We start from the raw sequence: 65,346 nt of genomic DNA, 5'->3' as shown, positions 1-65,346 counted from the left end.
CTATTCGTGTAGAAACGAAAAGCGAAATGGTGTAATGGCCTATAGTTTAATAATTTTACAATTTTACCACTGTGTATTTTTTCAGGTCCTCCAACGGTCATGTCGCCATTGTGATGGCCGTTTGTTATTTTTCCAAATGGATTGAGGCTCGCCCTTTAAAATCGAAGGAAGCTGAAGAAGTGGCTCGGGTCCTGTACGAGGACATTATTATCTGTCGTCATGGACGTGTTGCCATACAGATCAATGGCCAGGGCTGAGAGTTTGTGAACTCAGTCTCAGCACAACTCCACACGCTCACAGGAAGAACGCAAAGAATGACATCTGCTTATCATCCTCAAGTATTTATCATAATATTATAAAGATTATATTTGTTTGGTTGTGCTTATTCTTTCCTCTGTTTGAAAGCAATGCCACTATTTTGTCATTTTTTGATCTTGTTGAAACAATACCTATATATTTTTCCAACAAAAAAATACCGATTTGTTAATTTCAGGCCAATGGATTAGTCGAGCGCAGCAACCGAACTGTTCAAAATCTTCTCCTTCGAACTCTTGAGTTATCGACATGAAAACTGGGACAAATGTTTGCACGGCGTCTTATTTGCACTGAGGCAGGTAATATCAGGGTAAACCTGTGAGTTCTTGTCGAAACGTCTGTGTGTACTGTTATTAGTTTTTTAATTGCATTGTTTCTTTTTTTAGATCTACAGTCCAGGCCTCCACGAGGTTTTCACCATTCAAGATGTTATATGGCCGAGAACCTGTCCTTCCCATCGATGTGGACCACGAGTTCGCTGACTGCACCTCCGATCCTGACGATCCTGAATTTGAGGAGTCTGACTTCCATGCTACACTCTCAAAGCTCGAAATATTACAGGTATTTTTTTTTCATGCAAAAGGGAGTAGCTGTATACATATGCTATATATATTTTATATACAGGCTACACATGTATAGTATCTTTATCCATACATAATGTAATATTTATATATACTAATCGATAATAATATTATGTTACTACAAGAGTATTTTATCTTACAGGATTTTGTTTTCAAGAAAGCTGATGCCAACATTGAGCGAGCTCAGGAAAAACAGCAAGCTGATTTTGCAAAGAGGCGATACAAACAAAAGAATTTCATCGTGGGTGACAAGGTGTTGCGTTACAACCTCCGCAGAGCCGACAGAAAAGGAGGCAAGCAAACCGATCCATGGGATGGTCCCTACGAGGTAGCTCAAGTTTGCGAGAAGGGGCTAAACCGTCTCATTAAGTCATCCACGAAAGTCACCCTCAAGACGAAAGTGAACGGATGCAACCTGAAGCCCTTCTTCGAACGCACTCCAGAAGCTTTACCGCCGACTCCCTCAGTTACGTCATCTCCGCCATCTCCAAGTGTCCAAATAGTCGGGGTTCAGCAAGAGGAGATTACTTACAAGTTTTCTCCATTGACGGTTGCAACGCAGCGAGCAATCTGTAACAACTCTGGTGGACGTCTGGTATTCAAGATAATATCAGATCCATCCGGAAAAAAATAAGACCTTCAAGAACACCAACGAACCTCTTGCCGTTGAAGCAATGGAAAGTGACGGAAATTGTCTTTTCCGTGCATTGTCATATGCCATCACTGGAGAAGAGGACCAACACGACGTTGTCAGAAGCTTGATATGTGATTTCATTGCCAGCACTGAAAACATCAAAGTTGAGTCAATGCGTCAGAATAAAGTGTGGGGAACAACAACAGAGATGTCAGCAGCAGCCAACATGTTCCATGTGAATGTATGTGTGTGGGCAAAGTTCGGTTCTGTGCACACGTGGCATATACATAGGCCGAAATGCAGAGAAGTAGTAAACGAGTCAGTGTACCTCGACAATAAAGCAGGCAACCATTTTAATGTAGTTATTCGTGTGTAATGTGCACATGATCAGTGATTAGCTTTTGGATGGGAGACATTAATGTACTGTAGTATGATTACTGATTAGTTTTCGTATGGGAGTCAACCTCAATAAATCTTTTTCATCCAATAATGTGTCACTTCAACCTGATGGGGAGTCATATGAAATCAGTTTCAGTTGACTGGGGAGTGCTAACTAACTAGTTTCAATTGACTGGGGAGTGCTAACTAACTAGTTTCAAGAGACTCCGGGAGTCATGTCTAGGGGGAGTGTCCTGAAACATATACACCGGCGGGGTTTTTCGGTTTCCTCTTTAATTTATTTTGCCCTCTATCTGCCTCCTGTACTGTAAAAAAACGAAAGTACGTATAAATATTTTGCAGGAGCAGCGTCAGTGGGTTTTTCTGTTTCCTCTTTAATTTATTTTGCCCTTGAGCTGACTCCTGTGCTGTAAAAAAAGGAAAGTATGGATATTAACTTAAAATGTGGCTAATAGCAGTTCGATCTCTGGTAGTTATATAATTTTCTCATTAATTGGATCATCGAGCCAATTCGCTTTCTCTTCTTTGATACTGAGACGGAGAGTAGAGACACACAAAGATAATGTATGTAGTGACTGGAAGAGGCATGATTTATTGCTGTTTTCGTTCTATTTCGTTGGCAATCATTCGTATTTCTTTTTATTGGCGCTGCGACGCCGATCAACAGATTGTCCATCATCTTGTTGTTGTTCTCTTCAAGTTATTGCCCTGGCCTACCCATGCATTGTAGACATGACATTGTATAATAACATTTGTTAGCCCTGATGAACCCTACAACATACATGGCATTATAATTTTTATTTTTTACGTCTTGTCCTGTGGCGCCGGTAGACCTTCATAGTAGGGCCTGATGGTCGGCCCCAGCCCGTTGTGGCGCAGGCAAGTGTTTATAGTGGCGCCATCTTTACTTTTTAGCATTTTCCATTTTAGACCCCTAGTTGCATAATATAAATTGTTGGGTGTGTGTTAGAGGGTCATTCGACGCTGATCTAGCACAGTTTTTGTGTTATTAACACTTGTTATATTAACACAGTGTGAGGGGATCATAAGAAAAACAACTAGAAAAGTATGAATATTAGGCAGAAACGGGGTCTGTAACCGTTCACTTTCTCCCTCATTGATAAATACACACCTTAACAAGAACATGAGCACTGTGCATATCCGGCTAGCACATGACCCGTTACGATTTCTTCTGATATATCATGCATACAATACTGGAATCTAACGCAGGGGGAAGAGGTGAAAGGGGAGAACTGAGGTAGAAACAAGAAACGAAGTGTAGATCATTCATACAACACTGGTGATCTAACGCAGGGGGTAAGAAGCGCAGGGGAGAACTGAGGTAGATACAGGAAACGTAGTGTAGATCATTCATACAATACTGGTGATCTTCTAACCCAGGGGCAAGGGGTGAAAGGGAGAACTGAAGTAGAGAAGAAACGTACGTAGTGTAGATCATTCGTGCAATACTGGTGATCTAACGCAGGGGCAAGGGGTGAAGGGGAGAACTGAGGTAAACATTCGAACAATCAATAAACACAACTACATACTCCTACGGTCTTTCCTTCTCCCCCACCTGTACAACCTTCTCTACTGGCCCACTTCCTCTTCTTAGTTTGCCCTTGATAAAAAGAAAAGACAAGAAACGCATGTAATGTATGAGGCACGTGTCCCGCAGTCGTTCACGTTCTCTTTTATCGGTCAGCCCGGACTTGTCTTTCCCTTATCAAAAGAGAGAGAGAGAGAGAGAGAGAGGTTGCTACGGTAAATGGGAGGAGGGACGCAGGAAGAATGATCTGTTTGTGAAGTTCTAGGGGACTATTCGTGTTGGTGTGATTGTGCAAGTTAGTTAGTTAGTTAATGTGTGTGTGTGTGTGTGTGTGTGTGTGTGTGTGTGTGTGTGTGTGTGTGTGTGTGTGTGTGTGTGTGTGTGTACCTCTTTCTCTCGCTCTCTATCACTTTCTCAGGTCATAGACTTGAATACGGCACACCGCCACCACCACCGCTATCACCACTACCACCGCAAGTAATGGAAGAGGAAAGCCGACAAACTGGTTCTCTTCTGTCCCCCTGCCCCTCCCCTTCCCCCCCTGGACCACTTTCACTGCCAACCTGCCGAGTCACTGCACAGCCCCGGGAAGATACGTACCGTGAAGGGGAAGAACACACACACACACACACACACACACACACACACACACACACACACACACACACACACACACACACACACACATGGATAAATATGGACATGGCGGCAGGACAACACGCGAAAAGGAGAAACATAAATAGACAATAAAATAATAAGAATTAAAAAGAAAAAAAAGTAGAAGAAACAAAAATTAAAAAGGGAAACAAATAGAAGCATAAGTAAAAAAATGAAAAATAATAAGAAAGAAAAGAAGACGAAATAGAAGAAGATTGTTAACTAATAGGGAAATCAGAGTTGTGTTTTATGTGACTGATAAGAAGAATATTATGTGGGAGACAGATTTGTCCCTCCATCGTTGGGGTCCACATTCTCCCTTCCTTAATTAAAGTCAACAGGGAAGGTATATAAAAGGTATTCATTGGGACAGCGAATCAGAGTTGAGTGTGTGTCAAGATAATATTGATTGGAAGTCTCTCTATTGCTCTTCTTTATTTCTTATTATTTTTGTTCTTCTTCTTGCTCCTCTTCCTCGTTGTCATGTTCGTCTTCATCTTTTTTACTTATTTTCTCCTCTTGTTGTTCCTGTTTTCTTGTTCTTCTTGTTCTTGTTTTTGTTGTTGTTGCTGTTGTTGTTCTTCCTCTTTTTGTTCTTGTTCTTGTTTTTATTCTTGTTTTTGTTTTTCTTTTTCTTCTTTTTCTTCTACTATTACTTCTTCGGCTACTTTTTCTTCTATTTTGTTTCCATCTACGCTGCCTGAGGTCCACCTCTCCACCGTAGTGCATACTCTCTTTCTCTCCCTCAATCTTCCTCCTCCAACAGCTCTTAATTAATCTCCTTCACTAGATTAAATTAAGTAGGGCAACATTTCACGCTCTATTGTTTATGCCTCGGGTCTTCCTTCATCCGAGACCACAGGAAACGCATTCAAAGGCATTCACTGAGTCGTGGGTGAGCGGCTGAAAGATTGAAATGATATGAGGTGATGCAGAGGCTGTAAAGTGATGGGGTGATCGATCGGGTTCACTCTGTTTGCCTTCCTTTCTCCTCCGCACGGGCACATGGGAGGGAAGGGAAGTGAAATGAAAGGGAGGGAGAGAGAAGGGGAGAGAGGGAGAGATAAGGAGAGAGGTATGAAAAATTGAAAGGGAAAAGGGAAAGGGGAGAAAGCAAATGAAGTGAAAGAGAGAGAGAGAGAGAGAGGAGGGGACGATTACAGCTTCTTACGTGGTTGTCATCCTTGTTTGTGTGTGCGTGTGTGTGTGTGTGTGTGTGTGTGCATGGGTTAACACTTGTCATCTGAAGGAGTCGTTGCCTAAGCATATCTTCGGCCGTTCCCTCCTTGTCTGGCGAACTGAAGGGGAGATTAAAGATGTGGATGTAATGGTTTGTTCTCTCTCTCTCTCTCTCTCTCTCTCTCTCTCTCTCTCTCTCTCTCTCTCTCTCTCTCTCTCTCTCTCTCTCTCTCTCTCTCTCTCTCTCTCTCTCTCTCTCTCTCTCTCTCTCTCTCTCTCTCTCTCTCTCTCATTCAATCGTTTATATACACCAATAGTCTGATATTTCCTTAGTTGTTTTCATATGCATCAGCTCGCTATCGGAAGCATTCACTCACCTTTCCTTCGCCCACTTACTCACTCACTCGGTCACTCATTCCCTCGATCAATGCAATCACACCCTTTCTCTCTCAATCGAATGCTTTCTCTACTATCGTTGCCCTTCTGAGAGTCGTTCACTGATGCACTCGCTGACTTACCCACTCACTCACTCACTCACTCACTCACTTTCTTCCTTGCATCATACACACGTAATAAGCTGGGCAGTCAATTAATCATTCATTCATTCAGTCAGTCAGTCAGTCAGTCAGTCAGTTAGTCAGTCAGTCAGTCAGTCAGTCAGTCAGTCACTCACTCACTCATTGGAAAACGGAATAAGCTTGGTGAGAAAAATTCAAACAAAGAAATGAGGAAGCGATAAATATAATGAGTGAAAGTGATTTAGTTAGATTGTGAACGTGATAGTGCGTATGTACGATTAAAAAAAAGGTGAGGATGAGTTGACTTATAGCGACTGTGATAGAACGCTGAAGAAGAAGATGAGGGCGAAAAAAAAAGGTCAAAGGTGAGAAAGAAAGAAAACAAATAAAGTAATACGTAAAATAAAAGATAATAAACGTGGGGGCCATAAATGCATAGAAAGGAGGAGGAAACAGATGTCACAGTGGATAAGAAACTTTAAAGAAGAAAAAAATAACAAGAATATGCAGGCCCGTAAACATAAAAAAGAAACCAGCGTGGAAAAAGCGAAAGTAAAATAAAGTAAAGGAAGATTGGAGAGTATGAGAAAAAAAAATAAGTATAAAAAAACATTAAGAGGAAGAGATTGCGGTGGAAGTTATAAAAGATTGGAGAATAAAAGAAAGCTGGAAATGTATATAGAAACAGATAGAGATATAGAGGACGTGAACGGTATGAAGTAAAGAGTTGGGGAAGATAAGAAATAAAGAAACACAGAGAAACAGATACACAAATAAATAAAAAGAAGAGGATAAGAAGAGTAATACGAGACTGATGAAGCGGATTGGAGAAGATAGAAAAGAGATTGAAAAGAAAGATATAAATTAGAGGGCTGGAGAAGAAAAAGAAGGAAGTATATAGAACCAGATACGCAAATAAATACAAAGAAGAATATGAAGAAGAGTAACACAAGAATGATAAAGTGGATTGAAAATATAAGAAAGGTAGAAACACACATAGTAACAGATACACGATGTGAAAGTAAGTAAAAGGATAATAGAGATGATAAAAAGAGATATAAACACACAGCGACACACAGACATACGAACACACAGAGGATGATCAAGAGAGTACCACAAGATTGATAAGGTGTGTGTCCGCATATAGAAGGCGCCAATAGCAAACACTGGAGGATGAAAAGCAGGAAATAGGCGAGTCAACAGCTGTAGTGAGAGGTGCGTGCGTATGTATGTATGTGTGTGTGTGTGTGTGTGTGTGTGTGTGTGTGTGTGTGTGTGTGTGTGTGTGTATGGACGGCAAACAAGGGGCACTGTGCTACGTTGGCCTAAGTGGGTCATGGAATCATCTGTGCGTGAAATCGAGACAAGCAGATGCATATGATTTACTCGTCTTGTTGTCTCTCTTTCAATATTTCTCTCTTTAATATTCCAACACAGGCACATTTGCGGACAATAATATTAATCCATCTTGCCGTAAACTCTGTGGCTCGGGGTAGGAGGAGAAGGAATGAGGGAGGGAGGAATGAACTTGCATGAGGAGAGTGGGGCGAGGAAGGAAAGAACTTGCATGAGGAGAGTGGGGCGAGGAAGGAAAGAACTTGCATGAGGAGAGTGGGGCGAGGAAGGAAAGAACTTGCATGAGGAGAGTGGGGCGAGGAAGGAAAGAACTTGCATGAGGAGAGTGGGGCGAGGAAGGAAAGAACTTGCATGAGGAGAGTGGGGCGAGGAAGGAAAGAACTTGCATGAGGAGAGTGGGGCGAGGAAGGAAAGAACTTGCATGAGGAGAGTGAAAAGAGTGAGGAATGATTTTACAAGAGGAGTGTGGGGAGAATGAGGGATGAACTTGAATGAAGAGAGTGAAGAGGAGTGAGGAATGAACTTGCATTTTTTATTTTACAGCTAAAGAGACAGCTCAAGGGCAACAAAAAAAAGGTATAAAAAAAAAAGCCCGCTCATCGCTGTTCCTACATAGACAAAAGTTATGAGCGGCCAAAAGAGAGGTCAATTTCGGGAGGAGAGTAACTAACCATTAGGAGAGATTCTAATGAATTAAGGAGAGTTTAAAGTTAAGGATGTTGGTATTCCTCTCCTCAACTGTTCAGGCACGTTTTAATAAAGGGGAGAGCAAGGCTGACTAAGGTATCTAGATGTTCCAGAAGAGTGTAGAGTAGAAAGAACAGGCGCCGAAGAACTATAGTATGTACACGCTAGGTACTTTTTTTTTTAAGGTTCGCACAATATTTCTCTCTTCGACAAAGCTTTCTACATATTTTAAGGGAATGGGAGTGCGGTAAGAGCATTTTAAGGGGATTCATTAGCATTTCTCTCTTCGACAAAGGTTCCTACATAATTTTAGGGAATGGGAGTGCGGTAAGAGCATTTTAAGGGGATTCATAAGCATTTCTCTCTTCGACAAAGGTTCCTACATAATTTTAAGGGAATGGGAGTGCGATAAGAGCATTTTAAGGGGATTCATAAGCATTTCTCTCTTCGACAAAGGTTTCTACATAATTTTAGGGAATAGGAGTGTAGAAAGAAAATGTTCAAGGGGAGGCATTGGCATTACTCTTTTCAACAAATTTTTCGTGCATGTTTTAGAAGGATAGGAGTGCAGGGGGATAATAAATGAAAGACCTAGTATATACACACAACAGTTTATTCTTTTTACATGCGAAAACAAACGATTAAGCTTCTTTATTAACAACACAAGGAAGACACACGGTAACAAACAGCCCACGAAAATAAACAAACATGAGGAGGAGAAGGAGGAGGAGGAGGGAGAAGGCGAAACAGAAAAGACAGACCGCTGCATGATCTAATGACGAATGTGTCTGTATTTGTGTGTGTGTTTGTATGTGTGTGTTTTTTTTTGGGGGGGCGGTCAGTGTCATCCTCCTTACCCTCTTTTCCCTGCTGCAGTTTTCCCTTCTTCAGTAGTAACAAGGATTAGGTTAGGTCGTGCCGCTCACTCCATTTCTGCAGCCTCCTCTTAAGCATATCCTTCTGTAGTAGTCGTGGGGGTTAATAGGCGTCGTCCCTCTGGCCCTCCCTCCTATCTTCAGCCTCTCCTTCACCGTCTCCCGCTGCAGCCTCCCCCTTCACCGCCTCCCTCAGTAGTAGTCGTAAGAATCCTTGGGGCAGACGGTCTTGTACTTCTTCTCCGTGCTGGTGACCGTCACGTACTGGGGCAGGAACACGGACTCGTACTTGGTCTTGTACTCCAGCTCATTGGTGGTCACGTACTGGGGGACTACGACGGGGCTGTAGACGGTCTCCACCTCCGTCTCCGTGTGGTACTGCGTCTTCTGTTCGTAGGTGGTGATGTAGGAGGGGATGATCTCGGTGCTGGTGATGTACTGCGGGACGAATTCGGTCTTATGTTCGGTCTGGTACTTGGGCACGTAATGGATGTTGTCCTTGTAGATCTCCTTGGTGACGTACTGCGGGACGTACTCCGTGGTGTGGTGCGTCATGAAGTGCGTCTTATACACCGTGTGGTAGACTGTGCTGTAAATCACGTTCTCGTCGTACTGGGTGTGGTGGTACGGGACCTGTATATGATTGAGGGGGGTGTTAATGCGGGTCAGGTCAGGTCAGGCAGTATACAGGAGTTAGCTTCGAAAAGTGCGATGGTTTGGACATGGGGATCAGTAATTTTTTTTCACTATATCAATAATCGTAGTGTATATTGTAGTGGTAGGGTGTCTGGGGGGGGTTGAGGTGGGTTAGGTAAGGTCAAGCTGTATTCAGGAGTTAGCTAAAAAAGAAAAGCTAGATGTAAACAAAGCCAGAGGTGATGACCTTTCGCCACCGTGTTCCTGTCAGCGATAGTCCTCACAACACCACGGAGAGAAAGGATCGTGTCGCCTCACCTTGTTGTAGACGGTGTGGTAGATGGGGACGATCTTCGGATAGCAGTTACCACCGCCCTTTTTGCCAGGCTCGGCGGTCACTACCCCCACCAGAAACGCCACCAGCACCGCCACACGCACGCCGGAGGACATCTGGGTTTTGGGAGGAAGATAGAAAATATGTAGTTCGAGTCCGTTTTGTCGTTGTTGATGCAGTGTGAGGCTGGGAAAAGAGGCTGAAACGAGTACATCTTGGGGAGAGGAAGATAGATTATGTGAAATTCGAATAGTTGCCTTTCATTATATATTATCAGACAAGGAAAAAGCATTATCGAGGACAATTAGAGAGTGGGACGAAGACAGAAGATGTGAATTCGAAGTCGTTACCATCGAAGACTTGTAATATGACTAGAAAACGCAGCCGATGGTGTTGGCGGAAGGCAGAACATATTGAGTATAAATAATTGCCGTTGACAGTGTACCATGCGACAAGAAAACGCGAATATCTGAGGAAAGGGAGGAGGAAACTTGAGATAAAAGATTAGATTGAAGAGTTCTGGATCGTTGGCGTTCATTGGGTATTATAAGACTTCAACACGGAGCAGAAACGAGGACATTTGGAAAGAAAGAGAAAGTTGCAACAGAAGATAATGAGTTCTGAATTGATACCGTTGAGTGCGTTTTATGAGACCTAGTAGATTTTGGCCATGTGTACACACCTCGAAACTGCAAGGGTGGGACGGCATGCACATAAAAAGAGGGCTTGACAAGTGTTGCTTTACGCGCGGTCCACTTTCCTTCCCCCTCCACCAATGACTAGTTTCCGTCACAGCGCTGATCGCCTCTCCCTTGCAGCAGCGTGAAGGAAGGTGTGGTTCAGAGGGGGAACTGCGCTAGATTCACACGTCCTGCTTCCGTTTTCCTTTCCCTTCCCGTCGTTTCCCCACCTCTCCTTACGAGTCATATATTCAAAACGGAAATTCTTAAATGACACCATAATGTTTGGCTTCATTTTTAAAGCTACACATGGCATAACTTCCGCTTGTAATAAGTCAACACCTGCTATGCCATTTTCTTTTAGTCGGTAGCAACAGAGAAAACGTGAGTCCAAGAAGGGGAATCTAGAGTAAAAGTGACTGAACGTTGGAATATTGACCGTGACTCAGCGATGTTTCCGCTACGTGATTGCAGGGAGGGACTCGTGGGAAAGAGGAGGAGGAGGAGGAGGAGGAAAGAAAGAAAGAAAGAAAGAAAGAAAGAAAGAAAGAAAGAATAATAATAATAACAATAATAATAATAATAATAATGATAATGATAAGAAGAAGAAGAAAAGAGAAAGAAAAAAAGCACAAAAGAAGAAGGAAAGAGAAAAGAGAAAACAAGAGGAAAACCATCAACCGTCATATTAATCCCCTCCAAATGAAAACTATAATAACGAATTTCCTATAATAGCCTACAGAGACGATTGCGATGTGTGTGTGGTGGGAAGACGGGGGGGGGGGGGAGTACAAGAGAATCATAAATACGTTAATGATAAATGATAGACATGGGGAAGAAGGAAGAGGTGTGACATAAAGGACCCAATACAGGCTTTGCCATTCTCCCACCCTGAGTAAGGAGCCGAGATATTGCTTCATCGAAAAAAAAAAAAAAAAGAAGCGTCGGTCAAGGCTGAAAGGGAGACGGTCACGAGTAGGAGAATTTGAGATTTAGTGAACTGATTAGATTCAGAGGAGCGTATGAAGCAAATCCTTGGCATGGCTGCTGCTGGGACTGAAGACGGATGGGTGGGATGAAATAAGCGGACCGGAGAGAAATGGGTGGAAGGGAATAGGTGGACCGGAGACTGGAGGGTGGAAGGGAATAGGTGGACCGAAGACTGGAGGGTGGAAGGGAATAGGTGGACCGGAGACTGGAGGGTGGAAGGGAATAGGTGGACCGGAGACTGGAGGGTGGAAGGGAATAGGTGGACCGGAGACTGGAGGGTGGAAGGGAATAGGTGGACCGGAGACTGGAGGGTGGAAGGGAATAGGTGGACCGGAGACTGGAGGGTGGAAGGGAATAGGTGGACCGGAGACTGGAGGGTGGAAGGGAATAGGTGGACCGGAGACTGGAGGGTGGAAGGGAATAGGTGGACCGGAGACTGGAAGGTGGAAGGGAATAGGTGGACCGGAGACTGGAGGGTGGAAGGGAATAGGTGGACCCGAGACTGGAGGATGGAAGGGAATAGGTGGACCCGAGACTGGAGGATGGAAGGGAATAGGTGGACCGGAGACTGGAGGATGGAAGGGAATAGGTGGACCGGAGACTGGAGGGTGGAAGGGAATAGGTGGACCGGAGACTGGAAGGTGGAAGGGAATAGGTGGACCGGAGACTGGAGGGTGGAAGGGAATAGATGGATCGGAGACTGGAAGGTGGAAGGGAATAGGTGGACCGGAGACTGGAGGATGGATGGGCATAGGTGGACCGGAGACTGGAGGGTGGAAGGGAATAGACTGGAGGATGGATGGGCATAGGTGGACCGGAGACTGGAAGGTGGAAAGGAACAGGTGGATCGGAGACAAAAGGAAGAAGAGGAAAGAAAAAGTAAACTGAAGATAATGGGAAGGAAAGGAAGGGAAAAGGTGAGGCGCCCATCGAACCCATGAAATCTAGGGGTCATGGGAAGGAAGGGTGTGAGCGAGGATCTTCCCCTCAGCTGCGATAATTCCACCAATCAGCAGTCACAAGTGTTACCTCGATGTGTGTGTCTTGAGCGTCCAGGCAGGTCTGTGGTGGCGCCCCCCGCGAACCGCCATTTATAGGGCCGTCACATCTCTGCGTTTCCCCGTCTCCCCCCTGGCACGCCTCTCACCCAAGCCACTCCTCCTCGCGCCCCGGCACACAACCCGCTGGTCATGATGGAGAGGCGCTGTGTGGGGAGCCGTGACGCGGGGCAGGCGGAGGTCCCGGCTGACCCGCCCTCACCCACTGGGACTGTAAGGGAAGAGATGCGTGTAACGATGTAGCGTCTTTCAAGAGATCAGAGTCAAGACACCTTCCGAACCCAAAATGATTAATATTTGAGCATCTTCCTCTGTCCGCTTTTCGTGAGAACAGCTTCCTTTTTTATGCAATATCCTTTTGCTCCCAGCCCTCCTACGATAGAGGGAAAAAATGCACCCAGCAGCCTCAGCACACCCATACCCACACCCATGTCAGCTCCATTCACCATTCTCGCCACGCCCACACCTACGCCTGTGTCACTGAAAACCGTGAAGGCAAACCATGCTAGCTTAACATCAAGTTATAGAATCAGAGGTTATAGCAATACTTGTATTAGTGATCGAGTATCTCCGCGTTTACCTAATCAGTGCACGCAAGAGCTTTACCACTTGCCTGTTGAGGTCACGCAGCGACGCTAGAACAACAAACTACTTTTTACCGCCACTCGTGTAATTATTTTTTCTTAAAATTAGTTCAGCCAAGACTTATATCAAAAGCGTTCTGGGTGCAGTAAAAAGCATAATAACTGGTTACTTTTTCTGGTCTGCTTTTTGTACTGCCTTCGCGTGCGTGTCGGCGTGCACGCCAACGTTTTTCAGCTCTTCATTGAAGGTTCTGCACACCAAGGCGGAGGCGCCCCGCACGGGCTTGACAGTTCATGCAGGTGGAGCCAGTCGGCCGCGGCACGCCCTTACAGCTAGGCAATATCAGGCCGTAACCATTGACGACAATACAAACCCTCCAGTAATTTTTCCAATGTGTTCATGAAGTATATCCAATAATGCACGTCCATTTATTCTACCCCCACGGTGCAAACCCCCCCCCCCCCCCCCTTTTGCTGCAGCACGTGTGTTTACATTTCCGGCGCCACGCCACACACCACCCACGCCTGCCCGGCCACACCTGAGAGAGCGCGGCACCCACCCCAGCGGATCGTATTATACGTGAAAGCGAAAGCTGTCATATTGATATCGAACAACTAAAAGTGTGATTCTGAAAGTTGACTTGACTTTTGAAGACGATGTGACAGGCGAGGCGATGCCGAGTGTCAGCGAAGGAACCACAGCGTGAATAAAGAGGAAGTAATACAAGAGTGTGACCAGCGGCATGTTTCTATATACCAAATTGTCTGTTTAGTTTCAGTTATGTCCTGTTGGGTGGTTGTCCTTCACTGTAGGGGACCAGTCGGGCCTATCTTACTGCTAACGGAAAAGAGCATTTCATTCAGTTTGCTTTGTGTCCTCGCGTTTGTTGTCCCTCGCTCTGCAGGACACACCAGGCATCACCAGTCTTCTCTTCATCACTTTAATACTCAAGATCACCATACATATTCTCCTGCTGGGTGTCCCTCTCTATAGAGCACATCAGCCACTAATACACCCTCCCTTATCATTCCGAGATAGTAAATCCTCAAAAACCGCCACCCGACCAGGACAGCGGGATAGAGGTTGACTAATGCACCTCGAGGGAGCTCCACACTTTAAGACGTGCCCGATCGTGACGCCTCTACCGCTGTGTCACGGGCTCAGGTGCCGTACCTTACGCGCCTCGGCTCAGCGTGCCCATGGGCTTGGGGGAAGGCCAGGCTTGCGTCGCGGTGATTAGCTTTTCTGAACGCTCGAAGTCGCACTCAACTGAAGAGTTTGCCACGCCGAACTGTTGACTCTAAAATTTAAAATTCACGTCTGCAGAGTGAAGTGAAAGCAGCGTTGGAATGTGTGCAGTATTCCACTCCAGTTTTTCCTCTTCATGTGCTGTAGGAATATGTTTGACCATTTACTGATTCATGTTATAGAGACGCTTTAGCACGGCATGCCCTCTGTCAGGATGGTGCCCGCCGGGGGATGGTTCGTGGTCGTCGGAAGGGAATGTGTCTCGTGCAGTACCTACTATAATTCTTTTCTTTATTAGTTTTATCTAAGTTTGTTTTAATGTTTGCTTGGCGGTTCTGTCTGGGCGTTGTGCGAGGCATGCGGTGGCTTCGATGCGGTGAGTGGGTGAGCCTTGTGTGTGCCCTGTCTGCTGCCCGCTGTCGGTGTGTCGTGAGGCGCCGCGACAGACAGGCACCCAGGCAAACAGGCAGGCGGGCGCGCAGGACACTCCCGTCGTCACCTACTTCGAACCCCTTGAGCGTCTTCTCTTCTCGCCGTCCTTGGTTTGAGTAAAATGGAGGACCGAATGAACTGTGATAGCTTTTAGTCTTTCTCCATTTTCTCTCTTTTTTTCCTGGGGTTTTCTTATTGTATGTATATTTTTCAATTTTTCTTTTAGTTTTCAGTTTATTTTCTTGGAAGCTTGCGTTTGTTTGTTCTTTTGCGGCTTATCTTTTGTGTGACTTTTCGCTATCGTCCTCTTCCTCTACGTCATCATTCTCCATCACTCCTCTTTTTTCTCCTCCTCCGTTTTTTTCCTCCTATCTTTTTTTCCGCCCCCTAATCCTCTTTTTCCAACCCCCCCTCCTCCTCTTCGTCGTACTCGTCCTCCTCCTCCTCTTCCTTCTCTTTTCCTTTCCCTCCTTTCTCTCCCTTTTTCTTTCTCTCCTTCATTTCTTTCCTCTTTCTTTTGCACCCGCAAAACAAAAACATCAACAAAAAGAACTTTTTCGCAGTCTTTTGTTACCTAAATCTCTTTTCACCGTCAGTTTTAATTATTAGTTCTTCATTTTAAAGAACACACGAAACGTAGTCATTTTTTTCATCCCAATAACGCACAGTCACTGGTCATAGAAAGTTAATTTTCACCTGCTTAGTGGAGCTTTCCATTCCGTCTAAAGAAAAACATGCCTGACAATACACTTTTGACCCAAGTTTTTCATGATGGCTTTCCTGCATGAGAGGCTGAGAAGTCCATGAGCTGCGCCTCCGTGTTGGGAGGGACAGACGGGGTCAAGAGATGTGTATAGAGTTGACTAGACACTTTTACTACTGCAGTTTATTTTCCTTTTACGATTTGCCTTCCGCGACGGAGACTGACCTTTACGAGCGGCCCCTTCGTGCTGGGAAAGACGAACAGCCTGAAAAGAATGGGCTGAACTTTCTCGCAGTCCCCTTATATCTGTGTGTATCCCGTCTTTTGGGCACCTACTTAACAATAACTATGGAGGATGAATGCGGTGGAAAATGATACTGGCCACTTTACTCCATATCCCTCCTGCCTTGCTCATGAAGAGACGCTACTTATCTATTGCCTACGCTGGTGAGAGTGATGGACAACCCCTTTACCTTGTCCTCGTGCAGCAGCCAGCGTGGTGGGGGAGGCTGCAGCGTCAGGTGTCGCTCCCACGCTCTGTCGCCCCCCTGACCAGCCCCGACAGGCCAGCGTGACCGTGTTTGGCAAACTTTTTCTTCATCGAGGAAGCCTTCCCTCTCACACCATGAAATGCAGTATCGTGCCTTGCGTTCAAGCAGAAAGGAAAGGGAGAGGAAAAGAGAGAGTAAGCTCCATTTTACAAACACAGATGAAAACTTAACACGTAATCTCTAAAAATATGCACTGAAATATCGTGGCAAACAGAGTCGAAAGGCGAGTCACACCCGGGTGACCAGCAGCGGCGGCGGCGGCGCGGGGTGGCGGGGCAGCTGCCGGGCGCCATTCGGTATAAAGGCCGGAGACTGGCAACGCACCGCCACAGACCTCCCGAGACCCGCTCACGAAGCATCGCTCAAGGTAACGCCGTCCGCCTGCTTGCCCGGGAGAAACATGATGTACTCTGCTCTTTATGGGTCACTGAAGGGTCATGTAGGAGTAGATAAATAGGATAGCATCAGGAAGGATAACTCAATAATGAGAGAAGAGAAAGGAAAGGAAGCAGTAAGGCTCTTGACATCTCACACTTTTGGGGATATGTAGCTACTCTTCAAGTGCAAACTAATTCACCTTGAGGTAATTACGTGCATCCTTGTGAGTTGTCACCGCTAAGATAGACACCTCATTAGTTAAAAGGGACGAAATGGCTGTCCTTTGCAAGCCATTTTATAGAACTCGAGAAGCTAACGTTAAGCCTCGGTCTGTGTGTTGTCGCCGCAAGATGGTGTCCCGCGGCGTGATTGTGGCGGCGGCGGCGCTGATGGTGTGCGTGGTGGCGCCCGTCACCGCCGAGCCGGGCTTCTTCAAAGGGGGATGCCGCCCGAAGGTCCAACACGTCCCGCACTACACGACGCTCTACCAGAAGGTCAGTCCCTCCTTCAGGTCAGTCCCTCCCTTTGTAAGGTCTGTCCCCATACGTAAGATCAGTTCCCTCCTTCAGTTCAATGCCCATCTTCAGGTCAATCTCTCCTTAAGGTCACTCCCTCCAGGTCAGTTTCCTCTTTTGGGCCAATTCTGTCCTTCAGGTCAGTCCCTCCAAAAGATTCATCTCTCCCTTCATTAATGGTCCAAAAGCGTATTTTCCACAAAGATCTACTGGTGAAGTTGTAATAGCTTCCTTTTTCTTGAGGGTGAACGTTTTATAGCAAAGCCCCTAAAGGAACATTCCCAAACCTACTAGCATAAATTGAGCGTCGTTGTTGTTAGTGTTACTGGAACGGTCTATTATCTTTTTATACTCGTTCTTGAGGGTCGGGGTCGGGTGCGTATTTTCCACAAAGATCTACTGGTGAAGTTGTAATAGTTTCCTTTTTCTTGAGGGTGAACGTTTTATAGCAAAGCCTAAAGGAACATTCCCTAACCTACCGGGATAAACTGAGCGTTGTTGTTGTTAGTGTTACTGGAACGGTCTATTATCTTTCTATACTCGTTCTTGAGGGTCGGGCAAAACCTAAGTGTAGAACATCGTGCATCAAAATCATGGTCAGGGTGTCTTCGTGTGTCTAACTAACCCACTGCGTCCCAGGTGCCGGTCGTCCACAACGTCTACCGGGAGAAGATTGTCCCCGCGCCTATCTACCAGACCGAGTACAAGACCGTCTACCACACACAGTACCACACCCAGATCGTGCCCAAGTACGTCACCAGCACCCTCTACAACACTAGGGTCGAATACGTACCGGAGTACACCACGCAGTACCACACGGAGTACCAGCCCAAGTACGTCACCTCCACCCAGTACGAGCCCAAGTACATCGCCAAGACCCAGTACGAGACCAAGTACCACACGAAAACCAAGTACAAGACGGTCTTCACCACGCAGTACCACCCCCAGTACGTGACGAAGAAGGACGTGCGCTTCGAGACCCAGTACAACACCCAGTACGTGCCCCAGTACCACACGGTCACCACGACGGACTACACGTACAAGACGGCGTGTCCTGAGTCCTCTTACAGCGGTTACTGAGGACGATGAGCTGAGTTTCTTGAGGTGGCTACTGTTCCTCGCCTTGTAACAAACCTTCTTCGCTACCTCTCACATGTCATTATCTCTTTCAGTTGTTTTCTTTAGTTTCTCATACTTGAAACGCCGTGCTCTGGGTCATCCTACAGCAGCTACAGATGACGAGGACTGAGCTGAGTTGAGTGTCCTAGGGTGGTCATTGCTCCTCCTTTGTCACCTCTCCCTCGGTCATCATCTTTTTTCGTTTTTATCTTCCTTTCTCACACAAAGACTGATCATCCCCACAAAACGGCGTACTTGGTCATCTTACATTAACTACTGACGACGATGACCCCGTACTGAGTGTCCTGGTGTGGTTACTGTCCCTCGGCGCCCTTGATAACCCCCTCTCGTCCTCCTTCTCTTCTCGTCCTCCTTCTACAAGAGAGCAAGCATATCCTGAGTCATCTTTCATCAACTACTGAAGACGATGACTATGAATTGAGTCTCTTGAGATGGTCGCTCCTCGTGTCTCCTCCTCCGCCTCCACCCCCGTCATCCTCCTCCCCCTGGTCATCATCTCTTGTCCGTTACTGTTCTCGTCCGTAGTTTTGTTAATGAATGTTGTTATGATATGAATACTGACGATGACTATGAGGAAAGTGTCTTTATTGAGGTAACTACAGTCCCTCTTCATCCGTGTAAAATTATTCTCCTCTTCTTCCTCCTTCCCTTCCATGATAGTTTACTCCAGTTGTTGTTTCCTCGTTTTTATTTGTAGGTAATAATGAAAGTTGTTTACACTCTTCGCCCGTTTACTAATCCTTCTCTTCTTCTTCTTTCTCCTCCTCTTCATTCTCTTCCTCTTCCTTCTCCTCCCCTTTCATGAGTATTTCCTTCCGTTGTTATTTTTCCGCTTCTCTTTGTGATCATGAAAGTTGTTTCTCTTCCTCGTATAAAAATTCCTCCTTTTTCTCTTTTTTCCTTATCTTTCTTTCTTCTCTTCTTCCTTTTCCTCTTTCATGATTATTTTCTTCCGTTGTTATTTTTCCGCTTCTCTTTGTGATCATGAAAGTTGTTCCTCTTCCTCATAGAAAAAATTATCCTCCTTTTACTCTTTTCTCCTTTTCTCTCTTCTCTTCTTCTTCCTTTTCCTCTTCCATGATCATTTCCTTCCGTCCTTATTTTTCCGTTTCTGTTTGCAGTGATGAAAGTTGTTCCTCTTCGCCGGTAAAAAGAAAAAAATCCTTCTCCTCCTCCTCCTCCTCCTCTTCCTTCTCATCTTCCTTCTCCCGTTCCATTCTCATTTCCTTTCACTGTTATTTTTCCGTTTCTGTTTGTGATAATGAAAGCTATTCCTCTTCCCCCGTACACTAATCCTTCTCTTCCTCTTCCTTCTCGTCGTCTTCCTTCTCATATCTTTCCTTCTCCTTCTCTTCCTTCTCCCTTTCCATTCCCTTTTCCTTTCACTGTTATTTTTTCCGTGTCTGTATCCGATAATAAAAGTTGTGACAATACTCTGGACTGACACCTGACTTTGTGTTCCCTGTTCTGACCACCCGGCTGACAGTGACTTGGCGGAAGGAGTGTTGATTTAAGGGTGAAAAAAACAAAACAAAAAACAAAAAAAAAACATCGGACCATCTTGTTATTATTATTTTATTTCACTGTTTTGTTCGTCCTTTATTTCCTCCTATCTTGTGTACAGTAATTGTTTTGTTTTTTTATACGTTCTCGTGAGTATTCGTGTTTTCTTTTACCTTGCAATGAAACAAAGAAATAAACAAATCAAAATGGTGTATCAGGTTAATATTAAGTAACGGGTTCAGTAAGTTACATGTTAAGTATTAAGGTGGTCAATTGAGGTCACTTAAGGTGAATTTCGACTGCCACCTTCCACACTTTCACTGGGCAATGAGAAAACACTTTAATACTTAACTTTCACTCTCTCTCTCTCTCTCTCTCTCTCTCTCTCTCTCTCTCTCTCTCTCTCTCTCTCTCTCTCTCTCTCTCTCTCTCTTTCTCTCTCTTTTAGGGGAGTGGGGAGGAGGGTTGGGATGAGAGAGAGAGAGAGAGAGAGAGAGAGAGAGAGAGAGAGAGAGAGAGAGAGAGAGAGAGAGAGAGAGAGAGAATGTGTAGGAGGTCGTATGTGTTTCAACGACTTAAAATCTTGCTGGGTTTTCTGTTTACGTCAATGCTCAAATCCACTTATAACTCCATGTAATTGTTCGTGCATTTCCTGGGGAGCAGAACATATGTGTAGATTGATAAGGCTTTTAACTATACGCAGAAATAAATACAGAACAAGAGAAAATACAGAACACAAGATAAAATAACCACCACTAAACAGGAAGCACAGAAGAAACCCACCAAGAACAACATAGCAAGAGTCGTAGACCGTATAGTAAAGACTTGTCCCATCCGCTTTAGACCTTGTACCACCTGCTACTGGACTGGACCGGGAAAGGCGTGTGTGTGTGAACTCTGAACTGGCCAAGCGGGGAGGATCAGGAGCTGGCATGACTAGGAGGCTGCATTGCGGGGGTCCTAACGGGAGAGCTTGGCCAGTACTCTCAAACCTTTCGACGCTTACGCTCCCACATTTGACAAGGCTTTCGCAAGGGTCATGGTTACTTCCAGGTGTAGTTTTATGACCCAGGTGGTAGTTTAGCCATTCCTCAGTACCATGAACGCGAAAAGCACTCATAAGGACCGGACCAATCACCTCTGTGGCTTTTATAAATAGTTGATGTGAGAGACGAAAGCATCTGAGAATACGGGACTTGGATGTGGGATGCGTGGCCAAGGTCAGGGAGAAGGGACCAAGACTAGTGTTATCAAACGCTTCGAGTTCTTGTTACGACTATTATTTAAGGCTAGAGAGGAGCTATGCCGGGTTGCCATAAGTGTTTGTCCCGTTCACAGCGCGGAACCCTTGCAAAACTACCACCAGGGTCATGACACCACCAATGGAAACCCCGACAACTTGTTATGACTATTTTTAAGGCCAGAGAGGAGCTATGTCGGATTGCCATGAGTGTTTGTCCCGTTCACAGCAGCGCGAAAACCTTGAAAAACTACCACCAGGGTCATGAAACCACCAATGGAAACCCCGACAACTTCCACTAGAGCCTTTTTGAATAGAAAAACTCAGGCTCCGAAAAGTTTAATATTATGGACCTAAAGACTGGGAGGAGGCGGGAAGGTAGCTTGGAGTAAGGGGATGAAGAGGTAGCAAGATGTGGGGGCTGCGGTGATCCTAAGGGGAGAGGTGGAGGCGGGAAGCGTGGACAAGGTCAGGGAGGAGACAGGACTAGGGACTGGGAAGAGGCGGGGAGGTTATGTAGATGGGAGTAAGGGGAGAGGGAACGCAAGGGAAGGGTGAGTAGTGGGGCAGATTGCTGAAACAATCTTTCACTTGATGATACAAGCACCAAATTTGGCACACTTGTGCAATGGAACCTACTTTTTCATAAAAGTACGATATCCAGCTTTGGATACAAAATGGCCGCCATTTTTCAAGATGGCCACCGCTCATGCTAGTTTGAAATCGTATTTTCAAAAAAATGTTGACGAAGTAGATGATCTGTGCATCACAATATATGTTTTTGGACACGAGGAATCGAATTCTGCATTCAGAATTTTAATATCATTAAGTGTTATAGTGATATGATGACAATTATATGACGTATCAATGTCTCTGTGAAGCTAGCGATGTGGTATCGCAATATGTCATGAGATTTGATTTGATTTGATTTGATGTTTTATTTGCCTTTTTACTTATATTACAATAATATAATATATATACAAGTATCAGAGGCCTTGTCCATTGAGTCTAAACTCATATATGGACTTCTAGCTTTTTTTTTCTTTTTGATTTAGTAGCTGTAGCTCTATACAATAATAAAAATTAATGAAGAACAATAACTATAAATAAATTCTTTATCCTATTTCCTAGTGCTAATCTATTTATTAGGTATTACCTATAAGTAATAAAATAAAAAAACAGTAATGATAAAAATAATACTAAAAAAATAATAGTAAAAACAATGACAGTAACAACCATAATAATAACAATAATAATAGTAATAACAATAATAATAATAATAATAATAATAATAATAATAATAATAATAATAATAAGAAGAAGAAGAAGAAGAAGAAAAACTATAGTACTTAGTACAATAAGCGTAGTACAGAAATATTATGAGTGCCTACGTACAACAATCCATTGCACAAAAAAGTCAGAATGAATTTTATACATCCGATTTTTTTTTTACACCACGGACAGACAAATACACATACATACATACATACATACATACATACATAGCACACAGACATATACACCCATACAGACATATATATAAAGACATGTACACACACTCAAAAAAACCATCGTTACACATTCAATGGGATATGGCCACCATCTTGGAAAATGGCAGCCATCTTGAAAAATGGCAGCCATCTTGAATTTCATGCTGGATATCGTACTTTTCTGAAAATGTAAATTCTGAAAGTCATTTCTGCCAATTTTGGTGCTTGTATCACCAAGTGAAAGATTCTTATGAAACTTTGAAATAATCTGCCCCACTAGAGGAGTTGCCATAACGGGGAGGCTGCGGGAAGCGATGGGCAAGGTCAGGGAGGAGACAGGACTAGGGACTGGGAAGAGGCGGGGAGGTTATATAGGTAGGAGTAAGGGGAATGGGAAGGCGCTGGGAGGGTGAGGAGGTGCCATGGCGGGGAGGCTGCGGGAAGCGATGGGCAAGGTCAGGGAGGAGACAGGACTAGGGACTGGGGAGAGGCGGGGAGGTTATGTAGATAGGAGTAAGGGGAGAGGGAACGCAAGGGAAGGGTGAGGTGTCATGACGGGGAGGCTGCGGGAAGCGATGGGCAAGGTCAGGGAGGAAAAGGGACTAGGGACTGGGAAGAGGCGGGAGGTTATGTAGAGAGGAGTAAGGGGAGTGGGAAGGCGCTGGGAGGGTGAAGGGGTGACATGACGTGGAGGTAGCGGTGTGGTGGTCAAGAGGAAGGCACTGGGCAGAGATGGGATGCTAGATAGGAAAAAGGGGAGGCTGGGAATGCGAGTGGAGGGTGAAGGAGTGCCATGATGGGGAAGTTACGGGGGTCAGAGGGTCGAGAAGGCTATTTTGGAGTCCAGGAGCATTCTCTCTGCCAACCTGCCTTCGCACCCTGAATACCAAGTGCCCGTACGCTTGAAGACAGGGCGGCGCCGTAACCTGCACGCCGGGAACCTGTTTTCTTGGAGTTCTCACCCAGGTATGTGGTCTTAGCAGCAGCAAACCCTCGTAGTAGATGTTATTGGAAAGGTGAAGAAAGGAAGACAACAGGGCGGAGGGGGAAGCGGTTTTAGCAACAGTGGACATCGTGGTAGGTGTTTTTAGAAAGGTGAAGAAAGGAAGAAAAAAAAGGGAGAGGGGGACGGATGGGTAGTGATTGTTTGTTGGACATAAGTTAAAGAAAGCAAGTGAACAGGGCAGAGGTACAAAATTTGAGGTGCAATTTAGTAGACGAGAAAAGTAGCCAATTAATTCAGGAGTTGTTAAATTTGAAAATATTGGCATTAACATTATCGGTACATTGTCTTATATCTTTTTATATTTCAAGGTTAGTTTCTCATACTTGTTATCATTAAGTAGTAATTGTTCGCTCATTTGCCTCGACCTTCTCGTTCAGTTACCTCAACTTTCATGGAGTGGCCAGTTTCTACACTCATTTTTTGGTCATTATCGTTTCTACACTCATCTCTCGGTCATGTCAGTCAGTTATAAAGTGATGCTGGTGAAATTATACATACTACTTGACGTTTTTTTTTCCCCGCAGTGACCAAACATACATGAAGAGAACGTGTTATAACAAAACCCAAAAGAACGACGTAACCGAATCTGTCGCCATACTGTGAACGTCGCTTTGCCTGAATCTCTACAAGGGACAATTATTGCACTTATAAAACCAATAGAAAACATCCATGAACACAATAAAGTAAACAAGCAGTAACCATTTTCCTTCGCCCGATAGACACAAATCATGACCCGTGTATGACCCAACGACGCATAAGCTGTGAAAGGTGAAACGTATTAATATTAAGGTCGATATTTGGTTTCTTGGTTAGGTAAGCGAACATGCATACACTCGATTCGTGGTTCTGTATGTCAGGCTTCATGGGCCGACTTGTACCGCAGCGAAGCGTAGAGAAACACAGAGTAACGGCAGTAAAATGGGATGTGGAAGCGGAGATAGAAGCCAAGAAAGGAATATTTTGTGTTTTTATTAGGTGAGCGAATATTCATACACTCTACTCGTGGCTCTGTGTGTCAGGCTTCATGGGCCGACTTGTACCTCAGCGAAGCGTAGAGGAACACGGAGTAACAGCAGTAAAGTGGAAGCGGGAAGTAGAGACAAAGACGCCAGGAACGGAAGATAGATGTAAGGCTTCATGGGTGGACTTGTATCTCAGCGAAGCGTAGAGAAACACATAGTAACAGTAATGCAGTGGAAGCGGGAAGTAGAGACAGAGATAGACGCCATGAAGGGAATAGAGGGAAATTTAATCAGTATAGAAGAGAGAGATCCGTAGGCTTAGCACCGTGAGCATGAGGGCATTGAGTCGTGAAGAGATTGAAGAGAAAACAGTTAGCAACCAAGATGAGGCAGAGATGAATGAGGAAGGGAACTGAGGAACCAAGATGAGGCAGAAATATAAGAGTGGGATGCAATAATGAGCAACCAATATGAGGCAGAGAGATTAATGAGGGAAGAAGTAGTGAGCAACCAGAATGAGGCAGAGATATAAGGGTGGGATGCAACAATGAGCAAACAATATGAGGCAGAGAGATGAATGAGTGAAGAAATAATGAGCAACCAGAATGAGGCAGAGACATAAGGGTGGGATGCAACAATGAACAACTAATATGAGGCAGAGAGATGAAGGAGGGATGAAATAGTGAGCAACCAGAATGAGGCGTCTAGCAAGCTTTGTGTAGCTGTGTTATTTTTTATCCTTGAGTTGCCTTCCTTGCTGTAAAAAAAAAAACAAAAAAAAAAAGTGATTGCGTTAGGGTGGTGCGGACCGCTTCTCTTCAGCCTTCATATCATCCTCTCCTTTGCCGTTATCGTTTTGTTTCATCTATATTACACTTATTAATATGAGTAAAATATATGTATAAGGTAAGTATTATCGCTCTTTTCTAAGTTCCCCGTTGCTACTAATTACTTGATGTTATTTGAATGTTAACTTTTAATGTTGAATGTTAAACTGAATCTCGTTTGTCGGGGAGTGCTGGAAGAAAAGAATGACAGAGAAGAACTGAATTAGAGGTGGCGATGAAGGGAAGGTGTAGAATGATGGCAGAGAGGAAACAACTGAATTAGGGGTGGCGATGAAGAATGATGGTCAAGAGGGAGTGTTAAGAGGATTGGTAGGCGGGGTTAAGAAAGTGATGAAAGAGACAGACTATATTGGAATGGTAATGAAGGAGAGAGTGAGAGGATAGGAGAATGATGGCGGGGGGGGGGAACTGTATAGGATAGTGGTGATTGTTTTTTCTACACCAAGGGGGGCAATCACACATTTACTAGCAGGGTTGTGGAGTCGGATATAAAAAAATAAATAAATCGACCCGACTCCGACTCCAGGATCCCCCTCCCCTTCCCTTCTTCTTCAGTACAGTAGTAGGCAAATCAAACCCAGCCACACCAAACACCACACCACACCACACCACACGCAGCCACACAACATCACGCGTGTCATAAAGGAGTCGGAATCGGAGATATTTTTACCGAATCCGACTCACATCCCTGTTCACTTATAGTACACTTGCCAGACTGTCACACTAGTTTACTGACACATCTCCGTAGTGCAGTGATTAGCCCGTTCGCCTCACAAAAAAGAGGTCCCAGGTTCGATTCCTTGGCGGAGTGGAGACGGATCGGCAGTCTTCGTTGATTCCTGCCCCTTGTCCACGCAGCAGTGAATGGGTACAGGGATTCAGTCTTTGGCTGTGTTCCTTCTCCCGGGTGTGTGTAAGTTTTGTTAGGTTCCAGCCGCACCCAAAGATCCGTCACCTCAGCTCCAAGCTAATTCGAGAAAGCTACTGGTGATCGCGAGTCCAGCGTGTGATCAGACTCTGGTGAATGGCCCACGTTCATTAGTACGTTTGTCACACTAGTTCAGTGACACACACGTTCACCACCCAATACTGACCTCTCTTCTAGCCTCTCGTTCTTTTTTAGTTTGTCTGAGCAGCGTCTAGCGGGCTTTTTTATTGTTGTTTTTGTTTTTTTACCCATGAACTTCCTCCCTTGCTGTGAAAAAAAAACCTGCTTAATTTACTCGCTCCGCTATTTCATACATCACCCGCTACCACACACGCCTCAGCAGTATACCGACACACTAGTACACTTGCGACACAGTTCACTGACACACGCACGTCCATTAACGGCTAGTCATCGCGCGGCGGCGGCATCTTAATAAGTCTCGGGGCGCGCCCCGGGGCCCAGGTGAGGCCGCCGCCACTCCCCGCCACGGACGGGCGGCTTGGGGAGACGTCATGTTTGTATATATTGAAGAGAGAAAGTTTTTATTTGGCTATTAATTATTCCTGTTAGATATTCACACGCGACACGAAGTATTGGGAAAGATTCTCCGGAGTGTTTCCATGAATCGACCTAATCTCCAGAGGTCTTGAGAAGTCTCTTGGATTTGTCTCCTATTTTCTGTTGAATATTTACATAGTACTCTGGAATTGAAAAGTCTCTTGATTTTTCTACAGTACTCGCTCTTTTTTAATATCTCTATTCTGCATAAATACTGAACAATGTCTTGGAGGTATTTTTGATCTGTAAGTTACCACCTTAATAAGTATTCACATTCTACATAGTTATAGATGAGTTTCTAAGTATCATTTTTCTATAGGCATCGTCCTTCTATTTTTTTTTTCTCATAAATATTGAAGTCTTAGAAATCGGTAGTTAGTCAACACAAGGGAATTAGACCAATGCATCCAGGAAGAAAACTTCGGCAAATAGAAACTTACACAGCAACATTGTAGCGATTGTTTCCTTGGGCCGCTGTACGTTTTGGAGGCGCGAATGTTTTCTTAGGGCGGGAGCGTGAATTTTGGAATGGTGGTGAAGTGCCGATGTGGACCACTGGTGGGGCAGCTGTCGCTTTCCCGCCAGTCTCATGGAGTCATTGTGGGAAAGCAGCTTCTGTGTGGGCGCTGTTATCTCTTGTGTTTGTTGGTTAATTGGAATGGAGAGAAAAAGTACTGACTGGCGAGGCAGGTAGCGAGCATCATGCATGGATTAGGGAACAGACCAGGGTCGAAGATAATCCATTAACAATTAAGAGCAAGAAGTAGGCTACGACAGGTCATGTCATACTTTGAACTGACAATTGATAGACAACGAATGTAACACAGCGGCAACACAGGAACTGTAGAAGTCGGGGCAGACAGAAAACCAAGAAATAAAACTATAACCATTACCGGAGCAGGATGGAGTATATTACCATTAGACTGTTGCGTGAAGAACGTTTGAAAAGGTGGTTGAATGGTAGTGGCCGATGATGGTATAAAATGCTATCCACAAAACCACAATCTGCCCACCACCTTCGCACTGAGACAGCTCAGAGTACATTAGAGGACTGTGATCACTTTATTAACGGCAATTCCAAGTAACTTCCGCATTTTAACAGTGCTAAATCATCGTGGGGTTCCGCGGCTTCCAGTGCTGCTCTGATAACACGAGGAAGAGCTTAACTGTTTGCCAGAACGCTTCTTTACTGACGGCCACTTTCACTCTCAATTACACGGTAAGGCCTGTATGCCATTTTTTTTTTCAGTGCTGATGGTAAAATATCCAGCAACTATACATACATGATACAGAAAACAAAGGTGCCAGTCAGTTCACTTTCGGGCTAGTAAAAGTCCATTCTGTAATCTGCAAATATTGACGGAGGGATCGTGATGAAAGTACCATATTGGGTGGAAAGCCGCGCGTTAGGCGAATGGCCACCAGCGGCGCAGCGGCCGGGGCGGGGCGGCGGCAACGGCGGGCAGGCGGCGAGTCACGGCTTTATAAGTTGTGGGGGCGGGAAGCAGCGCCAGAGACCAGCTGAGGCTCGCCAAGGAAACAACCCTCAAGGTAACAGCGCATCTTCCTTCTGTTCCTTTGAGCAGCAACATTTTGTAGTTAATAGTGTGGTTGAAACATTGTGTTCATATAAATGATATAATTATTCTATATGAAGGTTTCCTTTCTTAAGGGTAAGGGGATGGCAAGAGCTTTAAAAAGATGTTATTTTTTTTCCATACAAAGTTTAATTTATTATTTCCTTATCGACAAGATGATGATGATGTCCCGTGGCGTGAGTGTGGTGGTAGTGGTGCTGGTGCTGGTGCTGGCGGCAGTGACCGCCGAGCCGGGCTTCAAGGTCAAGGGTCGCTGCCGCCCACACGTCCGCTACGTCCCCGTATACAAGACTGTGGTCAACAAGGTGAGCCTTTTTACTGTGATCCAGTTCGTCCTTCCTTAGCTCCCATGTTCACTTGCTAGGTGAAAAGAAGGGTTTAGTTCAATTACATTAAGAGCAGTTATCTCTCGATTTATATGAATTTTGAATTAAGCGTTTTTAAAGAACGTCATGTAAAAATATCCAACTTTCATCATTAACGAGAGCACCAGCCTTGTCTGCAGTGCTGTAATAGTTTTACTCTGTTACTAATGAATGCCTCGTGTCGCAGCTGCCGGTGTACCACACAATCTACAAGGAGAAGGTGGTGCCCCAGCCCATCCACCACACGGTGTACGAGACCAAGTACGAGAAGCAGTACGAGACCAAGTACGTGCCCAAGTACGTCACCAAATCGGTCTACAACACAGACGTCGAGTACATCACCAAGAATGACGTGCAGTACCAGACCCAGTACCAGACCAAGTACGTCCCCCAGTACGAGACGGTGTACAAGACCCAGCAGGTCTACAAGACCGTCTGCCCCAAGGACCCCTACAACGCTTACTAAGTAGGGGGCGTCGAGGGCCAGGAGCGGCAGGGCAAGACTCATTGAGACCCTGGTGACTGCTGCTTGTTGGCTTGCACACTCTTCCTTCCCCGGCCAGTTATTGTTTTGTCTGTTGTATGTTGAACTAATAAAGATAATTGTAAATACACACAGTGGTTTAAGTATTACCTCTTTTACCTCGAATTTTAGGATAGTGGCGACCGCTGCTTGTTGGCCTGAACACAATCCTTTCCCGACCACTTATTGTTTTGTCTGTTGTATGTTGAACTAATAAATATAACTGTAAATACACATACTGGTTTAGATATTCTCCTTTTCTTTTCTTTTTAATGTACTTTAGGGTGGCGTCAACTGCTGCTTGTCGGCCTCAACACAACGCTCCCGACCAGTTGTCGTTAAATTGATAAATATGATAGTAAAAACGCACATTCTCAAGTATTCTGCGTTTATAAGAGCCCGGAGATATTGCCATAACGGGACCCCGCGTGTTGGCTTAGCTGTGACGGCCCGGCAGCCATAAACGTTTTTTTGTTCGATGATTTAAATATTTTGATGTTTACGTTTTCTAATCTTTTTTCACAATGCTTTCTCCTCTCTTTCTTTAACTGTTGCGAGTCATTCTGTTTGTTCCTTCTGGGTCTGTCATCCAACAGTTCAATGTAAGCTTTTACTAATGGTCAGTCTTCACACTTTCTTGTCTTTCTTTACACTATTATTGTGCGTAATTTTACTTTTAAGTTATGATTTGCATGACAAATATATACATCTGCAGTATAAAGAGTTGTTTATGTCGGAGACGTTAATTTGTCTTTGTGCAGCTTAAATAAAAAATAATAGTGAGATTCTTATACTAGAAACTTTGATCAAAGGGAAAGGTATCGAGCCGGTGCTTGACTGTCGACTAGAAAACTAATGGGCAGAAAACTGGAGTAAGCAATACTACCTCTCGATTCTGAAATTCGAAAGCAAATCGTGATGAGCCTCTCGAACGGCAAACGGAAGCAGCAGGTGGCGGTCTGTGGCTGGTGGTCTGTGGCGGCTCGTCGAGGGTGCACAGACGCGAGGCACGGCTGAAATGTGTGTCAAGAGCTGGCGGGCCACACCGGGACGGTTTTTATGCATGTCGGATAAGTGTTTCTAGTTTTTAATGAGCCTTTTAGACGGACACGGTAATGCAGTACTCGTGAATGAAAAAAAAACTGGGCACTGCAGTTATTTTTGTAGAGGTGGAAATTAGTAAAAAAAAGTAAAATAAGTCAGACCAAGGGCTATATAAGGCTGTGCAAAAGATGGCGGCAACATGCTGCTCCTCTAAAAGAAAATATAATCGGTGGAACAGCTAAGGCGGTAGAAATGTCAAGAAAGATCCAGTAGATGAGACTACAGTGGTACGGAGGTGCGGTGAGGAGAAGCGAGGACTACGTGGGCCGAAGATTATTGGAGATGGAGGTTGCAGGAAGAAGGAAAAGAGGGAGGCCGAGGAGAAGGTGGATAGACTGCATAAAGGAAGACTTGGCAGCGAAGGGAGTTGAGGAATGGGACGTGAATGATAGGAATAAATGGAGACACTATTATAGGCATAGCAGGAACAGCGACTCTATATGAAAGATGGGACAAGCTGAAGACGCCAAAAATGTATGCCAGACAAAAAAATAAATAAAAAGTAATCCGGAGATGATTTAATACTGACCGTTTTGAAGGAATTTAGGTCACAGGAAGGAGAAAATACTATATAAAAAATCACTGGAATGAAGATGGTCTGCTAAAGAGAATTAACCTGACAAAATATAATTCAGATCATGACGCGAACAGAATTGCGATACGAGTCCACCAAAGCAACCACATGAATTTTCACGTTGCTGTTTTTTCTATTTCCATCGGATTTCAAGAGGAGAGAGAGAGAGAGAGAGAGAGAGAGAGAGAGAGAGAGAGAGATTGGAAAATTTCGTTTAGTCGGCGCAACATCTGTTGTCATATGCCGGAGAGAGACAGAAGGGGAAAGAATTATAGGAGAAAAGAACAGATCCCAGGAGACGGGACACAACCCCCGATTAATATCTGGTACCCATTCACTGCTGGGTGGACAGGGGCGTAGGGTAATGGAAAGGTCGCCCAAATTTTTCCACTCCTCCCGGGAATCGAACCCGGGCTTTGTCGGTTGTGTGCTAACCACTGCACCACGAAGCCCCCGAGAGAGAGAGAGAGAGAGAGAGAGAGAGAGAGAGAGAGAATTGAAAAGTATACTAAAAAGGAAAGAAGAAATGCTAATAAAAATCTGGGTTATCATCCGGGAAAGGGATTAAGGGGAACTTCTGAGTGGCACCAGCAGGGCACGGCGCAGAGCAGCACGCATAAGACCCACCACATGGTGGGGCCCTTGGGGGTGGGGTGAGGACTTAGCTTGGCGGGCCTGAAGGCGTGGGTGGTGGTGCGGGCACGTGCAGTCAGCCGGCCACGCACCGCCTGTGTGACGAGCGTGACGATGTTTGCCCAAGATTTTCCTTCCTGTTCGCCCCTTTCACTTAGCGCGCCGTGAAATATGACTTTTGCATACCTCTCCAGATGCACAATTTCCTGGATATGTATTTGATGACGTGTTATGCAAGTCGCCGTGTTGGCAGGCGGAGGGTAGCGTAATCTTCAAATGTTTGCAGAAGTATGTTTCTAGAGTCACTTAGTTAAATTGAAAGGCGTGTCTTAGGCGGATGACCACCAGCAGCGTAGCGGCGGCGGCGGGGCGGCGAGTCACGGCCATATAAGCTGTAGGCGGTGTGAGGCAGAGCCAGAGACCAGCTGAGGCTCGCCAAGGAAACAACTTCAAGGTAACCAGCGCGTCTGTTTTGAACATTGTCCGACATTTAGTTTGTTGTTTTGTGTCCAATTAATATTACCTGGAGGAACATAATTATTTTTAATGAGTATATAAATGATAATTAATAATGAATATCCTTTTATGATATACTGTGGCTTATTAGGGTTCTCTAGATACACATAGCTGTTTGTAATGAAGACCTTGGACATGAGTATGCAAGTATATGTTTGCTCTTGATGTGTGGCGGGTAATTAGAACTGCTTAGAAATACATAGTTGTTCGTAATAAAGCACGTGGGCATCGTTATACTAAGTTTCCAGTTGTGTGTGTGTGTGTGTGTGTGTGTGTGTGTGTGTGTGTGTGTGTTAGTAAGCAATTGTTTTCCCGTGCAGATGGTGTCGCACGGCGTGAGCATGGCGGTGGCGGCGTTGTTGGTGCTGGTGGCGGCTGTTGCAGGCGAGCCCGGCTTCCTGAAGGGTCGCCAACGCTGCCAAACACACTACAAGCAGGTGCCGCACTACGAGACGGTGATCAAGAAGGTAAGTGGGGGATGGCGGCAGAGGAGTCAGTTAGCATGCATAGGACTTCGTTAATGGACCCGCACGCAACAGCAATGATTGTATATACAGCTCAGAGTCGCTTCGTGATGAATATATTAAGTTTTTTAGAAAGACGTCGTATATATAAAGTTTTACTCTCATCTTCTCTCGTCCATTGACTTACGGGAAGAGCTCACTCCATCATCGGTTGATCATTAGGGTATAGTGTATATTGACTGTATAGTAAGTTGTCTCCGGCCTCTTGGGTATTTCATGGGAGTCTTGACTTTCACCGCAATGACTTGTCTTCTGCGTGGCTGATGTTGTCTTGTTGAATACGATAAACACCTTGAAGGAAACGATAGATACATTCATGGATAGCTAAAATAAAGGGTGCTAGGCCTCCAGGAATCGCCAGGGGATAGATTACATAAAAGAAGACTTGTCAGCAAAGGGATTTGAGGAATGGGACGTGAATGATAGGAATAAATGGAGACACTAGGTATAGCAAGAACAGCGACCTATATATGAAAGATGGGGAAAGCTGAAGATGCCAAGAATGAATATCAGACAACAAAAATGTTCCAGAAATGAATATATTAAGAAGGTTTTTAGAAAGACGTCGTGTATATTAGATTTTACTCTCATCTTCTCTCGTCTGTTGACCTATGGGAAGGGATCACTCCATCATCGGCTGATTGTTAGGGTATAGTGTATATTAACTGACTGGCCTCTTGCATACTCCTTTCGATCTCGTGTTGATATGTACTTACGTCTCCACAGATCCCTATCTACCAGACGCTCTACAACGAGCAGTACGTCCCTGCGCCGATCTACCACACGGAGTACATCACCAAGTACCAGAATGATTACGCAACAGAGTACGTGCCCGAGTACGTCTACACCACTCTGTACACCAAGGAGTACGCTTACGTCACCAAGACCGACATTAAATACAATACTCAGTACAAGACCGAGTACGTGCCCCAGTACGTGACGGTGACCAAGACCCAGGAGTCCTACATAACGGAATGCCCCAAGTCCCCGTACACTCCCTACTGAGGACGGCACGGAGGAGCGGGGCGAAGCGGGGCGGGGCATGCCACTTGAAGGCTCCTCGTTCTCAGGGTTGTGCTGCTCGGTGGCTACAACACTTCCTTTCCTGGCCAGTTATTGTTTTGTCTGTTTAATGGTTAACTAATAAACATAAAACAAAAATGTGCCTGTGTACGAAGTCCTGATCATAGTTTAGGATGTTTTGTGAGATCGGAGGTACAGAGCTACATGGCGATAACGAGTCCAGCTCGTGATCAGCCCGTGGTGAATTACCCACACGTCAGAATCCAAGCCTAGCATCTCGAGACTTGCTATGAATTCCTCCACCTCCTTTTCTGCCTTAGTGACGCAGCCCAATAACACGTTTTCTTTCTCTCCTTAACTTTAACAACCTTTCTTTACTTTATTATGGAAAGCCAAGGAAAACACAAAGAAACAGCCCATACCAGCTTGCATCCTGTCGTCTCTTTCATATCTAACGCAGTGTCCCTCACCAAGACAGTGTTGTAGTTACCCGCGGCCTTCGACGCCCAAAATATCCCGCGAATGCCCCGACGTGAATGATCAATTAACCTTTAATATTCTACGGTGCATCATCTGTAGCATTAAAAGGAGTCATGTAGGAGCATCCGCAACCCACGACTTTCAAACACTCCCATCAGAGCCTTTTCAGAGATAGCCCAAAGCGTCATGGAAAACAGCGGCGCGGGCACTGGCAACGCTGCTCACTTTGCTGCCTCACAGAAATCACTTCGTAATCTTCTGTTTGTGGGCGATTGGTCGACGTATCTTCCTCTTTTTCTTCAGAGGGTTGAGAGCGACCAGGCAGCTCAACAGCAACGCATGGCTGGGAGAAAGAAAGGAAGAAAGAAAGGCCACATTCTGTCTTTCTTTCTATCTCTTACTCTGATGTTTTCCGAGTGAATCAAAGAAAAAAGGGAAATTATTTGACAAACGAAATTAACGAGTGAAAGAAAGAGAACAAGAGAGAAAGTTATGATAAAAAAGAACTGAGAGAAATAAGACAAGCAGATGAAAGTGGAATAGAGAAAACTGGAGAAAAAGAAAGAGGAGGAGGAGGAGGAGGAGGAGGAGGAGGAGGAGGAGGAGGAGGAGGAGGAGGAGGAGGAGGAGGAGGTGGAAGATGATAATGATGATGATGAGGAGGAAATGATAAAGGAGAGATAGGAAGAATAAAAAAAAAACGAAATAAAGAATAAATCAAAGAATATGATAAAGAAGGAGAAAAAAAGCAATATGGATGGAAAACAGGGAAGCGTATAAGGAGAAGGAAGAGGAAGAGGAGGATGAAGTGTGTTGCTTTTATTTTTGTTGTTTTCTTTTTGTTATTATTGATTATTATTATTATTATTATTATTATTATTATTATTATTATTATTATTATTATTATTATTATTATTATTATTATTATTATTATTATTATTATTATTATTATTATTATTATTATTATTATTATTATTATTATTATTATTATTATTATTATTATTATTATTATTATTATTATTATTATTATTATTATTATTATTATTATTATTATTATTATTATTGTTGTTGTTTTATTATTGTTACTACTACTACTACTACTACTACTACTACTACTACTACTAAAATTACTACTGCTATTTATTACCTCCTCCTCCTCCTCCTCCTCCTCTTCCTCCTCCTCCTCCTTTTCCAATCCACTATTAATCAGCTGGATGATGAGAACTGGTGGGTCACAAACGTAGACTTCACCAGGCGCCGAGTTTCCATGATAGCCAAATAAGATAGTTTCCCCAGTCCACATTTTCTGTTTCTCTCGTTTTCTTGTTATTTTCTTCTTCCTTGAGCTTTTACTGCCGTTGTGGCGAGCCGAGGCTGACTGCATGTCTCTCTAGCAGTGTTTTTACGACGCAGAGTATAAAAAAAGGATGTAGAGGTTGGATTTTATAGCGGCATAGGCACTCATATATACCTATTGGGGGAAAAACTATACAAGGAGAGTTATAGAAAGGGAAACTGCATAAGAGAAAACGTCATTGAGGATTTGGTATACCACGAATTGTATGGTTTGTCTTTTTTGTGTGTGTGTGTGTTTTGTTGTGTTTACGAATCAGTGAACGAAATACTTGAGAGTTATGAGTTTTTGATGATGTGTGTGTGATCATTTTTGTCTTTTATTGATTTGAAATATATGAGCCATTGTGGAAAATAGTCGAGTTTAACAGAGCGTATCATGTGAGAGGAGGAGGAGGAGGAGATGATAAAGGTGAGACAGAAAGAATAAAAAAAAGAAATAAAGAAGAAATCAAAGAATATAATTGTGGAATAGAAAACTGGAGAAGAAAGAAGAGAAGAAGGGGGAGGAGGAGGAAGAGGAGAAAATGATAAAATAGACAGAAAGAAAGAAAAAACGAAGTAAAGAAGAAACCAAAGAATACGATATGGAAAGAGAGAAGAAAAGCAATATGAAAGGAAGCGTGCGTGTGTGTGTGTGTGTGTGTGTGTGTGTGTGTGTGTGTGTGTGTGTGTGTGTGTGTGTGTGTGTGTGTGTCAGGGGTTGGCGTATTTTGCTTCAAGGCACAGCAAATGTTTCCACCATCAGAGGGCGGGGGAAGGAGGGCGGGGCTGTTCGTGTGCATTTCCGTGAGCTGCGTGAGTTTGCCGTAGAATGTGAAGTGACGATTGCACAGTGTTTATTTAGTTGATTGACTGGGCTGAATAGAGTCGTCTTCCCCATTACCCCTGATCTGTCTATGCGAAAAAAGAATAGCAGACAAAAAACTAACCATCATATTCTTAAACCTTTCTCAAGTACATACATTTTTGTCTTATAATCCTTGAGCTGCCTCCCTTGCCGTAAAAAAAAGGTTGCTTCTTTTGCTTTTGCCATTGACCTGCCTCCCTTACTGTAAAAAAAAAAGATAAATAAGACTTTCGTAGGATTTGTGGGCATTTCCATGGGTAGTTTAAATGACCCTGGTGGTAGTTTGACAAAGTTTCTGCAACATGAACGCAAAGAAACGCTCATGGTAACGCGTTTAACCTCTTTTTTGGCTGTTAGAAATTATTGATGACAAAGAAGGAAACGTCTAAGAAAACCGATCTGTATGTCTGTCCGAAAATTTAATGTTGCGTGATGCGTGAGAAGCCTGTTTCGTCAGGGTCACAGACTCATTAACAAAACATAACATGAAGAGTTGGCGTCGAGGAAGATGTCAAGCACCAAGTACCTCATGGAAAAAAAAAAATTAAAGTGGACAAATACCTTTCTTATATGGTTTATGAATGTTGCATGGCTCGTGTGAATCTTGTTTTGTGAGGATCCAAAATTAGTAAACAAAAATCATAGTGGCATTACTAACTCAAACAACAAGAGGATCTGAACTGCTTTTCGCCTGCGTAAAATTCAACATACTTAATTGCCACACTTCAAGGGTCGTATTATAAGACATCTCGCCACCCAAGAACACATATTTGACAAGGCTTTCCAAGGAGTTGTGGGCATTTCCAGGGGTAGTTTTAAGACCCTGGTGGTAATTTGACCCTTCCTCTGTACCATGAACCTGAGGAAACACTCATTACAACCCGACTGACCCCCTCTTTGGCATTTCCAGGGGTAGTTTTATGACCCTGGTGGTAATTTGACCCTTCTTCTGTACCATGAACCTGAGGAAACACTCATTACAACCCGACTGACCCCCTCTTTGGCATTTCCAGGGGTAGTTTTAAGACCCTGGTGGTAATTTGACCCTTCCTCTGTACCATGAACCTGAGGAAACACTCATTACAACCCGACTGACCCCATCTTTGGCATTTCCAGGAGTAGTTTTATGACCCTGGTGGTAATTTGACCCTTCTTCTGTACCATGAACCTGAGGAAACAGTCATTACAACCCGACTGACCCCCTCTTTGGCATTTCCAGGAGTAGTTTTATGACCCTGGTGGTAATTTGACCCTTCTTCTGTACCATGAACCTGAGGAAACACTCATTACAACCCGACTGACCCCATCTTTGACCTTTAGAAATAGGTGATGTGAGAAGTCAAACCGTCTTATAATACCGACCTTATTATCATACTTGCGCCACACTACAGCTATATAGTCAATCCATTTCAAATAGTCTATATAGGCGTTAATTCCGCGGGTCCCTTCCTCCCCTCTTCTCTGCCACTCAGTCCCAACACCTATCCCTTCCTCTCATATGTTCCCTGTAAGTAACATATGAGTGGGAAAAATAGGTGTTGGGACTGTGTGGCAGAACAGAGGGGAGGAAAGGACCCGTGGAATCGAACGCCCAAACGGAGTATTTGAAATGGTTTAACTATAACAGAGAAATGAATATAGTGAGTGCAGCTAATGACAAGTGAAGGGGTTCAGAGAGAGAGAGAGAGAGAGAGAGAGAGAGAGAGACCGACCAACCGACCGACCCACCGACCGACAGACACTGATATGAGTTGGCATTGAACTCAAGGGAACAGCGTAAAAAGAAAGACCTTGTAACATAAACGTACAAGTGTCAGGAGTAATGGATTCAGCAAGTGGGTAATTTTCCGTGATTATAATTTGCTACTTTCGTTGTTTTAAAGCGTAAGAGAAAATAGAAGCACAAGACTGTTTAGAATTATGATTGACATTCTAAGACGCTTTCGCTTCTCACATCAACTATTTCCAGAGGTCAGAAAGGAAGGTAATCGGGTTCTCGTGAGTGCTTTTAACGTTATTATCTCTTTTTGGCCACTCCTTTGACCTCTTTCAGGAGCAGTAAGTAGCGGGCTTTTTTTTTATATTTTTCTTTACCCCCTTGAACTGTCTCCTTAGCTGTAAAAAAAAAAAAAAAGAAGAATTGTCGAACTACCATCAAGGTCATAAAGCTACCAGTGGAAGTACTAACACAACCCCTACGGAAACCTGGTTATCTAAGTGTGTGTTCTTGGCCGCGGGAATGTTTAAGAATATGACACCACAAAACGCGGGCAAAATGAAAGTGCAAGGAAGAAAAAACTCAGCCGCTGGTCAATATTTTTTTTTTTTTTTTTTTGAGGTGAGAGTTGGTCTTTGGCGAGTGTCTCTTATGACCCTAGGCACTATTAACGACGTGTACGCAAAGGCTCAGTGTATTTGATCCCAGCCACGTGACCCTTGCTGATGAAGTGTTGTGTCTGTTTGTCCGCCTTTCTCTCTTTCTCTTTTTGTTTGTCTGTTGATTTGTCTGTGTCTGTCAGTGTGTCTGTTTCTGGTTGTCTGTGTGTCTGTCTGTCTGTCTGTCTGTTTGTCTGTCTGTCTGTCTGTCTGTCTATGTATGTATGTATTGTCTATGTATGTATGTATGTTTGTATGTTTGTATGTATGTATAATTATGTTCTCTCTCTCTCTCTCTCTCTCTCTCTCTCTCTCTCTCTCTCTCTCTCTCTCTCTCTCTCTCTCTCTCCTACCCCCCCCACCCCCCACCCCCACCCCACGTGCAGGAACTTTTACGTGTGTACATGGGGAAGGGAGTACAGAACCATATAGTGCGAACCAGCGTTGCATCACCCGGCAGGACGCGGCGTTGCTTGGGGCGCCCTCAGAGTGTCCCACGGGTCATGTGAGGCACTGTGGGGCGCGGAGGAAATGAACGATCACGAAGAGAAAGTAGAAGCAGGAGGCGAGGGTGACTGCGGCGATTGAAAGTTGCTTAACGTGAGGCGAACTCTGGCATCGGTGTCGAGAAGTTTCCGCAGGCGACTCCACTGCGTTCGCTAATGGCATTCTAGGGTCTCGGGTTGGCGCAGAGAGAGTGTAGCGAGGGTGCTCATTTCACGTTACTCTCTTGTTCATCTATTGCCAGCTGATATAATGGGAGGTGAGGGGTGGGTAGGAGGGTGGATGCTGTGTTATGGTAAAGTTAAGGGTATCGTCTTAAAAGTAATACATAGCGTTGTCCAAGCCACTAGCGTTATTGTGGGTTTTATTTGTATATGATGGAAAAGAGTACTGCCCAAAACACCTTCTTGCAGCTACTTTTACGTTTTATTTAGTGGAAAAGTGCCAGGGTTGCAGAGCGTTGACGGTTTGACTGAGCATAAGTGACGGAGGACAAACATCTTCGTAGTTAGAGTGGCTTCTGTTTCTGTCTAAATCAAAATATCCAAGAGCTGAGCGTTGACAGTTGAACACGCCCTAAGTGACGGTAAGGAGAAAGACAGTAACCATCTCCTATGACTTAACTTCACAGCCCGAGGGAGGCAATCATAAAAAAAATGCTCACTGGTCTGCATGTCTGAAACCGAGAGTTGACGGGTCGGTGTGCCTTGATCCCCCTCCCCTCTCTTCACCCAGCCCGCCCCTCTTTTTTTTTTTTTTAATGTGTCCATCAACCCTGCCGTGGACCTGCTTGACGGCGTGTGTACGAGTATGTGGGAGGGGGAGAGAGGGACAGGGGAGAGGAGGGGGGTGGCAGTAGGGGGGGGGGTCAGGAAGTGTTGAACTGGACAACTTTTCTACTTTTTTTTCTTTTTGCGGGGTAGTGAAAGTGAAGAGCAAGAACCTGATATGTCTCAGCGCCGCCTCGCAATCGTAATAGACAGATCTGGGTAAAAGTAAAAGTGAAAATATTATATATGTCTACTTCTTATGTTTTCTTTTTTTTTGTGGTGGGGAGGGACGGAAGGGAAGAGGGAGGGAGACTGGAGAGGGATTTGCACGGGACACGGGATGGCTGCTACCTGATACACCCCGATGCAGTGGGTTATTTCTCGCCTCTGGTTCAAGGGTCAATGCGACGGAGATGAGCACTGAGGCCACGCGCAGCTTTAGCGTTCCCCAAAATTTACCATGAACGCAAAAAGCTTTCCTCCGATCACTACATTTGGCTATACATTCACCTTTTTTTTATGAAGAACTATTCGGCTTCCAATTTTTTCTTAATATTTCTACTTTTTTGTGAGAGAAAATATCATTGCAAAAAAAAAAAAGAAAGGTATAGACATTCCCTTCTTGTCTAGGCTTGCAAAAAAGTGGCATTCGAGCAAGGTGTGAATAAATCTGTGTCCTCGTAAGTAATTTATTTCGTTCTCTGTTTGTACATACATACACACATAGGGCAACATAGTATAAAAAAGTGTATCAAAGAACTGACGTCGTGGCATCATTGTTATTGTTATTATTATTATCACGTGTGTCCGTGTTTTAAGGGTGACTCATACACAGTAATGAGAATCAGGTTAATAGCAAATATAGATAAAAGTATTAATGATAATGATAATAATTATGATAATAATAATAATAATAATAATAATAATAATAATGTCAGACAGTCGGTATCAAGAGAGAAATGTAAATATATATATAAAGGAAAGCTGATTCATTGCAAGAAGAATGTGATGAATAAAATGCTTCCATGTGACCAGCTGGGGGTTGTGGTGGTGGTGGTGGGCGGGGGGTATAGGGGGAGCATTTAGTAGCCGTAGCCTCCGCCGTAGCCGCCGCCGCCGTAGCCGCCGCCGCCGTAGCCGCCGTATGTAGGCTTGGGGCAGTAGGTGACGTAGTTCTGCCTGGTCTTGACGACGGTCACGTACTTAGGCACGTACTCGGGCACGTACTCGGTCTGGTACTTGTACTCGGTCTCGGTGACGTACTGTGGCTGGTACTGCGTCTTGTACAGCGTCTGGTACTGAACCTCCGTCGTGTACTGGGTCTGGTAGGCGACCTGCGTGACGTACTTTTGGACATACTGGGTCTTGGTAACGTACTGGGGAACGTACTGGGTTTCGTACTGGGTCTGGTAGTGGGTCTGGTACAGCACCTTGGTCTTGTAGGCGGTCTCAGTGACGTACTTGGGCACGTACTGGGTCTGGTACTCGGTCTGGTACTGGGTCTTGTACTGGATCTTGTAGAGGGTGGTGGGCACGACCTGCTGCTTGTAGACCGTCTGGTACACCGGCACCTGTTGGGGGGAGGGGGCAGGTAAGAGGGAGTAGAAAGTTTAGTGACTGTGAAAGCATAAATGTCAAAATAGATCTCTGAAAAAAAGTGGAAAAACTTGTTATGTATATTTTTATGGGAAGAAAGTGTTGAACGGGATGCTGATAACTCATAGAGAGGCCCACAAACTTAACGGCCTAGGAAGAGAGAGTTTTTAATATGAATGAAGTCTGAAGTGAGGAAAACTATTATCTGAAGTATGTAGTCTATTGTGTTAATTGAATATTTATCCGTAGCGTCAAATGCGCTTGTCCAATACACAAGTTTACTGAAAGCGTCACCGACAAGTCTTTAATTCATAAGTCACTCGAGTTAATGAATCTTCTTTCGTGACGTCAAAAGAACTTGCTCTTTGTATTTGCATGAACTGGAAGCGTGACCCCTACGCGCAGTGACGAGCAGTTACTGGACTTTTTTTCATTTATTGTCTTGGGAGCAACGCGCGGCGCTGCTCTTGATCTTCACCCGGCAGCGGCCTGACACAAACCTTGAACTGTCTTGGCATTGCTGCGTCATTGTTTGGTATTCCTCTGTTAAGCTTGAACCTGACCTGACCTGCCGTGACATTTCTGGACCATCTTTTTACTGACCTGTTGAACCTGACCTGACCTGCCCACACCTTACCAAACCATCTTTTTTACGGACCTGCTGGACCTGCGTTCATAAACTCTAGCCTGTCCTCCTAACCATTCTGAGCAACTTCTTGGTATTTCTGAGGGACAACGCCTCCACACCGCTCATCTCATTCCCCTCTATAGCCCATAGACTTTGGGGCCCGGTGTTTGGACGAGGGAATTTCCTTGAACTAAAGAAGGGTATCAGTAACCTGTCAAAGCGATTCGTGCCCCCAAACCACGAACATCTATCTGGTTGTCATTAGGTGTGCATCTTCTTACTGACTTGAAGCTGTGTCTGTACCTGTCCAAATCTTTTTCAGCCATCCTAACTTAACGACCTATCTTAACCTTTTTGAGCCATCCTAACCGAACTTGACCTGCTCTGGCCTTTCTGTGTCATTTTAACTTACTATGACCTTTCTGAGCTATCCTAACCCAACTTGACTTGCTCTGACCTTTCTGGGCTATCTTAACCTACCTTTAACTTTCTGAGCTATCCTAACCCAACTTGACCTGCCCTGACCTTTCTTAGCCATCATACCGAACTTTACCTGTCTTGACCTTTCTGAATCATCCCAACATAATCAAATCTAACCTGACCTAGCGTGACCTCTCTGAACCACACTGTCACTGACCTCTTGGAGCTGCGTCTGGTACTTGGTGACGTAGCGGGTTTCAGGGTAGCAGGGAGTGGGCTGTGGGTAGCTTGGTTCGGCAGCAGCCACGGCCAGCAGAGCCACCACCACCACGGCCGTCACCACACGCGCGCTGGACCACATCTGAAAACAACAACTCGATGATAGAATATGGAGCACGGTACTTCCAGCCACTTCTGAAACATCTAAGTAATTGAGAACGGGGTATAAACCTTCCATGTTAGCAATAGAAAATGAGAGTAACTGCTTTCCATCTTAATCCGGTAACTGCGGGGATCATGTCTCTTAAAGGCCCCTCTAAGCGAAAAAAATGAGAAAAAATCACTCACAGAAACCATTTCGTAATATATATCAACGCATTTGTGATCAGTTTATGCATCATCTATTTTGGGGGGTCTATAACATGGCAAAAATTTGGCCCGTCGCTGGTACACGGTAAAGCCACAAATTTGGCCCGTCGCTTAACTACAGAGAATGGAGTTACATACCTTCCATCTTAAAGGGAATGAAGTACTTACCCTCCACCCTAACAAAAAGTGGAGTAAATACCTTCAGTCTTAACAATAGAGAATGGAGTACATCCCTTCCATCAATCGTCGGAAATCTCAAACGCTCTCGCCTCCCACATCAACAATTTCCAAAAGCCACAAAGGAGGTTGAGTTTTCATGAGCGTTTTTGACATCCATGGTATACAGAACCCTTGTCAAACTATCACTAGACTCATAACACTACCCATGGAAATACCGCCACAACCTCTAGGAAATCCGTATCAAATGTGGATGTGTGAGAATGACCCTATAATCTGAACCACCTCTACACCACATCGGAAAGACCCCAGTAAAAAGACACTACGCACAGACAGACCCTTCATTCACGTAGGCCAACCTCACCAGTAGAACACCGCCGAGTACAAATCTTCCATCTATATCTGAAACACCTTGAGGATGGAGTACACATAATCCAACATTTTCAGCGCTTCTACGGGAGATCAAGCAACTCAAACATTCAACTACTTTCCTAGCACTGATGACGTTGATGTGCATGCGTGTGTTGGGAGGAGAGTAGGGTAAGGGGGAGAAGTCTTCGTTAGGTTGCGTCTAGTTTTTGTGTTGGGGGTGGGGGTTAAGGGGGGATCGCAGGTTATAGCAAGTTTATGGGTTCTACTTTTTAGAGAGAGTTGGAAAATACTAAAGGTTAAGTATTGCGCTATTGTCGGTCATTAAGTAAAAACTGTATATGATTTTCACCGCACTTTCACTGGTTGAGTTGTATTTTTGTATGACTGCTTGGTTTTCTAATGTTAGGTTGTGTGGTTGTATGGTTGTTTGCTTTTCTAACGTCAGGTTGAATGATTGTATGGTTAATTGTTTTCTGTCAGGCTATATGGTTGAATGGTTACTTTTTCTGTCAAGTTGTATGGTTCTTATTTTATTAATCTCAAGTTGTATGGTTGTCTGTTTTTTTAATGTCAGGTTGTATCGTTTTATGGCTATTTCTTTCTGTCAGGCTGTATGTTTTTTTTTCTGATATTACTGTGAATGATTACATGGTTATTGTTTTTCTAATGTCAGTTTGTATGGTTGTGTTTCTTTTCCTAATGTCAGGTTATGGTAACTTTCCTGCTCTTAGATTATTTTAAAAGACGGAAAACACAAAGAAAATTCGCGTTGCACTGTTCTGGGTGTATCATTAACGCCAGCACACACATAGCACCCTCCCTTCGTTAGGCTGCCTATAACACTTTCTAGGGGCATTGTATAGTAATCTTGTCGCGTTAATTATTTTGAAATCACCAATGACTGAGTGTTGCAACTTTCTGGGAATACGGTTAACTCCTTGATATCTCTTTCTTGGCACTCGGTTCAAGTTTCCTTCAGATTGAGGACCATGAGTCTACACTGAGCCTCTTGTCCGTGTGGCTGTGTGTTTGTGCGTCTTATTTTGAAGGGGGGGCTATTTTTTTGGGGGGGGACACTTTTTGGGGGGTGAGGGGGCACTTTTTTTGGGGGGGGGGTGATTGGGCAAGAAGATGGACGATTGATTTTTTTTTTATAGAAAGATAAAAACTGATATAAAAGCGAACGGAACAAATCACTAATTGTCACACCTCGATTTTCAGATGCTTAGGTAAAAAGTAAGAAAATAATTGACGGATATGTATGGAACTTATTATCACCACATATAACTTTCAGCAGCCCAGGTTAGAGGAAATAAAAAAAAAGTTGTAGATACGGACAGATCATCGCTCGTCTAACTTTCATTTTCAGTGACTAAGATTTAAGGTATAAGCGTAGCGTAGGGCGGAGGTCACCATTTCACTTTCATCTTTAGCAACCAAAGCAAAAAAAAAAAAAAAAAAAGTAGAAGAAAAAGACAGAAGTAACTCGTTCTAGATTTTGGATGTATGCGTAAGTGTGCGTGTGCGTCTCCGCGTGTGTGTGTGTGTGTGTGTGTGTGTGTGTGTGTGTGTGTGTGTGTGTAGCACTAGGTTACCTTCGGAGGTGTTGCTTCTGGCTGAGGGGGCGAGCGAATGAGTGGGGCAGCGGCCTGGACTTGTATTTATAGCGAGCCTTTCCCTCCCTTCACTCGCTCCCCCAGCCCGGCGCCCTTCAGGTTGAGGCAGCATGAGTCGCGAGATGGAGCTTCGTGTCAGTGTGGCCGCGTGTTTGTGCGTCTTGAAGGGGTATATATTTTTTTTTGTAGTAGTTGCGGTGATGGTTTTGGGAGAAGAGGGTCTGGTTTTTCTCGTGAAAGTGTTGGTATCGGAAGGTTTGGGATATGAAAGTTTTTTGGGAAAGGGGAGTTGATAAGGGGGGGGGGTAAGTGTGGGGGTATGGGTGTGGGTGGGGGTGGAAGAAAAAGGGTCGTTGTTGTTGTTGGTGGTGGTGGTGGTGGTGGTGGTGTTTTTGTTGTTGTTGGTGGTGGTGGTGGTGGTGGTGGTGGTGGTGGTGTTTTTGTTGTTGTTTGTGGTGGTGGTGATGATGAAGGGGGCAGTGGGGGTGGGTGCAGAAAGAGGAGCAAGGTGTTTGATATCTGTTTGTGTGCTGGTGTGGAAAAAGACGATGAGTGATGCTAGTTTCTTTTTATCTATTTCCACCTTTTTTATCTGTACGCACCATCGGGGAATGAAAAACAGAAGTAGAATTGTTGGCTCAGGGGGGGGGGCGTGGTTTTTGTGAAGCAACGGAGGGGTGGATGGATGGATGCTTTTTATGTTACTGAAATCGTTGCGTTAGTATGCAGAACGAGTCTCAGATGATTGCATGCTGTGTACGTGCGTGCGCCCGTGCGTGTTTATGCGTGTGTTTGTGTGTGTGTGTGGGGGGGGGGGGGGATGGGGACGCGGGTATTCGTGTTAATGTAAAATCACTTTCGGCGTTTTGCAAGTGCCTTTTTTTCTTACTGCTGCTTTCCTTCATCTTAGTTCAATTCTCGTCTCCTGAACACTTAGCTCGACCCAAAAGTACGTTTGCCTTTCCCCACCACCTTCCCTCCTGCTCACCTAGATACAACCTCGTGGAGCGGGTCGGGGCATGGCCAAGGAAAGTAGAATGAGTGATAAAAACTTGAACTCGAACACGCCCAGGTCGGGAATACGGGAAAGGCGGGGCAGTGTTGATCGTCCCCGCTAGATGGCGTAAGCATCGCGTAAGGTTGGCTTTGGTACCGTCTAGCAGGGAGTTGTTGTTATTCCTTCTGTGTTTCCTCCGTGATGTACATAGATCTAGCGGAGTGTTGCTGAAGGTGAACCAGCTGCTGTGACCTACCCCTATAAAGTACCGTAGCGACATAAAAAGATAATATTGACCGTTTTGTGTCTTGTTTTTCTTTTCTCCTTCCTCCAAGCTCTTCAGTAGCTGGGTCAAGGAAGACTAATCGTGGGGAGGAAAAAATAAAATAAATAAAATTGATATAGGTAAAAGTGGCTTTCAATGGAGTAGATACAACAAAATGAAAAGGAAAGCTGTTTAGAAGTATTTATTTATTTTTTGTTTTGTTTTTGAACGTTGAATTGTGGAAGGTTAGAGCTATTTCCATATTTTTCTTTTTGGATGTTGATGCTGATTTTCATAAGTATCTTTCCACAATTTCTTTCTTAAGTTTGACGTTAATGAATAAACGATTTTCCTTATACTAGTAATGGATAACCGATTAATAGAGACATAGATAGATATACACATGAATAAACAGATAAATAAGTGTAGCGCGCCCAGCTCACAACCAAGGGGTCCCCGGTTCGATTCCCGGGTGGAGTGGAGACTGATGAGCAGTGTCCACCCAACAATAAATGGATACCGGATGCCAGTAGGGTGTTGTATCCCGCCTCCCTGGTGTGTGTGGGTGTAATGTGAGGTTCCAGCCGTACCCAAAGATCCGTCACTTGAGATCCAAACTTTCGAGCTGGGTACTAAAATAGCTACTGGTACGATGGCGAGTCCACCTTGTAATCAGACCATAGTGAAGGACACCCCCTCCCCACACACACCCTCCTCTTTGTGGGCACCGTTGCCAAATTATCGTACTCAGAGACTCGTATTTACCGGTTTCTGAGCCATAGCTATTACCAAAAAACACCACTAATTAACCATTTTAACGATAACTATATATGAAGGCAGTTATTGGGGTCGAGGAGGCAGTTTTGGGGTCGGACATCGGCAAACATGGGAGGCTGAGTACGACAATCTGGCAGCGTTGTTTGTGGGGAAGTAGATAACGCCCTCGGCATGTCACCCGGCACACAGGGGTTCGCTCAGGCTGAAAGATTATTCCCTGGCATAAGCGGCGCCTGTCCCCACTTGAGCAACGGGGCGGGGTGTACGTGGTGTGTGCGGCCCAGCCAGATAAATATCATTGTGACGCTTTTTGGAAGGTTACTGACTGGCTATCACGAGTACAGACACACAAAGGGAGAGTGAACGAGAGGGAGAAGGAGAGAGAAGGAGAATGAGAGTGAGGGGTGGTAGAATGAATGGGCAGCGGGGGCAGAACCGGTCTCTGTGGGAGCCTGATTACAACAACAACAACAACAAAAAAAAAAAAAAATGGTAAGGGGTCTTTAATGGTCCACCGACTTCGTGCAGGTAATAGATGGCACCTTTCCACTAATAGTGCCACAAGGGGGGAGGGGGTAGTGGGGAGGGGGCAGTAAAAGGCCCACCAACAGGTACGGGATGGGACTGGCTGCAGGTGTGTGTGTATGTGTGTGTGTGTGTGTGTGTGTGTATGTGTGTGTGTGTGTGTGTGTGTGTGTGTGTGTGTGTGTGTGTGTGTTATTCACCTACAAGTCCAATATTTTTTTCTAGACTTGTGTGTCGTGGGTCTGATGAAGGTCTTGGGTTTTCGTCCATTAGGGTGGGCCATTGGGGATGCAAGGCCACCTCCCCGGGGGTGGGGGACACGACCCCCGATTGATACCTGATAGCCTTTCACTGCCCGTTCACCGCTGGCTGGACAGGGGCACACGTGTAGGGGACTGCTCATCCGTCTTTACTCCTGCCGGGAATCGAACCCATGACCTATCCGATGTGAGCTGAGCGTGCCAACTCATTGTATTTTTTTTTTTTTTTTACTCGTTCGCATGTAGCGCCGGTAGGCTTTCTTCAGGGGCCAGGTGGTCGGCCAAGCCCGTCATGGCGCAGGCAATTTTTATAGTGGCGCCAGTTATACTTGGTTCATGCTACCAGGGATTCGATGCGTGGGGATTCGAACAGACGTTGTCCATGGCGCGGCGAATGCGGAGCCCGCACGCTAACCACTCAACCACCGCCTACCCATAGGACACTGATCAAGGGAGACAACCCATCCGTCTCCACTCCGCCAGGGAACCGAACCTGGGATCTCTGGGTTGTGAGCCGAGTGTACACCAGTGTGTGTGTGTGTGTGTGTGTGTGTGTGTGTGTGTGTGTGTGTGTGTGTGTGTGTGTGTGTGTGTGTGTGTGTTTCTATTTGACTGTATTTTCTTGACTGATAGTTACATAAATATAAGTACAACATAGAAATTAAAGATAGATAGGATGTTATATAGTGTTCCTCATTCTTAATCCTATTTGCTTTGAACTGTTCCTGTGTGTGTGTGTGTGTGTGTGTGTGTGTGTGTGTGTGTGTGTGTGTGTGTGTGTGTGTGTGTGTGTGTTTCGTCGCAGTCTCCTCCGCCGGGTGGCAAGGAAGCAGTGAAGAAGTATTTGAACGACAACTTTTTACGGCATTCATCTTGCTCAACTTTTTCCTACCTTCAACAATTCTCCACGGATGAGACGCGAATTTTCAGGTTTTGCGGACTTCGGATTCACCAAGTATCACTCTCTAGGGAAAGTTTGCTCCACCACAGTTTTTCTTTTTGATATCTATTATTGCATCGTTAGTAATTTCTCCGCCTCAGACGGGTTTTTTTCTTGCGTTTTCTTATGAAATTCGTGGAAAAGAATGTGCATTTGTGTGTCCAGAAATAGGAGGTAAACAATATCGTAAGATTATAGAGGTGTCTTATGTAACAAAAGATAGATATAGGGATACAGACAGATAGATATATACATAGTTACAGTTACAAGTAGTTAGATGGATTGACATTGATAAATAGATTGCTTGATTAACGATTTATAGATAGATAGATAGAGAGTTAGTTAGGTATAGATAGATAGATAAATAAATAGATAGACAGACAGATAGATAGACGGATAGATCAACATATATAGCTAGGTAGATATACAGATAAATATTTTGAAAGCCCGCTAGATAGACAGACAAAGTAGTGGGTGGAGACACAAATTCTTTTCATAGAGAGTTATCCAGTCACTCACATGCTGCGAAATGCATACACTCGCGTTGGAATAAAAAAAATAGTGGTGGTGGAAGGCTTCAAAAAAGTACGATTACGAAATATTCTTTGTTGGGGGGAGCGGGACCTGACCGGACAGGAAGCAATGCATTGACTCGTCACGATAATCTTTTAGCCCGACAAGTGATATGATGACAGGATGTTGTCACGCGTGCGAGTAAGGTCCGCCTGTATTTCTTCACCCGAGGTATTGCTGTGGGAAGGTGGAAGAAGCCGAGGAGTGTTGCGACATGCCGGGTCATGGAGTAACGCGAGAACACAATAACACCACACACACACACACACACACACACACACACACATCACACATCACACATCATACACGGGAATAGCTCTAAGCACATGGGATTAAGAATGAGGAACACAATATTATCCTGTCCGTCTGTCTGTCTGTCTATTTTGTACGTATAGAGCTTTTGTTTTTTGTATTAATCAGTCAAGAACATACAGTCATACACACACACACACACACACACACACACACACACACACACACACACACACACACACACACACACACACAACACGCCACGCTTGTTGCTTGCTTGCCGGCCCGGAGCGTTTTATTTGTATGTTTTTGTTTTTTTGTATTTCCGAAGAAGGTGAACAAGTTTGATGCGCTCGACACACATTATTGATTGTGAAGATTCTGAAGTCTTAGTCTGAATTTGTGTGTATTTACTGGTGGTTTGTTTTTTTATTTAATTGTTTTCTTGCTCTGATATTCTTCGGGCGTAATTTTATGTAACGAATTAACTAAAAAAATAATAAATAAATAACTTCCACGTTTGACCGATGTTTGGCTGAGAGGTCTAGAGGTGTTCGAGTCTCAGTTTGTACTTGTTTGTTTACGCTTCTTATTTGAGCTTTTCTTTATGTCTTTTCATGTCGTTGACCTTTAAGTTGACGCGTTTAAGTCAGAAAAGTAAGAATATAGTTTGACGCGTTTCACACACTTAGTTAGGTCTTTGTGGTTTTGGTGTCAATGCCGAAATTGTTATGAGTCTTTTTAATCATGTCTTTTTGTCTTTTTTCGTCTAATAAATATCAGGAGCTAAAAATGGTAACTACGGACACACGTTATTAGGTTTAGAAGTCTGGAGGTTTTAGGATCTGAATCTATTTATTTATATATTTTGTATATGGCTCGTTTGTATTTATTTGTCCTTTTTAGTCGATTTTAAACTTACGCGCAGCTGACTTTATGATATATCGTTATCTACATGAACAAACCGCCGAAGTCACTATTTTCTACTCTTCACGAAATCAGAAAAGAACTGTGATTATCTCATTTGGGTTTAGATTTAGGCAGAAATGAAAAGGTCAATTCTAGAGCACTTAAACCCTGAATGACTGTACAGAAATGGGCGTCACATGTTGAAAAATTGATGTAGACAAAAACCTGGGAATCGCTGAATAATGACTTAGGCGATTATTTTAGGAGGGTGACGATATACTTTTTTTCTTTGCTGGAACTCCATTTTCTTTAGTTTCTCCGCCTCCTAATTGTTATATAGAAAAAAAATAATGACATTGTATTTCTTTGCCATTCCTTGTCCCTTTTAAACTTTCGCGCTTTGCTCCGAAAAAATGAGAACCTGACTTTATGATATATACTTTTTTTCTTTGCTGGAACTCCATTTTCTTTAGTTTCTCCGCCTCCTAATTATTATATAGAAAAAAAATAATGACATTGTATTTCTTTGTCTTTCTTTGTCCCTTTCAAACTTTCGCGCTTTGCTCCGAAAAATGAGAATCTGACTTTATGATATACCTATACTTTTTTCTTTACTGGAACTCCGTTTTTTTTTACTTTCTCTTCCTCCTAATTATTATACAGAAGAAATTAATGATATTGTATTTCTTTGTCTTTCTTTGTTCATTTTAAACTTACGCGCTTTGCTCTGAAAAATGTGACCACTCTTTGGCGCGTTGGACACAAATTATGAGGTTTGAATGTCTTGATATCTTAGACGGTGAATGTTGTGTTGATTGACTTAGACCGTTTGCTGGACAGGTAGGTCTATCTTCCGCTCTCTTCGTCACTTCATCATATAAAAGAAATGAGAGATAAAAAAGAGCATTGCCCGATTGACACACGTAACTAGGTTGAGGTCTTTGGGTCTCCGTGTGTGTTTCCTTATATTTTTTGTCATTTGTATGTCATGCCTTTTTGCGCCATTATTTGTCCAGTGAATTTATGCGATGAGTCGAACACCTTGATGATGATGATGATGATGATGATGATGAAGAAGAAAAAGAAAAAGAAGATGATGAAGAAATAAGAATAGAAAAAAGGAGAATAAAAATAAGTAAAAGTAGTTTGAAGAATGAAAAGAGGAGCAGAAGCGTGAAGTATAAGAAGAGATTATGAGAAGGAGGTCGAGATAGAAGAAGAAGAAGAAGAAGAGAAGGAGGGAAAGGAAAAGGAAAGTGAGACCGGAAAAGTGGAGGAGGAGAGGAGGAGGAGGAGGAGGTAATGAGAGAAAGAAGATGATGGCGGTGGTGGATCAAGATGAGAGAGAGAGAGAGAGAGAGAGAGAGAGAGAGAGAGAAAGGTGAGTGGGTGGGTGGGTGGGTGGGGTTGAGGCTGCACGCGTTCATTCTCAACCTGTTTGGGAGGTGTCATTAGGAGGTGAATGTGGCCTGACGTAACACAGGTGTGGGCGAGTGGCGCGGCGGTGCTGCCTTGCCGAGCCCCGAGTGTGTGTGTGTGTGTGTGTGCTGGGCCCCCGGCTGTGTGGAGGCTGGCGTGACGAGGGCGGGGGGCTGGGATTGAGAGAAAGAGAAACAGAAAGAGAGAGAGAGAGAGAGAGAGAGAGAGAGCATTAACCCTGGAAGTACTGTCCTGCTTTTATTTCCTTCTGTCCCTTTTTATCTCTCTCTTGTGCATATATATATATATATATATATATATATATATGTATGTATATATATATATATATATATATATATATATATACATACATATATATATATATATATATATATATATATATATATATATATATATATATATATATATATATATATATATATATATATATATATATATATATATATATATATATATATATATATATATATATATATATATATATATATATATATATATATATATATATATATATATATATATATATATATATATATATATATATATTAGATGTTATATGGGGCAGTGAAAGTGTTATTTTTAAACTTTAGATTGTCGTTTAATAAGTTACAAAAAACTTTAGCGTCATGCGTAACGCGACGCGCAGTATGTCAACTGTGGCGGGGCCGTCCAGTGGTAGCGGCGTCAGCAGCAGCAGCAGCAGCAGGCAGGGCTGCGCACAGGCTGGGCAAACTCTGGGTGACGCGAGGCGAAAGCAGAGCCGATCTAGCTTTCAGTTTGACATTTGGACTGGCGTGAAAGTAACAGTGTTGAGGCTTGTTTTTGTTCCTAAAAATACACAAAGACGAGCAGGAGAGTCCAGTTCCTGCTCCACGCAATGACTCGGGGATTGTCGCGTACGCCCGGACATACTGCCCCGTGCTGCAACGCGTTAGGCTTAGGGGGCCGTGGTGACCTGATGCTGGGTCCCCCTTACCCGGGCCAGACAACGCAGTGCACGGGTGGCTGAAGCTGAGAGAGAGAGAGAGAGAGAGAGAGAGAGAGAGAGAGATTAGACAGACAGAGACAAACAGATAGCCAGACAGACATACGCACAGACAGGAATGCAGGCAGACAAAGGGAAGGAAATAAACAGAATTAAAATAAAAAATAAAAGCCGTCGTTGCAGGTTGATGTGCCTCGGCTCCGGACCTCGATATAAAGAGTTAAATATTTTATGATTCTGTCGGTGATGTTTATTGTTTGTTGGTTTGTGGGAGCATGTATGTATTCCTTTCTTAGTAAATCAGTGGCATGAAAAATCTATTTGTTATTTATGAGGTATTGTCTAGTGAATGAAAAAAATACGACTTAGATAAATATGCTACGGTTGACTGAAAAAAAAAAAAAGGTAATGACATTTTTTAATGTTATTATTAGAGGGAATTTCAATAGACCAAGACTTTAAGAGTGATATTTCCTCCCGCGCGTTATTCCTCCCTTTGTCACGATCTTCCGACTCAGCGGTTGGTTCTTAGAAAATATTACCGCATCGAACAGCTGATTGAGACACCGAGGAAAGAGGTCACTGTGTGGGGAGGCAGCGGTGTGTTGACTTACGTTAAAAAATTATATAGAGGATTGAAACGGAGCATGAAGGTTGTGTGTGTGTGTGTGTGTGTGTGTGTGTGTGTGTGTGTGTGTGTGTGTGTGTGTGTGTGTGTGTGTGTGTGTGTGTGTGTGTGAGTGTGTGTGTGTGTGTGTGTGAGAGAGGAGGGGGAGGTGGATGTGTGTGTGTGTGTGTGTGTGTGTGTGTGTGTGTGTGTGTGTGTGAGAGTGAGTTCTCGTCTTACTTCTCCAAGCTCACTAACTTTTTTGTCTTATTTTCGCCCTTTCCCAACGTTGCATTGGTTTCGTTTCTCAGAGCTCGCACGTTCAGTTAATTAATTTCACAACATTTTTACATAGATTTCGCAGCGTGTTGTTACTCTCCTCGGCATTCCCTTTCACCCAGCCCACGACTTTGAACACTCTAGAATTTCCTGAATCGGCATTTCCCCCCTCTCACATTTCAAAGGATTACGAAACCTGCCTTTCCTTTCTCATTTCAGAGCGGGAAAGGCAGGTATTTGCATGCTCCCTCCGTCGTCGCCGCCCTTCGCCCGCAACCATTTGTATCGAAGCATCCATTAGCGTCCCATAAGGAGATCGGTCAAAGAAAGCAACTAATTGTTTTTCATAACTGACCGTTGGAACACCTGCTTCTGAGGCATCGCTGACTTTTCCATTCGTGTCTCGTTAGTGGAGATAAAAGGAGATAAAAGGAAACATGAGTAAATAGATTAGAAAATGAACAGACTGGTGACTTTTCCTTCATAATGTGTGTGCCTGTGACTGACCGTTGGGACTTCTGAGGCATCGCTGACTTTTCCATTCGTGTCTCGTTAGTGGAGATAAAAGGAAACATGAGTAAAGAGACTAGAAGATGAAGAGACTGGTGACTTTTCCTTCATAATATGTGTGCGTGTGACTGACCGTTGGAACATCTGAGGCATCGTTGACATCTCCATTCAAGACTCATTAGTGGAGATAAGAGGACACATAAGTAAATAAATTAGAATATGAACTTACTGATAACCACTTTCTTTCATAATGTGTGTGAGTGTTTTGGTATGTGTGTGTGTGTGTGTGTGTGTGTGTGTGTGTGTGTGTGTGTGTGTGTGCGTGTGTTTGCGTGTGAGTGTGTGTTTGCAGTGAGAGATTGGACCATGCTGACTCCATTCCTGCGCCAAGGGATCGGTAAACACTTAATTATATTTGTATACATTTATTTTATCGAAACACTCAGTTCGGACAGTCAAGGATGAGCACCACAAACAAAGGGGGTGGACGTGTGCGTGCGTAGGCGCGTGCCACCAACATGGACGATATACAGTGATATAATTTATGTGCTTGATGACTAAAGCTTAACCGCCACCTGCCAGGGTCTGGAAAAAGAAGCCCAGGAGCAGAGGAGGAGGAGGTGAAGGGAAGGGACCTTGTGATGCCCTTCCGTGATACAGAGACATGATGCGGAACCAAGTGGTGGAGAGGGTAATGGAAAGCGTTGATGTGTATAAAAATAGACTCTGAGCCTTTGAGTACACCAACGAGGGGATTCTATACAGGGGAAGGGGAAGTGGGAAGCGTCTGGTCAGGGGCTTAGTATCCGTAACCGCCGTAACCGCCACCGCCGGATCCAAAACCGCCGCCGCCGGATCCAAAACCGCCGCCGCTGGACCCATAACCGCCGTAGGTAGGCTTAGGGCAGACGGTCTTGTAGGTCTCCTGGTACTTGGTGACTGTGTGGTACTGGGGCACGTACTTGGTCTCGTACTTGGTCTGGTATTGCACCTCGGTGGTGGTGTGGTACTGGGGCTGATATTGGGTCTTGTACACCGTCTGGTAATCGGTCTGGGTCTGGTACACAGGCTTGTACTCGACGTTGGTCTTGTACACCGTCTGGTACTCGGTCTTGGTGATGTACTGAGGCTCGTACTGGGTCTTGTACACGGTCTCGTACTGGGTCTGGTAATCCACTTGGGTCTGGTAGTAGGTTGTGGTGATGTACTCGGGCACGTACTGGGTCTTGTAGACGGTCTGGTACTGGGTCTGGTACTGGGTCTCGTAGAACGTGGTGGGGATGATGTTGGTCTTGTAAACGGTCTTGTACACGGGCACCTGCGGGGAGAGAGAGAGAGAGAGAGTGGGTGTGTGTGAAGAAACTCATTACTCCCAAAACATTACAATCTGGAAAGCATCGTTGCATCAAGAAGTCTTTGGTTTTCTTATTCTACTTCCTCTTCACGATTTAGACTCAGGATGGGAAAAAAACATCGTGACACCTTTGGACCTAAACCAAATTACTCTTTTAATTGCTTTTCCTACTTTGCTCAGCTCCACTAATTCTTGACCCATTCCCTCATGCACTATATCAAACGTGTGTTCCTTCCCACTAACCTGCTGAACCTTCGTCTGATACTGGGTGACGTATTTGGTCTCAGGGTAGCATGGGGCAGGTGGTGGTGGGCCATAGACGGGGGGTGGCGCGCCATAGCTGGGAGCCGGGGGAGGGTAGGAGGGGCTCGCCGACGCCGCCGCCAGCAGAACCACCACCAGGGTCGCGACACGCATGCTGTACCACATCTGAAACACAGCAGAAGAAGACCAGTTGAGTGCGTTGTCTTTACATGCGGCGCGGCACACGAGGAGAGCAAACCAGCAACAAACAGACGTCTAGTTCTCAAATGTTTGCTATGTACTTTCTCTCTTAATACGAGGAACATTCGGTGCCTGCATGAGGACGATGATTAATCAGTCAGTCGTAATAAGGAATGAGTAGCGTCTTAAGTTCACTGAGTCAACCACGTGTGTAAAAACTGTCGTGCGAGATGACGGTCCATATTGCAATGCAGTCTTGATCAAATCCACTGAATCTGCCGTAAGAGTCAAACATGGTGTGAGTCTGATCCATATTGTAACAGTCTTAAGAGTCATTTACTGTATTCATTTCTGCAAACTACTGAGTGTACGGAGCTGCTGTATCGTCATCACTGTATCAACTGTATAAACAAAAAACAACTGCAAGTCTTCCATCCATGGTGCAGTCTCCTATAAGTCCTTGATCTCTATTCGTTGTGCAGGCTGAGGTGACTGGGTGGGCGGGTAAGTCCTATGCAGGTGAGTGGCACTGGCTGCTTTACCTTAGCGGATGTTTCTTCGTCGAGAGTCGGCGAGGGAGTGTGATGGGGCAGGGGACGGCGCGGTATATATAGGTGGGCTTTCCCTCCGCTCACTCCTCCCCCTCGCCCCGCGGAGAAGGTTAACCAGTGAGTCGGCGCGCGCGTGCTCTGGAGTGCCAAGTGTGTGTGAGTGAGTGTGTGTGTTTGTGCGTGTGTACGTGTGTGTGTGTGTGTGTTGTCGCTCGTCTGTCTTGCGCCTTAGGCCTGGTCCTTTTACCCGCCCGCCACTGTTTTTTATTTCGTGGTAGCGTCTGGAAGGGAGGGGGGGGGGTATCCTCTGTGTGTGTGTGTGTGTGTGTGTGTGTGTGTGTGTGTGTGTGTGTGTGTGTGTGTGTTTGAAAGACAGATAGATAGATAGATAGATAATGAGTGAGAGAAAGAAAGAAAAAAAAGATAGAAAAAAAGGCAGAAAAAGACAAAGTAAAAGAAAACAAAGAAAAAGGAAAGAGAGAGAGAGAGAGAGAGAGAGAGAGAGAGAGAGAGAGAGAGAGAGAGAGAGAGAGAGAGAGAGAGAGAGAGAGAGAGAGAGACAGAAAGACCCTGTGATTGTAGGTTTTAGCACGAGTCAATGCGTACGGAAGACCTTCACCTTTACACTGACACAAGCTTCCTCCGCCGCCGCCCCTTGACCAACGCTCACCAATCACCAAGAACTTGATAGTCACACCGCGAGCAAAAACATCGAGTAAAAAACACAGCCAAATGCCGCCCGTCCGACCTGCTCTTTCTTAAACCTCCGCTTTCTTTACAACCCCCCCCCCCCCTCTTTCTCTTTCTCTCCTGCCTCCATCCTTTCCTTCCTTCTTCTTTTTCGTTTAGTTTCCCCTTCCTCTTGTTGTATCTCGTTTTTTACCCCCCTCTTTCTCTTTCTCTCCTGTCTCCATCCTTTCCTTCCTTCCTTCTTCTTTTTCGTTTAGTTTCCCCTTCCTCTTGTTGTTCCTCTTTCTTTACCGCCCTCTCTCTTCTCCTTCTCTTCTCCTACCGTCACTTCTATAGGCTACCCTCCCCCACCCTTCCTTCCTTCTCCTCCTTCATTGACTCTCCTCTTTCTTGTATCCTATCTCTTTCTTTACATCCTCTTTCTCCTCCTCTTCTCTTGTTGTCACTTATAATGGCATGCGTCCTCCACCCTTTCGTCCTTCCATCTTCTCCTTCACTGAGTTTCCCTTTCGTCCCTCCCTCCCTCGTGCTGCCACTCCTTATGGTCATCTGATACATACTCCCCAACCTCGCTCCTCCTGTTCAGTGTTCAAGCGTGGGCCATCCTTCTTTTCGTTTCCTTTGACTTCGTTGTGTTTGCACCTGAGTTTCCTTGGTCTTTGAACTTGCAAACAGAAAGGTTCTCGTTCTTCTTCACTTTCTCCTTCTTCTGCTTCTGCTGCTGTTTCTCCTCGTTTGTTAATGTGATTTCTCTTTATTTGCCTTTGGCCTTTTGCTTTTCCTTTCTCTGTATAATTCGCTTTCTCCTTATTCGCATTCTTCTGCTGTTCCTCTTCTTTCTCCTTCTCCTTTTCTTTCTATTCTTCCATCTTTTCTTCCTTCTGCTCTTCCTCCTCCTCCTTTTCTTCTCATTCTTCAATATTTTTTTTTCCTTCTGCTGTTCCTCCTCCTCCTTTTCCTCCTATTCCTCCATCCTTTCCTCCTTCTGCTGTTCCTCCTCCTCCTTTTCTTCCTAGTCTTTCATATTTTTCCTCCTTCTCCTCTTCTCTTTCTCCTGCTACTCCTACTGTATCTCCTTCCTTCTCTTCCTCCTTTTTTTCCTTCTCTTCTTCCTCTTCCTTCTTCTTCTACTCTTCCTCCTTCTCCTCCTACTCTTTATCACCATCATTGTCACCGTCCTTTCCTCATTATCTTCCCCCTCCTCTTCCTCTTCCTCTTTACAGTAACCTCTGACACACTTTAATTGCTTCTTTCCTTTCCTTATGCCGCAAAATTCCCCGGGCTTTTTGTCATCATCATCCTCGGTTTCCTTCCCTATTCCTTGTGACGAAGTGGAAGTGAGTAGCGTCCTTGTGCACTTAAATACCCGTCCTTCTGACATGTCTATAAAGCGAGTGTTAATAAGAGTGTTAAGTCACCTCTGTTGAATCTTCCGTCTCGACAAACTCTTGGGGGTGGGGGAAGTGACTGAAGATAACTATTTGGAGCACTTAAATAATGTCCGTCCTTCAGGCACTATTTGAGGACGAGTGTTAAGTCAAATCACCTCTGAACTTTAAAGGTAGAAAATATGCCTCCGACGCTTCCGATTTCCTGGTCTGCTTACGTGGTGATCTTAATTATTTGTTTGTGCCGAGTCATCAGAGCAGGTATTGCCTTCACTTGACTTCCTGATGCAACTGTAGGCCGCCTCCACCTGCCCGTGTGTGCGTGGGAAAAATAAGATGCAACATTGATAAGCTTCCTTTAGCCATTTGTGCCACCTAAACAGTGAGGCCTTGTGTGTGTGTGTGTGTGTGTGTGTGTGTGTGTGTGTGTGCGTGTGTGTGTCCGTGGGAGTCGAGCCAACCAGTAAAAGGGAATGCCCGGGAAAGGAACGGAAAGGAAAGTTCTCTCTTGTTGTCCCTCTGTGTGCCTTTTGAGCCAACCAGTAAAAGGGAATGCCCGGGAGAGGAAAGAAAAGAAAAGTCATTGTCCTGTTGTGTGCCTCCAGAGACCCGCCCTCCCTCTGCTCCCCCTCCCGTCCCCGACCCACACCCACTCTCCTCCCCGCCTGTCAAGACCCTCACCACCTTCCCCGGGGTTTCCGTCTTGGTGGTGCGGGGAAGATTGAAGTCCTGGCATCGCTATTTATATCATGAGTGCCGAGCTGTGCCTCCACACAGCTCGGCGCGCATACTCCTTCGCCCTCCCTCTACAAGCAGCCTCGTCATCTATCCCACAGCAGCTCTCCACTGTGGCACGAGGAATACTAAAGTCACAGCATAGATATTGGAGTCAGGGTGTGTAGAGTGCAATCCAGCCGCCCAATCCCTTTCGTCGCTTCTCAGGTCCATTAGTTAAACATACCAAACTCTCTGTATCACACTTTCCCAAGGCCACAGAGAAGACTAACCGTTCTTTCATGGGTGATTTTCCCGTTCAGTGTGCAGAGGTCGTGTTTAACTATCGCCACTGGAATCACAAAACAGTCTATGAAAAATATACCGAACTCCCTTTATCACACTTTCCCAAGGCCACAGAGAAGACGAACCGTTTTTTCAAGGGTGATTTTCCCGTTCAGTGTGCAGAGGCCGTGTTTAACTGTCGCCGCTGAAATCACAAAACAGTCCATGAAAATCCCAGGAACTTCCACGAGAGGCTCTTCATATAGGTTCATAAGAGGTTGAGACGTTTAGGAATGCGGACTTTCATTCTCACGCGTCACCACCTTTGCTTCCTTCCTCGTAGTGTTTGTCTTGTTAGGTATTGCGGGATAGGAGTCTTTTAGGTACTGGGAGGCTTAGAGAGATGGAACTGAGAGAGACATGAGGCAGTTGGGTCTGGAGGAAGTGGATGCAGAAGACAAAAGCTACTGGGAAGAGAAGAGGGAGAGGGAGAGAAGATAGTAAGCGGTGAGGGTGAGGGAAAGGGAGACATAGTGGACAAGAAAAGGAGGGAAAAGCGGGTGAAGACAAGAAGAATGTTATGCAATGAATGGGAAAAAGAAAAGAGAAAGATGGATGGAGGAGGAGGAGAAGAAGAAGAAGAAGAAGAAGAAAAAGTAGAAGTAGAAGTAAAAGAAGAAGAAAGAGAAAGAGAAAGAAAAAAGAAGAAGAAGAAGAAGAAGATTAGAGTCGTTTAAGTGCTGAGGGAATAATTAGGGTCATAATTTTAAACATTTCGGCGCCCAAGTACACCAATTTAATAAGACTTCGGTATGAGCTTCGAGCATTTCCAGGGGTAGTTTCATGACCCTGGTGATAGTCTGACCCTTCACCTCTGCCTTGAACCTTAAAAAAAAACACTCATTACAACCCGATTGATCTCCTTTTCAGCCTTTAAAAATTGTTGATGTGAGGGGCGAAGGCGTCTGACAACACCAACCTTAGAGTCGTAACTGTTTAATTCGTGGTAGCCCTGCGGTGTGGAATCCAGCAGCCCACGCCCCTTTGTCGCCATCCCTCGCTTATCATCCCTTTCCCCACCTTCCCTGGACCATTAGCTGACCCCTTCACCTGACCACAATGCTAGAATCCCGACTTCCCAAACGTGTCAGCTAATATGTCATTGTGCACTTTCCTCCCTTCCTTTAGAAAGTGGCAGTATTTCATCTGGTCCAAGTGATGTACGAGTATTTATCTCCTCTTTTGGGGTAATGTATATCCACCCGGACTGTTCTTTCATCACGGTTGTGGTTATTCGTCAGTTTGCCAAGTATGTATTTCTCTCTTCATTTGGGGTCATGTATCTCCACTCGGACTGCTCTTTCATCATGGTTGTGGTTATCCGTCAGTTTGTATGTATTTCTCTCTTCATTTGGGGTCATGTATCTCCACTCGGACTGTTCTTTCATCATTATTGTGGTTATCCGTTCGCCGTCTCCTGATGTGACTGGTGGCCCTGGCTGGTGGTAGGCCCTCTGAAGTCCCCTCGTCGTGTTCCTCCTTGTTCTCGCCTTCTCGTCTCTCGTTTTCTCGTGTGGTGTGTCGTGCGTGCTGCTTCCTTTGGGCCTGGGCAAAAGCTTATGCAAAAATGTATGTAGTAGTAGGAGGAATGATATTGATAGTAGTGTGGGACATAGTTTCTACAAAGAGGCCGTGGTCTTTAGTATTTGTGGCTGTATTACTCTTCATCTTGCAGTAATTTCTAGATCGTTTATTTGTTTCTATTTTCACTTCTTCGTTGTTGACTTCCAGACGGCTCGGATCTTGGACCACCCTGACGTTCCAAAATCATGTAAGTTTATTCGGAAATTAATTATATAAATAAGACTATAGTGTCATTGTCATAACCAGGCATAGGCAATGGTAATAAATAATAAGGCATAGTTTTTATTGCAACTATCCAATAAGGTATTCACAGGCAGCTACACATCATCGAACTCACTAAGGGCAGGGGAATCATGTCGAATCCAATACTCAATACGCCCTAAAATATAACGTCAACTGATCTGAGCGTGAAGTCAAGCGATAATATCAACTGGTATAATGTCAGCGTGAAGTCCAACGATAATGTCAACTAAAATCTAAGCGTGAAGTCCAGGCAATCCAGTGACCTCGGCGGGTGAGTGCGTGCGTTGTGTGGTCGGGGAAGCTGAGGCCTGTGTCGCAAAGGATCTTCCCACAAGTATTACCAGTCCAGGGTAATTACAGCTGTCACCGCTGCTGAATAATGCATACCACAGACGCGGCTGACGACCTTACCCTACACACCACACACACACACACACACACACACACACACACACACGCACAGGTAGATAGAATGATAATGCAACCCTCTATTTTTAGGCATTGTATTACTCTCTATCCATAACTGGTTTCTTTGTCTCCTCGTTGCATCATATCGGCGACGTGGGCTCATTATACTGTATGCAGGTGGTCTTGTCTCTCCTACTGTCTCCCTTGCACCCTCTGTCACTCCGCCAGGGTCGGGGAAAAAGGGTGAGGGGACAGTGCGGGGGAAAGGGTAGGTAGTGGGGGTACGCCAGGCTGGGGGAAGGAAGTGGTGAGGGTAGACCAGGGTGGGTGAGGGGTAGGTGGTGAGGGTGGGGCAGGGTGGGTGAGGGGTAAGAGAAAGGGTGAAGATCAGTCAGGATGTGTGAAGGGTAGGAGGAGGAAAGTTTTGGGTGGACCAGGGTGGACGGCCGCTGGAAGAAGGGGTGTGGTAAGGACCAGGGGGGGCAGGTAGGGGAAGGGGTAAATGTGGGCCAGGGTGGTGGAAGGAAGGGGTATGGAGTGGCCTAGGATAAGGGACTGGATTACGGGGCAGGCATTGCCACCCCCCCCCACCCCCCCCCCCCTCCGAAGTTAGTCACACCTGAGATCGCTGCCCTACGTTCCGTCAAGGCCGCCAAGGCTTCCCTCACTTTCCCTCCCCGCGAGATTGAGGGAAAGTGAAAAGTAGCCACAAAAAAATTAAAAGATGAGACTCATCGTGTTGGAGGTGAAGCTCGGCGGTCCCTGCCACGCCTCCACTGCTCCGCCTCGCTAGCCCGGCCCGGCCCAGGGTCACCGCGGCCATGATTTATAGTATGCTTGTGTCGGAGGCCCAGGCCACGCATTGCTTTTACTCCAGTCCTGAGAATAAACCTCTGGTACACTGTAGCGGTCCTGCATGTGTACTGGACACACTCAGTGCTGGCTATATATATATATATATATATATATATATACACACACACACATATATATATATATATATATATATATATATATATATATATATATATATATATATATATATATATATATATATATATATATATATATATATATATATATATATATATATATATATATATATATATATATATATATATATATATATATATATATATATATATATATATATATATAAATCAAAAGAGGCTCTCCTAGGCCAGATGTATATTTAGAAGTCAAATGGAAAGCATAAATAATGACAGGTGGACGAAGGCAAACAGGGTCACCTGTAAACAAGGTCAGGCGAGTCCCAGGAAGGACTGAAGGGAGTGTGGGGCTGGGCGGAGCAGGGTCACCCAGGCTGGACAGTGTGGGGCCACCCAGTCTGGGCGACAGGAGCCTCAAGGCGACGCTGACAGTTGGCGGGGCTTCCTTCCAGCAGAGGGTGAGCCAGGCCGCCCGCCCGCCCCGGCAGGCCTGTCCCCGGGCGAGGGTGACCCCCGAGAGCCCCAACACGGCCAGCAACAGCAGCAGTCTTCCTGGGGGAGGGTCGAGGCGTCAATATAGTGCCGCAAGACATTGAGTTCCATGACTATTTTTTATGAATGCGGGGAAACTTTTCCTCCGCCCTCCTTCTTTTATGATCGTGTTGTGCAAATGTTGCAGTGCCTCGTTTCTTCGGGAGCCGCTGGTCACATCACCACCATTCGTCTTTCGTCGTGCTCCAGCAAGCCAATTCATGCAGACCGCGCGGCCACGTCCACACCCCGAGGCGCGCATACCGAACAATCAGAGCAGAATGAGCGCCTGGATTACCTTTATCATGAGCATTCTGTGGCTATTGCCCTTGTTTGGTGACACGCCATCGATGAACGTCATAGATAGAGAGAGAGTGAGTCTGAAAGTAGGTCTGAAGATGAATATGAGAAACGGAATTTATCGTCATGGATTAGAGAAACGACAAAGGCCGTTGAGAATAAGAAAATGTACACTTAGCAGGTTACATCCTACATAGAACTGATAGAAGATGAACAACCAAAGTAACAGTACCAGCTAACAACCCAGAAATTTTAGAAGTGAGGGCAGACAGAGGACCAGGTGGAGAGGTGAAATTAGAGCATTTGCCGGAGCAGGATGGATTACATTACCACCAGACACAAAACATGAAGAACGATGGGAAAGTCATTCGTCCTGTAGTGAACCAGAAATGTCTAAGGATAACGATGATGATGATGATGAAAGGGGAGAGTACAACTATTTCTGATGCTGACAAAGATGATGGTGACAGTGGTGGCGAAAGGATGAGGTTAGCAAGTCTAGAAGTGGGAAGGATGGATTACTTTACCGATGATGGCGTGGTGATGGTCAGGCCAGGGGATGACGGGCCGGAAGGGTGACGTGGCAATTGGGGTGACGGGGTGGGTGTCGTTGTAGGCCAGTAACGGGATGGAAAGTAGCAAAGAGGGTCTCCGTGGTTGCGAGTGACGAAGACGGGGGGCCGGCAGAAATAGGAAGACTCTGACGCAAGTGAAAGGGTGACTATGAAAAAACTCCGCTTGGCCCAAATATCGTTAGCGAAAATGCGATCGAAAGTTTCTTGTAACGGTGAGGTGGATGGAGAGGGCAGATAGGGGGGGGGGGCGCAAATGGGGATTAACTGTCTCTAGATGTGTTCACTGGCCTCTTGTAGACTCACCATCATCACGAAGATAGAGAAGTGATGTTTTTTTTTTTTTGTTTTTTTTGAGTTGATAAATTCTCTCTAGACAGATTTGTGGACTAGGAAGACAAATAAGAAGCAGATGGGGATTAACTGGTTCTCTGGAGCTGTTGACTGGCCTCTTGTAGACTCCTTATATCATTACAAAGGGAGGGAAGGCATTGTTTTTTTATGTACAGAGTTGAATTTTCTGTATATAGAGGTGTGGATGCGGAGGGCAGATGTGGATTAAGTGGTTCTCTGGCCTCTTTTAGACTCTTCATATAATTACATAGGTAGATACGTGATTGTTTATGCTTTCATTTGTTTTGAATTGAATTCTCTCAGGGCCTTGTTGTTTCTTAAGGGGTAAAATAAAAATAAAACAATATATTGAGAGAGGAAAGAAAGAAGAAAGGAATGAAAGGAAGTAAAATAAAGAATGGTGGAAAAGAAGGAAAATGTCAAGAAGAAACGGAGAAAAAGGAGACGCGTTGGAAGAAAGTGAAAAATAGAGGA

At 44.7% G+C, this 65,346-nt stretch overlaps 6 protein-coding genes and 1 long non-coding RNA gene across 10 annotated transcripts; 4 read left to right on the top strand and 3 right to left on the bottom strand.

The window, feature by feature from the left end:
- Window positions 1-8,474: 8,474 nt before the first annotated feature.
- Window positions 8,475-12,749, bottom strand: LOC127004542 (uncharacterized). Its single transcript, XM_050872374.1, has 3 exons — window positions 12,420-12,749; window positions 9,705-9,836; window positions 8,475-9,383 (listed from the first exon to the last, which is right to left on the bottom strand). The coding sequence occupies exons 2-3, from the start codon at window positions 9,834-9,836 to the stop codon at window positions 8,943-8,945; spliced, it is 573 nt and encodes a 190-aa protein (XP_050728331.1). The 5' UTR covers window positions 12,420-12,749; the 3' UTR covers window positions 8,475-8,942.
- On the top strand, window positions 11,111-12,091 carry LOC127004543 (uncharacterized). Of its 3 annotated transcripts, none has more exons than XR_007757878.1 (3): window positions 11,111-11,550; window positions 11,584-11,814; window positions 12,046-12,091. It is a non-coding gene; the product is annotated as an uncharacterized LOC127004543 (long non-coding RNA). The 3 variants fall into 3 exon arrangements; XR_007757877.1 differs by having other exon boundaries at window positions 11,980-12,049; XR_007757879.1 differs by lacking the exon at window positions 12,046-12,091 and adding an exon at window positions 11,848-11,880.
- Window positions 12,750-15,603: 2,854 nt separating the features above from the next.
- On the top strand, window positions 15,604-19,656 carry LOC127004541 (adhesive plaque matrix protein-like). 2 transcript variants are annotated; one of them, XM_050872373.1, is made up of 3 exons: window positions 15,604-16,334; window positions 16,696-16,839; window positions 17,500-19,656. In XM_050872373.1, exons 2-3 carry the CDS (start codon window positions 16,696-16,698, stop codon window positions 17,938-17,940), a joined length of 585 nt encoding a protein of 194 aa, XP_050728330.1. In that variant the 5' UTR covers window positions 15,604-16,334; the 3' UTR covers window positions 17,941-19,656. The 2 variants fall into 2 exon arrangements, with proteins under 2 accessions (XP_050728330.1, XP_050728329.1); XM_050872372.1 differs by lacking the exon at window positions 15,604-16,334 and having other exon boundaries at window positions 16,347-16,839.
- Window positions 19,657-27,948: 8,292 nt separating this feature from the next.
- Window positions 27,949-29,112, top strand: LOC127004728 (uncharacterized). Its single transcript, XM_050872810.1, has 3 exons — window positions 27,949-28,086; window positions 28,289-28,438; window positions 28,686-29,112. The coding sequence occupies exons 2-3, from the start codon at window positions 28,289-28,291 to the stop codon at window positions 28,962-28,964; spliced, it is 429 nt and encodes a 142-aa protein (XP_050728767.1). The 5' UTR covers window positions 27,949-28,086; the 3' UTR covers window positions 28,965-29,112.
- Window positions 29,113-31,684: 2,572 nt separating this feature from the next.
- Window positions 31,685-33,549, top strand: LOC127004729 (uncharacterized). The gene is made up of 3 exons (XM_050872811.1): window positions 31,685-31,786; window positions 32,169-32,315; window positions 33,099-33,549. Exons 2-3 carry the CDS (start codon window positions 32,169-32,171, stop codon window positions 33,375-33,377), a joined length of 426 nt encoding a protein of 141 aa, XP_050728768.1. The 5' UTR covers window positions 31,685-31,786; the 3' UTR covers window positions 33,378-33,549.
- Window positions 33,550-40,403: 6,854 nt separating this feature from the next.
- Window positions 40,404-45,235, bottom strand: LOC127004540 (adhesive plaque matrix protein-like). Its single transcript, XM_050872370.1, has 3 exons — window positions 45,105-45,235; window positions 42,590-42,733; window positions 40,404-41,299 (listed from the first exon to the last, which is right to left on the bottom strand). Exons 2-3 carry the CDS (start codon window positions 42,731-42,733, stop codon window positions 40,811-40,813), a joined length of 633 nt encoding a protein of 210 aa, XP_050728327.1. The 5' UTR covers window positions 45,105-45,235; the 3' UTR covers window positions 40,404-40,810.
- A 9,618-nt stretch (window positions 45,236-54,853) lies between these two features.
- Window positions 54,854-56,937, bottom strand: LOC127004539 (adhesive plaque matrix protein-like). The gene is made up of 3 exons (XM_050872369.1): window positions 56,785-56,937; window positions 56,042-56,227; window positions 54,854-55,762 (listed from the first exon to the last, which is right to left on the bottom strand). Exons 2-3 carry the CDS (start codon window positions 56,225-56,227, stop codon window positions 55,244-55,246), a joined length of 705 nt encoding a protein of 234 aa, XP_050728326.1. The 5' UTR covers window positions 56,785-56,937; the 3' UTR covers window positions 54,854-55,243.
- Window positions 56,938-65,346: the final 8,409 nt, after the last annotated feature.

Source organism: Eriocheir sinensis, chromosome 28, assembly GCF_024679095.1.
Source record: "Eriocheir sinensis breed Jianghai 21 chromosome 28, ASM2467909v1, whole genome shotgun sequence".
Lineage (NCBI taxonomy): Eukaryota > Metazoa > Arthropoda > Malacostraca > Decapoda > Varunidae > Eriocheir > Eriocheir sinensis.
The sequence above is the reverse complement of the archived record's forward strand: the minus strand, read 5'-3'. Positions and strand labels throughout refer to the sequence as shown.

What these genes read in the sequence shown, in the direction of transcription:
- LOC127004728 (XM_050872810.1), top strand. Translation starts at nt 28,289, where the DNA reads ATGATGATGATGTCCCGTGGCGTGAGTGTGGTGGTAGTGGTGCTGGTG. An exon ending in ACAAGACTGTGGTCAACAAG is followed by an intron (nt 28,439 to 28,685) that starts GTGAGCCTTTTT and finishes CTCGTGTCGCAG; the next exon opens with CTGCCGGTGTACCACACAAT.
- LOC127004540 (XM_050872370.1), bottom strand. Translation starts at nt 42,733, where the DNA reads ATGTGGTCCAGCGCGCGTGTGGTGACGGCCGTGGTGGTGGTGGCTCTG. An exon ending in ACCAGACGCAGCTCCAAGAG is followed by an intron (nt 41,300 to 42,589) that starts GTCAGTGACAGT and finishes TCCCCCCAACAG; the next exon opens with GTGCCGGTGTACCAGACGGT.
- LOC127004729 (XM_050872811.1), top strand. Translation starts at nt 32,169, where the DNA reads ATGGTGTCGCACGGCGTGAGCATGGCGGTGGCGGCGTTGTTGGTGCTG. An exon ending in ACGAGACGGTGATCAAGAAG is followed by an intron (nt 32,316 to 33,098) that starts GTAAGTGGGGGA and finishes ACGTCTCCACAG; the next exon opens with ATCCCTATCTACCAGACGCT.
- LOC127004539 (XM_050872369.1), bottom strand. Translation starts at nt 56,227, where the DNA reads ATGTGGTACAGCATGCGTGTCGCGACCCTGGTGGTGGTTCTGCTGGCG. An exon ending in ATCAGACGAAGGTTCAGCAG is followed by an intron (nt 55,763 to 56,041) that starts GTTAGTGGGAAG and finishes CTCTCCCCGCAG; the next exon opens with GTGCCCGTGTACAAGACCGT.
- LOC127004542 (XM_050872374.1), bottom strand. Translation starts at nt 9,836, where the DNA reads ATGTCCTCCGGCGTGCGTGTGGCGGTGCTGGTGGCGTTTCTGGTGGGG. An exon ending in ACCACACCGTCTACAACAAG is followed by an intron (nt 9,384 to 9,704) that starts GTGAGGCGACAC and finishes AATCATATACAG; the next exon opens with GTCCCGTACCACCACACCCA.
- LOC127004541 (XM_050872372.1), top strand. Translation starts at nt 16,618, where the DNA reads ATGGCTGTCCTTTGCAAGCCATTTTATAGAACTCGAGAAGCTAACGTT. An exon ending in ACACGACGCTCTACCAGAAG is followed by an intron (nt 16,840 to 17,499) that starts GTCAGTCCCTCC and finishes ACTGCGTCCCAG; the next exon opens with GTGCCGGTCGTCCACAACGT.